Source organism: Lucilia sericata, unplaced genomic scaffold (genome assembly GCF_015586225.1).
Source record: "Lucilia sericata isolate MDLA Ls3-8-SP2 unplaced genomic scaffold, ASM1558622v1 Contig002544F_arrow, whole genome shotgun sequence".
NCBI lineage: Eukaryota > Metazoa > Arthropoda > Insecta > Diptera > Calliphoridae > Lucilia > Lucilia sericata.
In genome coordinates, this window is record NW_023996311.1 from 1 (window position 1) to 53,442 (window position 53,442).

Here is a 53,442-nt window from a genome sequence, read left to right on the forward strand (position 1 = left end):
CTTAGGACAACAGTGAATATTTTTGGTGAATTTGGTTTATTTATTTGCTTAGTTTTAACGTGCGCGTGTTTTAGGCAGACAGACAGACGGACATAGCTAAATCGACTCAGAATTTGATAAGGACCCTGAATATATGTATATAAATACTTTGTTTGTCTCAGATGAATATTTCTTCGTGTTACACACGGAATGACAAACTTATATATACCCTCTATCACCACTGATGGTGGTGGAGGGTATATATATATATATATATATGAAATATAAAACACTATCCTTATGCCTTTTTAAGTTAAAATTTTACCAAGACATAATTATTATTGCCATCCCTAGTTAAAAATAAAACCCATTATAATTAAATAACTTCTATATATTGCACGATAGTATATTCATAATTCAATTAATAAATATTTAATAAAATGTAGAGAAGTACAAGTTTTGAACTAATAAATATCATGATTTTACCTTTTTGATTCAGTTAAATATAGGTGACGATATAAATATGGACATGCAAGCATATGAAAATTATATGGGAAACAATTTGTTTATGAGACCTGATACACATTATTCTAAACTTTATCTAAAAACGAATAAAATTAAAACAACCCAGTAAAAAATCTGAAATTTTTGGTAATAGCCAGTAGTTATTTCATACATTACTTGGTAATGAGTGTTCATTATCATCCACATTATTTCATTTAGCTGAATAGGTTATTACTGGTAAAGAACAAAATAATTTGGATTTGTTATGGCTCAATTGTCTAGGTCGTTCATTTAACAAACAGGGGGTTCGTGGTTCGAGCCCTGCTGGATACTGTTTATTTTTTCAAAATGACATTCATTTATATATTTTCTCAAAATTATGAAAAGCAACATGTTAATGGAGCATCGAGTAAGCGGCTGCAGTGAGAAACATAGAAAAAACTGAATGCCTGGGTTCAAATCCCGGCCGAGGAATTTTTTTATTTTTTTGTTTTCTACATACAAAGTCGGCCCAAAATAACTAGCTATCACATAACATATTTGAAGGTTTATTTGTAACTAGTTATTTCGCAAAGTTTTTGTAATCAAATTAGTAACCATTTATTAATTTGTTTAAGGTAGGTACATATTATTTGAACCTCGTCGAACAAAAATAATTAGTTATTCACCCCAAAAGTAATTAGTTTCCACGTGATTGCAATATTACTTTCTAGATTACTAGGTAATGAAAATTTTTGCCACACTTCTTATTTGGTTATTTTATAGCGGTCTTCAGAGTGGGTTTTCTATACATTCATTCATACATCCAGGAAGTTGATTTATTTTTGTATTTGGTCATTGTCATTATCTGAGTAGTGTGAAGGCACGCACGCATTTCTCTTTTGTTTAGCACAGTTTACTTACGTTGCAACGTTGTATTGTTGAATTATCTTGAGTAGGTGGTGAAATAGTTGAATCAGGTAGATTAACTTCAGTCTGGGCATTGCAAGGATACACTACAGAAGTTATTGTTTGCGGCATAACATGTTGTACAATTGTGTGGGATACTGCATTGGTGATATTAGGAAGAGATGTCTGTTGTTGGGTTAGCGTTGTTGTTGCATTTGATGGTATTATACTTGTTACATCTGAAATATAATAAAATACTACAATATATATTCCTAATTTTTTTCTTGGTTCGGATACTTAGATATGTTGGCTTTAATTTTATCCCTTTCATTCTTTCCTATGTCATCTTAATGTACATATTTTTTAAACTTTTCTGCATTGACCAAAAACGGCGATACCGTCCCACCCATGGGGTAAATACGTCAGATTTGGGGCAGATTTGTCATTAGCAAAATAAATTCAAAAATTATAAAAATAAAGACATATTTCGCATTTTTATACTTTAATTCATTAAACAAAGTATAATAAACCAGATATTTATTGTTTATTTCACATAACTTAACAAAAAAAATTAAAACAAATTATTATTGATTTTTTCTATATTTTAACCAAATTTTGTTACACATCGCAAGCATTACATATATTTATCAAATGTGCCCCATGGGCAGTTCTGGGGTTCAGTTTCAATTTTTTTCGGGCTTCAGATTATATTATGTCTTACTGTTCACTATTATTGACGTTCCATCACAGACCAATATATTTTTCCTATCACAAAAACTAAAAAGGCTATCTCAAAAAATTCACACAGTGAAATATTTTCACAGCCCTTTGAAAACCCATTAATCATGTCTGCCTCCCATCATAATCTTTAATCTTTCAAACTTTCAGGGATGATAGATAATAGATAAACGATAACAAAATTTGATAATGTGATGTATATGGCAAATGTTACCGATTTTTTTTTAAGGAATATAATATTTTGGATTTTTATACATTTCTTATCACATTTAATAAATAATTATGTATGTTCTGGTTTCCGAATTCAAAAGACAAAATGTGAAAACGAACGATTTCACATTTTCTTGGTGTTCAAGATTTCACTTCCAAAGAAATAAAATCGAATACATTTCATTTAAAAATAGTTAAGTGAAAGCAAAACGAATCTCCATTTTCTTTAAGAAACATCTCACTTGTGTTAAATAAAATGACTGAAAATAAAACTTTAAAGTTTAATTTATTAATATAACACTTTAATACAAAATTTAAACTCTTCTCTTAAAAAATGTTTTAAAATCACATCTAAAATTTTACAAAAAGCACGAAAATCTGACCTGTGTTGATAAATATGTTTTTTTTTTAAATAAAAGAACATTTTTGATGTTAATAATTGTTTGTATTCTTAATATACACAGTAATTACACTTGTTTTCTACCAATTTGATTAAAAATATTCATTAAGAAAAATAATTTCATCAATTTCACATATTTTTAAAATTTTATTGTTGTGCCGGGCAATAAATTGTTTAGTTTCGAAAAACGCTGTGTTGCCACCATCACACAAATTTCGAAGTTAATGAAGATGACGGACTGACATAACATAGTTGCACCAAACTATAGCTGATTATAACAACGAGCTGAATTTAGCAAATACTGCGAACTATCTTAAAAATAAATATTTTTCTTATATTATTTAAAAATTTATATATTGAGGAAGAAAAACATAACCTTAGAAATATTCTTTGTGTTTCCTAAAAACAATTTGGCACCACTGCTACTAAGTAAACATATGTTTGTTGTCAAAATGAAAATTGGTTGCAAAAAAATCTTTACGCTTTAAATTTTAAAAATATTATAAAATATGTTTAATTTGTCGATTTAAATTAACCAAAACAATAAATATGTAAGTATATACACACCAAATTATGAGGTACATATTCATAATAAAATTAAATTATAATTTAGGAGAAAACGAAAGAATATAAACCAGGAAAAAATCCTTGCGCGGTTTATGAAAGACCATCATGATTTAGTAAAGGGTATTTCCAAGAAAGATAAGACATCTCAAGAAGAGCCAGACCCCCAACAAAAGACTTGGCAGATTGGAAGAAAGTAAGTTATGGAAACATTTTGAATTTCTTTGCTTACTGATATTTTGTACATACTCAGTCATGGCTTGATTGGAAAAGTAATGTAAAGCGCAAACTTTCCCACAACAAAAAAGAAGTCCGTCAAACTGGAGGAGGCAATTTTAACCAATATATTTTAAGCCAATTAGAGAAAGAAGTTGCTGTCATAAGTGGTTTAAATGAAACAGTTCATGGAATAAAAAATACTCAGTCTTTCGGGAAACGTATTGCTTTAAATTTTAATAATGATGAAAAATGTATTTAATATTCGGAATCTGATACCTCATCCATCAACTTCAGTTTCAAAAAGAAGAAAACGTACAAATCCCTATAAAAGTCCAACTCAAAACGAAGGAAAATCTAACGTAAATCTGGCAGAATTGATGAAAAATGAAAGTTACTAATTGGAAAGCATTGGCCAAAAAATAAAACAGCTTTCCGAAATTAAAAGCGAAGAGCGATTAGTTCTGAAAAATAAATTAGATATTATTGGTAACAAACTAGACAACATTTGTACAAATTTGGAAAAAATTAAAAAGACAAGTTAGAGTGCTATATTCGGCTATGCCGAATCTTAAATACCCTCCACCAGCAAGTTGCTTTTTATTAAAACCCATTTAATTATATAATTTTTAGATAACTTGACAAAATGTTTGTTTCCGTATTGAGGATACTAACATTTATTCATATGTCGAACTAATTTTGATTAGGTCCATTTTAAAAGAATGATTTATCTATACACATAACATAATCATGTCGAATTTTATCCGGATATAATCATTTAATAACGAATTAAGTGATGTTAAGTGATTTTCTGAAGTTAACCTATTGTGGGAGTTAAGACAACTTATGGACCGATCTAGAAAAATTTCCGTAGAATGATTTATATATACAAAGTACACATTTATGTCGAATTTTATCCCGATAACTTTGATTATCAATGTGCATTTAGGTAATTTTCGGAAATGGTCCTTATATGGGAGTTGTGACCAATTAAGGAACGATAAGGAAAAAAATTCGTGTAATGATTTATATAAAAAATCAAGTCGAATTTTACTCCAATAGATTAATGAAATATGTGCGTTTAGGTGATTTTCGGAAGTGGACTTTATATAGGAGGTATAACCAATTACGGCCCTATCCGGTAATATATATGTACACGAAACATATTTGTGTCGAATTTTATCAAAATGTCTTTATTTGATAATGAAATATGTGCGTTTAAGTGATTTTTTGAAGTGGACCTTATGTAGGAGCTATTTAAAAATATGGACCGATCCGGAAAGAATTTGGTAGAAATATTTATATGCTCACAAAACATATTCAAGTCGTACTTTATCCCGATAGCTTTATTATTCAAAGAAAAATATGAGTGGACCTTATACGGGAGCCTATCCGGAAAAAATTTCGTAGAGTGATTCATATAAAGACAAAACATATTTGTGTCGTATTTTATCAAGATAACTTTATTTGACAATGAAATATGTACGTTTAAGTGATTTTCGGAAGTGGACCTTATATGGAATTTATGACCAATAATGGACCGATCCGGGAAAAAAGTGGTAGAATGATTTGTATGTATACAAAACATATTCAAGTTGAATTTTATCTCTATAGCTTTAGAATTCAATGAAATATATGCGTTTAAGTGATTTTCGGAATTGTACCTTATATGAGAACTATGACCAATTGTGGGTCTATACGGAAAAAATTTCATAGATTGATTTATATTTAGACAAAACATATTTGTGTCTAATTTTATTAAGATAGCTTTATTTGACAATGAAATGTGTGCTTTTAAGTGATTTTCGAAAGTGGGCTTTATATGGGAGCTATGACCAATAATGGACCGATCCGTAAAAAATATTTATCTCGAATTTTATCACAATAGCTTTATTTGTCAATGAAATATGTTCGTTTATGTGATTTTCGGCAGTGGACCTTATATGAGAGCTATAACCAATTGTGGACCGAAATTTTGGATCAATTATTTTGATTTTCAACACAATTAATCCCTGGGTAAAAAGATAATGTGTGACAAAATTCATCGAATTATCTTTTGTAGTTTCTGAGAAAACGACTTAAGAATTACGAAAAAAACCGTAATTTTTTCGAGGAAGTCTGAAATTTTTACTCATAACTTTTAACGTTATGAACCGATTTTGATGATTTTCAATACCAAATTGCTCAGGATAACAACGAATATTTTTGGATGAATTCGGTTGATTACTTTTGCTTAGTTTTAACGTGAGCGTGTTTAAGGCAGACATACGGACATAGCTAAATCGACTCAGAATTTAATAAGGACTCAGATATATATATATATATATATATATATATATATATATATATATATATATATATATATATATATATAACTATATATATATATCTATATATATATATGTATATATATATATATACTAGCTATACCCAGTGCGCTTCGCTACCCTCATCGTAATGGAATATTATAAATATCATTATTGTAAATGTATATATATCTGCAATATCAAAAATTCCTCTTTTAGAGAACTCTTTAAGTTTGATTTTATAATTCTAGTCTCAATATTACAGAAAATTTAAAAAAAACAGTTGGAGAACGAAAAAGTATATCTTCATTAAATCATGATGACGCATGTTTAATTTTCAACCAGAAACTAAAAAAATCGCATACAGATTTTTATACAATCAGGAAGCTGCATGTCCAATTTTATGTTTTTAGGTTCAATATTATAGAAAAGTATTAGTAAAAGAAGAAAAAAGTACCAAAGTATCCTTTTTCAATTTTCGTTCAATTGGGATACTGCGTGTTTAATTTTATGTTTATATGTTCAATATTTTAGAAAGCTCGAAAAGTACCAGTACCAGTGAAGTACGAAAAAGTACCAAAAGACCTATTTTATTTAATTTCATGTTCCTAAGTTCAATATTATAGAAATTCAAAAAGTACCAATTACAGACCGAAAAAGTACCAGAAAATATTCCAGTTTAAATTTTCATTCACTCAAGTCCCTGATTGCTTAGTTTTATGTCTACCAAAGGGCCCACTTTTATAGATTCTAATTAACTCCACATGCTTAATTTCATGTTTCTAAGATCAATATTATAAAAAACACAAAAAGTACCTTTTGAAGAACGAAAAAGTACCAAAAAGTGCCCTATTATAGGATCTCACTTAATCCAGGCTCTAAATGCGTAATTTCATGTTTCTAGGTTCAATATTATTGAAAATTCAAAATGTACCTTTTAAAGAACGAAAAAGTACCAAAAAGTCCCCTTTTATAGGTCCTCACTTAATCCGGGCTCAATTTCACGTTTCTAGGTTCAATATTATACAAAAATCCAAAAAGTACCTTTTGAAGAACGAAAAAGTACCAAAAAGTCCCCTTTTATATGTTCTCACTTATTCCAGGCTCTACATACTTAATTTCATGTTTCTAGGTTCAATATTATAGAAAATTCCTTTTGTGGGTCTATACGGAAAAAATTTCATAGATTGATTTATATTTAGACAAAACATATTTGTGTCTAATTTTATTAAGATAGCTTTATTTGACAATGAAATGTGTGCTTTTAAGTGATTTTCGAAAGTGGGCTTTATATGGGAGCTATGACCAATAATGGACCGATCCGTAAAAAATATTTATCTCGAATTTTATCACAATAGCTTTATTTGTCAATGAAATATGTTCGTTTATGTGATTTTCGGCAGTGGACCTTATATGAGAGCTATAACCAATTGTGGACCGAAATTTTGGATCAATTATTTTGATTTTCAACACAATTAATCCCTGGGTAAAAAGATAATGTGTGACAAAATTCATCGAATTATCTTTTGTAGTTTCTGAGAAAACGACTTAAGAATTACGAAAAAAACCGTAATTTTTTCGAGGAAGTCTGAAATTTTTACTCATAACTTTTAACGTTATGAACCGATTTTGATGATTTTCAATACCAAATTGCTCAGGATAACAACGAATATTTTTGGATTTATTCGGTTGATTACTTTTGCTTAGTTTTAACGTGAGCGTGTTTAAGGCAGACATACGGACATAGCTAAATCGACTCAGAATTTAATAAGGACTCAGATATATATATATATATATATATATATATAACTATATATATATATCTATATATATAACTATATATATATATCTATATATATATATGTATATATATATATATACTAGCTATACCCAGTGCGCTTCGCTACCCTCATCGTAATGGAATATTATAAATATCATTATTGTAAATGTATATATATCTGCAATATCAAAAATTCCTCTTTTAGAGAACTCTTTAAGTTTGATTTTATAATTCTAGTCTCAATATTACAGAAAATTTAAAAAAAACAGTTGGAGAACGAAAAAGTATATCTTCATTAAATCATGATGACGCATGTTTAATTTTCAACCAGAAACTAAAAAAATCGCATACAGATTTTTATACAATCAGGAAGCTGCATGTCCAATTTTATGTTTTTAGGTTCAATATTATAGAAAAGTATTAGTAAAAGAAGAAAAAAGTACCAAAGTATCCTTTTTCAATTTTCGTTCAATTGGGATACTGCGTGTTTAATTTTATGTTTATATGTTCAATATTTTAGAAAGCTCGAAAAGTACCAGTACCAGTGAAGTACGAAAAAGTACCAAAAGACCTATTTTATTTAATTTCATGTTCCTAAGTTCAATATTATAGAAATTCAAAAAGTACCAATTACAGACCGAAAAAGTACCAGAAAATATTCCAGTTTAAATTTTCATTCACTCAAGTCCCTGATTGCTTAGTTTTATGTCTACCAAAGGGCCCACTTTTATAGATTCTAATTAACTCCACATGCTTAATTTCATGTTTCTAAGATCAATATTATAAAAAACACAAAAAGTACCTTTTGAAGAACGAAAAAGTACCAAAAAGTGCCCTATTATAGGATCTCACTTAATCCAGGCTCTAAATGCGTAATTTCATGTTTCTAGGTTCAATATTATTGAAAATTCAAAATGTACCTTTTAAAGAACGAAAAAGTACCAAAAAGTCCCCTTTTATAGGTCCTCACTTAATCCGGGCTCAATTTCACGTTTCTAGGTTCAATATTATACAAAAATCCAAAAAGTACCTTTTGAAGAACGAAAAAGTACCAAAAAGTCCCCTTTTATATGTTCTCACTTATTCCAGGCTCTACATACTTAATTTCATGTTTCTAGGTTCAATATTATAGAAAATTCCTTTTGATGAACGAAAAAGTACCAAAAAGTCCCCTTTTATAGATTCTCATTTACTCCGGGCTCTACATGCTTAATTTCATGTTTCTAGGTTAAATTTTATAGAAAACTCAAAAAGTACCAATCGAAGTACGAAAAAGTACCAAAAAGTCCCCTTTTATAGATTCTCATTTACTCCGGGCTCTTCATGCTTAATTTCACGTTTCTAGGTTCCATATTATACAAAAATCCAAAAAGTACCTTTTGAATAACGAACAAGTAAGAGTGTTATATTCGGCTTTGCCGAATCTTGTATACCCACCATCAAATCATTGCCAAAAAGGAATGCTTCCTTATAAATAAACTTTGATATTTAAGAATCGATGCTTTTGTTATTATCAAAACAATTTTCTCATTTATTACATCTATGTATACGGAATTTTTGTCGAATTTTGTCGCTGTCCTTGTATTTTTAAGGTAGCAAAAAGCGTTAAAGTTATTTTCTGAGGGGACGTTTGGTCAATTATGGACCGATCCTCGTCAAATTTTCTACAACGATTTTAGTTTAGGCTAGTAATGAGCGTTAAAGTCATTTTCCGAAGGGGACCGTATATGGGGGTAGGATAAATTATGGACCGATCGTTATAAAATTTTACAATGCGATTTAGGTTTCTATAGAATAAGTTTATGTCGAATTTCATCGCTATAGATGCTTCTTTTAGACAATTATGAACCTTAAAGCCATTTTCTGAAGGGGACCTTATATGGGGGGTAGGGTCAATTATGGACCGATCCTTATAAAATTTTACAATGATATTAAAGTTTCTATAAAATATGTTCGTGTCGAATTTCTATAGATGCTTATTTTAGACCAATCTGAGCGTTAAAGTATTTTTTTGAAGGGGACCTTATATGGGGAGTAGGGTCAATTATGAACCGATCCATATACAATTTTACAAAGCGATTTAGGTTCCTCTAAAATATGTTCATCTCGAATTTCATCGCTATAGATGCTTCTTTTGGACAGTTATGAGCGTTAAAGTCATTTTCTGAAGGGGACCTTATATGGGGGATAGGGTCAATTATGGACCGATCCTTATAAAATTTTACAATGATATAAAGGTTCCTAAAAATATGTTTAAGTCGAATTTCATCGCTATAGCTGCTTTTTAAGTCAGTTATGAGCGTTAATGTCGTTTTCTGAGGGCTACCTTATATGGGGGATAGGGTCAATTATGGACCGATCCTTATAAAATTTTACAATGATACTAAGATTCCTAAAAAATATGTTTATGACGAATTTCATCGCTATAGCTGCTTCTTTTAGTCAGTTATGAGCGTTAATTTCATTTTCTGAGGGGGACCTTATATGGGGGCTAGGCGAAATCGTGGACCGATATTGCCCATTTTCAATACCAAACAAACTGCATCAATGTAAAATATTTGTATACTTTTATGGGTCTTAGATGAATATTTCGATGTGTTACAAACGGAATGACAAAAACAATATAACCCCCATCTTTTTTGATGGTGGGTATAAAAAGTACCAAAAAGTCCCCTTTTATAGGTTCTCACTTAAGCCAGGCTCTACATACTTAATTTCATGTTTCTAGGTTCAATATTATAGGAAATTCAAAAAGTCCCTTTGAAGAACGAAAAAGTACCAAAAAGTCCCCTTTTATAGATTCTCATTTACTCCGGGCTCTACATGCTTAATTTCATGTTTCTAGGTTCAATATTATAGAAAATTCAAAAAGTACCAGTCGAAGTACGAAAAAGTACCCTTTTATAGATTCTCATTTACTCCGGGCTCTACATGCTTAATTTCACGTTTCTAGGTTTAATATTATACAAAAATCCAAAAAGTACCTTTTGAAGAACGCACAGTGGTATAGGAAAAAAAAAAGAGGGAAATAATTCGGTAACTTCTAAACGGTTAATCCGATTTTAATGAAATTTGGTGTGCACAAAGAGGAGGTGTTGTCGAGTTTAGGTTTTGAATTTGGACCTTATAGGCCAACCAGGGGCCCGGCGGGGGGTCATCAAATTAGGACACCTCGGCTATGTTAAATTTTTAAAACGATCCTATTTCTACATTTGAGTTCCGATTTAAAAAAAATTTCGTATATAGAATCTCCTCATCGAGCACTATAAAAAATGTTGTCATAGCAGTAAATTATCTCTTATAGTTTAGGAGATATTCGCATTTGAAAATTAAAATTTTAAAATTTTTACCGTCCTTACTTTAGTTTTTTTTGATAATAGCAGGTCCAAATATTCCCGATTTTCGCCATTTTGTTTTATTCGCTTAACAACAAGTTTATATATCAAGCAGTGAAAGAATTATGTAAAAATCATGACTGAGTCCAAAGTTATAGGCATTTTAATTTAAAAAATTAAAAAAAGGCGATTTTTTGTCATTTTTTTGGGAAAAAAGTATCTTTTTCTTTTTAAGTTATCTAAAAAGTTTCTAAGAAGATGTATATAGAATTTATACTTTTTGGAAAGCTGACTTTACATAAAGTACGATAAATGAAACAAAACCTAAAAATTTTTGATACCGAGGGGACCAGGTCCATCCAAAAAAACCCTATTTTTTATGGAAAATTAAATTTTGAGCAAAAATTCTCAAATCGCATAGTCGATATCAAATTATAGTGACCTGTTTTATATGACCCAATATGTTCTTAATCATTTTGTAACGGGTTTCGATAACCCCGCCCCTGGTATGGATATAATAGGCAAAAAACTAAAAAATCCCATTTTTGGGATTTTTTAAAACTTTTTTGGGAATTCCGGGATTTCTAATAAGAAAATTCGAAATTTTGATTTAATTTTGGATTTTAAGTAAAAAAATCTACCTAACTGTAAAATTTCATCAAAAAATATTCATAAATAAAATTTTTATTGCAATTTGAAAAATTTGTATCTTCGCAAAAACTGAATAAAAAACATTTTTTAATTTTTTTTAAAAAAAGTATTCCGCGAATTTTTTAATTTTCAAAAATTATATACAGTTTTGAAAAATAGACAAAATTACCTTTCCATTGATATATAACATGCCTACCTAATGTTTTTTAAGTGACAAATTAATTAGGGAAAACTCAACATCTTTTAGAAAATTTACCTAGCACTATTATTTTCATCCATATATGTAACAAATTTAAGAGTTAACCTTATGGATGAAAATAATAGTGCTAGGCAAATTTTCTAAAAGATGTTGAGTTTTCCCTAATTAATTTGTCACTTAAAAAACATTAGGTAGGCATGTTATATATCAATGGAAAGGTAATTTTGTCTATTTTTCAAAACTGTATATAATTTTTGAAAATTAAAAAATTCGCGGAATACTTTTTTTAAAAAAAATTAAAAAATGTTTTTTATTCAGTTTTTGCGAAGATACAAATTTTTCAAATTGCAATAAAAATTTTATTTATGAATATTTTTTGATGAAATTTTACAGTTAGGTAGATTTTTTTACTTAAAATCCAAAATTAAATCAAAATTTCGAATTTTCTTATTAGAAATCCCGGAATTCCCAAAAAAGTTTTAAAAAATCCCAAAAATGGGATTTTTTAGTTTTTTGCCTATTATATCCATACCAGGGGCGGGGTTATCGAAACCCGTTACAAAATGATTAAGAACATATTGGGTCATATAAAACAGGTCACTATAATTTGATATCGACTATGCGATTTGAGAATTTTTGCTCAAAATTTAATTTTCCATAAAAAATAGGGTTTTTTTGGATGGACCTGGTCCCCTCGGTATCAAAAATTTTTAGGTTTTGTTTCATTTATCGTACTTTATGTAAAGTCAGCTTTCCAAAAAGTATAAATTCTATATACATCTTCTTAGAAACTTTTTAGATAACTTAAAAAGAAAAAGATACTTTTTTCCCAAAAAAATGACAAAAAATCGCCTTTTTTTAATTTTTTAAATTAAAATGCCTATAACTTTGGACTCAGTCATGATTTTTACATAATTCTTTCACTGCTTGATATATAAACTTGTTGTTAAGCGAATAAAACAAAATGGCGAAAATCGGGAATATTTGGACCTGCTATTATCAAAAAAAACTAAAGTAAGGACGGTAAAAATTTTAAAATTTTAATTTTCAAATGCGAATATCTCCTAAACTATAAGAGATAATTTACTGCTATGACAACATTTTTTATAGTGCTCGATGAGGAGATTCTATATACGAAATTTTTTTTAAATCGGAACTCAAATGAAGAAATAGGATCGTTTTAAAAATTTAACATAGCCGAGGTGTCCTAATTTGATGACCCCCCGCCGGGCCCCTGGTTGGCCTATAAGGTCCAAATTTAAAACCTAAACTCGACAACACCTCCTCTTTGTGCACACCAAATTTCATTAAAATCGGATTAACCGTTTAGAAGTTACCGAATTATTTCCCTCTTTTTTTTTCCTATACCACTGTGGAACGAAAAAGTACCAAAAGTCCCCTTTTATAGGTTCTCACTTAATCCATCCTCTACATACTTAATTTCATGTTTCTAGGTTCAATATTATAGGAAATTCAAAAAGTACCTTTTGAAGAACGAAAAAGTACCAAAAATGCCCCTTTTATAGATTCTCATTTACTCCGGGCTCTACATGCTTAATTTCATGTTTCTAGGTTAAATTTAATAGAAAACTCAAAAAGTTACAGTCGAAGTACGGAAAAGTACCAAAAAGTCCCCTTTTATAGATTCTCATTTACTCCGTGCTCTCATGCTTCTAGGTTTAATTTTAAAGAGAACTCAAAAAAATACCTGTGTAGAACGGAAAAGTACCGAAAAGTCCCTTTATTATTAATTTCATGTTTCGATTTCAATATCAAAGAAAACTCAAAAAGTACCAGATGAAGAATGAAAAAGTACCAAAAAATATCACTTGGTACCGGGGATCCAAATAACATTAGCATATTAGCATATTTAGTGTTTCTAAATCTAAAAATTTTATCTAAATTGGATTATTGTGGGAGACCAACCCCCTGTCCAAATTTCAGCTCTTTAGCTTTAACCGTTTAGGCTGTGCGATGATGAATCAGTCAGTCAGTAACGCTAGAATTTTATATATATATATATATATATATATATATATATATATATATATATATATATATATATATATATATATATATATATATATATATATATTGTTGTACTTTGTGTATTTTATTTTTTTTTAATCTTAGTTACATTTCTTATTTATACAGTACCAAAATTCTAACTGAATTTCTGTTAAGTGTACTTGTATAACTAATATACCTACATTGTAATAGAACTATAATTAATAATTTAAGTACTCGCTATAGATTAGTGAAGTACCGGTCTATTCAGCCCCAGGTTCTTGCATAAACCGAGGTTTATTTTAAATAGATTCTATGATTTGGTTGGCTACGTGCTGTCTACTTGATCAAAACTAATCTTTTTGTGAACGGCAAAACCACTTACCTTTTTTTATTTAAACCTTAAGTTGTAAACTTCAATAAAACCATTGTTAACCTTAAAATTTCTAAAATAAATATTCTGAAAGGTGAGCAACATATCTCAGCCCAAATAAACAAACATTAGAATTCAACACTAATACTCTCTTTGTTTATTTTCCTTTCTTTTGGCAAAATATCCCTTATTTGATACGTTGTTTTCAAAGTACAGGTCGCAATTTTCAAGATAATTTGATGAAATTTGGAATACACGTTTGTTTTGACTCCTATCCCCCATATAAAGCCTCTTTTAGATAATAAGTTTTTCGTCAATAAATTGCTTAAATAAATCGGAATCAGGGTAATATTCAAGATAAATGCTTTATTATGAAATAAATCACATTTAATATTCATAACTGGTGTAGGGTATCATATGGTCGGTCACGCCCGACTATACTTTCTTACTTGTTTAAATTTACTTTTATTTTCTATGATGTTAATTTTTTATCGTTGTGGTATGTCTTTTTGCTGTTTTCTTTTTCTAGTTGAGTATGTGTGTGTGTGATTTTAATAATAATTTATGTATTCTTACTTACGGCTTGATGCTTGATTTCACACTGATGAGCAGTGTGACCAGGTCACAAAAAATGTTGCGGCTAAATCCCATCCAAAATAATGCTAGAAAAAATCCTAAATTGATTTTAAAATGCCAAAAAAATGCTAAAATTTTTTAAGTGTTTTTATGAACAATTCATATTAATTTGTAACTGAAATTCATTGTAATTTATAACAAGTAAGAAAGTATATTCTGCCGTGGTTGACCATATGAGTTTAAAATTTGATTTATTTTTCGTAATAAAGCATTTATGTTGAACCTTGGTTCCGATATATTCAAACTAATTTTCTGAGAAAGGCTTTATACATTTGTATATGTATGGGGGCTAGGTAAAATAAAGGACGGACTTTAACCATTTTTAAAAGGTTTTGTCATTGGATCAAAAAGCATACGTGCTTATTGTTTTGAAAATTTCAACCTCTACTAGACGGTCAGACATACATGGCTTAATCGATTCAGAAAATGATTCTTAACCGATTAGTATACTCAAACGTAGTATAGTGGAGTAGGGTAAAAAATTAAGTTCCGTGGTATTAAGATAAACAGAAATGCTAAAAATTATTTCAAAATTTTTGTAAATTTAGCAATATGTAATGTCTCTAACTTTTAAATATTTCTGAATGCAAAAATTACATTAAAACTCTATTAATTACACTAGTTGCTCATGGTATAAAACCTATATGTGTTTTCGAAAGGAAAAGTATAATATTTCTAGTTTTACTTTTTTTATATAAACAATTTTATTTGTCTTCCTCAAAACACTTTAAAATGGTTTTCATGTCACAAAAATATTGAAAATTCCGTTGAAATAATTTTAAATCTCGGTGAATAAATGTCAGGTTTATAACTCATACTTCCAAGATTTTTTCGGAAAAATATATATGAGAATGTATGAAATGAATTGAGAGATATATTCAAATCCGTAAGTTTGTAATTCTGGAATAAATTGTCAATAATATTTTCGAAATTTATGTATTTTTTTTTTAATTAAAAAAAAAAACGTGACAACAAAATTACTAAAAATTTGGTAAAAATAATAAGAGCAGAAAGTAGGATGAGAAAGTCTTAATTATATATTATTGATTTTTTTCCATACTTATTTTCAACAAATTAACAAGAACTCCTGAAGAATGATAAAAATTAAAACCTCTTTATTTCGTATAGGAAAAAATAAAATTTGTTAATTAACCGTCATACATAGCCTTTTCCAAAATTATATGTTTCATTCCATGAGCAAACAAAAAGTATTAGTTTGTAAAATAGCGTACTGAACGTATTTGTAAAAATGTGAAATCTCTTGAATTATTTCTATCACCTCGAATTTAAAAAAGCATTGGGTTCCAGAAAAATATTCTAGAATACAACATTTTAAAGTATTCACTTGTATTGGCGTAATTTTAAGTTATTTATCTTCATGAATCTTTTTGCATTATTTTGAATTACAGTGTAAATTATTACATTTCTCATATTCTGATTTTTTCCGGTTAAACCTATTTCCAATATAAATCTTTTTTGCAAAAATTTGTCTTTTTTTTGTTTATATACTAAAATTGCAAAAAAAGCTAAAAATGCTAAAAATAGTTTATAAAAATGCTAAAAATAGTTTATAAAAATGCTAAATAAAATGCCAAATGCTAAATTAAAATTTTACAGCTAAATCAAAATAAAAAATGATAAATCTAGCTGCAAAAATGCCAAAATGGTCACACTGCTGATGAGCCCTTAAATATTCGTTTTGTACTTTACCTCATTGTTTTTTTTTGGTTGTAATGAATTTTGATTTCTCCAAGAGACAATAATTTTTTTTTTTTTACGAGGCATTTGTTTTGAATTTTTTTCCAGAGCCACTTAAACAAATTGCCGGTTTGACTGGACCATGAACAAATTTAGTTGTCTTATTTGTTAAAATGGGTAAACTGAATTGTTTGATGACCAAGAGTTTTAAGAATATATGTAATTTTATTATAATTACTTGCTCAAGTAATTATAAGGGATATTTTGCCAAAAGAAAGGAAAATAAACAAAGAGAGTATTAGTGTTGAATTCTAATTTTTGTTTATTTGGGCTGAGATATGTTGCTCACCTTTCAGAATATTTATTTTAGAAATTTTAAGGTTAACAATGGTTTTATTGAAGTTTACAACTTAAGGTTTAAATAAAAAAAGGTAAGTGGTTCTGCCGTTCACAAAAGGATTAGTTTTGATCAAGTAGACAGCACGTAGCCAACCAAAGCATAAAATCTATTTAAAATAAACCTCGGTTTATGCAAGAACCTGGGGCTGAATAGACCGGTATTTCACTAATCTATAGCGAGTACTGAAATTTTTAATTATAGTTCTATTACAATGTAGGTATATTAGTTATACAAGTACACTTATAATTGAATTTTGGTACTGTATAAATAAGAAATGTAACTAAGATTAAAAAAAATAAAATACACAAAGTACAACACTATATATATATATATATATATATATATATATATATATATATATATATATATATATATATATATATATATATATATATATATATATATATATATATATATATATATATATATATATATATATTTGTTCATGGTCCAGTCAAACCGGCAATTTGTTTAAGTGGCTCTGGAAAAAAATTCAAAACAAATGCCTCGTAAAAAAAAAAATTATTGTCTCTTGGAGAAATCAAAATTCACTACAACCAAAAAAAAAAAAAAACAATGGGGTAAAGTACAAAACGAGTATTTAAGGGCTCATCAGCAGTGTGACCATTTTGGCATTTTTGCAGCTAGATTTAGCATTTTTTACTTTTGATTTAGCTGTAAAATTTTAATTTAGCATTTGGCATTTTATTTAGCATTTTTATAAAATATTTTTAGCATTTTTAGCTTTTTTGGCAATTTTAGTATATAAACAAAAAAAAAAGACAAATTTTTGCAAAAAAGATTTATATTGGAAATAGGTTTAACCGGAAAAAATCAGAATTAAATGTCTACCCACACAAGCAAGAAGAAATATGAGAAATGTAATAATTTACACTGTAATTCAAAATAATGCAAAAAGATTCATGAAGATAAATAACTTAAAATTACGCCAATACAAGTGAATACTTTAAAATGTTGTATTCTAGAATATTTTTCTGGAACCCAATGCTTTTTTAAATTCGAGGTGATAGAAATAATTCAAGAGATTTCATATATTTTTACAAATACGTTCAGTACGCTATTTTACAAACTAATACTTTTTGTTTGCTCATGGAATGAAACATATAATTTTGGAAAAGGCTATGTATGACGGTTAATTAACAAATTTTATTTTTTCCTATACGAAATAAAGAGGTTTTAATTTTTATCATTCTTCAGGAGTTCTTGTTAATTTATTGAAAATAAGTATGGAAAAAAATCAATAATATATAATTAAGACTTTCTCATCCTACTTTCTGCTCTTTTTATTTTTACCAAATTTTTAGTAATTTTGTTGTCACGTTTTTTTTTTAATCAAAAAAAAAAATACATAAATTTCGAAAATATTATTGACAATTTATTCCAGAATTACAAACTTACGGATTTGAATATATCTCTCAATTCATTTCATACATTCTCATATATATTTTTCCGGAAAAATCTTGGAAGTATGAGTTATAAACCTGACATCTATTCACCGAGATTTAAAATTATTTCAACGGAATTTTCAATATTTTTGTGACATGAAAACCATTTTTAAAGTGTTTTGAGGAAGACAAATAAAATTGTTTATATAAAAAAACTAAAACTAGAAATATTATACTTTTCCTTTCGAAAACACATATAGGTTTTATACCATGAGCAACTAGTGTAATTAATAGAGTTTTAATGTAATTTTTGCATTCAGAAATATTTAAAAGTTAGAGACATTACATATTGCTAAATTTACAAAAATTTTGAAATAATTTTTAGCATTTCTGTTTATCTTAATACCACGGAACTTAATTTTTTACCCTACTCCACTATACTACGTTTGAGTATACTAATCGGTTAAGAATCATTTTCTGAATCGATTAAGCCATGTATGTCTGACCGTCTAGTAGAGGTTGAAATTTTCAAAACAATAAGCACGTATGCTTTTTGATCCAATGACAAAACCTTTTAAAAATGGTTAAAGTCCGTCCTTTATTTTACCTAGCCCCCATACATATACAAATGTATAAAGCCTTTCTCAGAAAATTAGTTTGAATATATCGGAACCAAGGTTCAATTCAACATAAATGCTTTATTACGAAAAATAAATCAAATTTTAAACTCATATGGTCAACCACGGCAGAATATACTTTCTTACTTGTTATAAATTACAATGAATTTACAAATTAATTCATACAAATTAATATGAATTGTTCATAAAAACACTTAAAAAATTTTAGCATTTTTTTTGGCATTTTAAAATCAATTTAGCATTTTTTCTAGCATTATTTTGGATGGGATTTAGCCGCAACATTTTTTGAGACCTGGTCACACTGCTCATCAGTGTCAAATCAAGCATCAAGCCGTAAGTAAGAATACATAAATTATTATTAAAATCACACACACACATACTCAACTAGAAAAAGAAAACAGCAAAAAGACATACCACAACGATAAAAAATTAACATCATAGAAAATAAAAGTAAATTTAAACAAGTAAGAAAGTATAGTCGGGCGTGACCGACCATATGATACCCTACACCAGTTATGAATATTAAATGTGATTTATTTTTCATAATAAAGCATTTATCTTCAATATTCCCTTGTTCCGATACATTTAAGCAATTTATGGATGAAAAACTAATTTTCTGAAAGAGGCTTTATATGGGGGCTAGGGGCAAATATGAACCAAGCCCGATATAATTTTGTGAATATATTTATATGTACATAATATTTTATTGTGCTGAATTTCATCGCGATATTTGTGTTTGTAAGTTAATTTGGGACATTCAAGTAATTTTCTGAAGGGGACTTTGTATGGGAGCTAGGGTCAAATGGGGCCCGATCTTTATGAAATTTGGCAGGGTCATCAAGACTTCTATAAAACTTAGTTGTGCCGTATTTTATCGATATATCTGTATATTTAACATAATTATGAGCTCAGAAGCCCTTTTTGGGACTCCGAAGCCGATTCCAAGCCGATTGGTATACTTTAAGGTGGGTCTAGGACGAATATTTTTGTATGTTACAAACATCAGCACAAATCCAATATACCCTCCCCACTAAAGTGGTGTAGGGTATAAAAAGAATCATTTTTAAAATCTATAAAAAAACAAGTAAGAAAGTATAGTCGGGCTTGGCCGACCATATGATACCCTACACCAGTTATGAATATTAAATGTGATTTATTTCATAATAAAGCATTTATCTTGAATATTACCCTGATTCCGATTTATTTAAGCAATTTATTGACGAAAAACTTATTATCTAAAAGAGGCTTTATATGGGGGATAGGAGCAAATGTGGACCGATCGCGATATAATGGGCTGGATATATTTGTATTTATATAATATTTGTCTGTGCTAAATTTCGTTGCAATAACAGTGCTAATTAATTAATTGCGGATATTCAAACCACTTTCTGAAGGGGTCTTTGTATGGGGGCTAGGGTCAAATGTAGTCCGATCATTTCGAAATTCGCCAAGGACATCAAGGCTTGTATAAAACTTAGTTGTGCGAACTTTCATCGAGATACATTTATTATACATAATTATTAGCTCAAAAGAACTTTTCGGGGGGTTCAGTTGTATGGGGGCTAGGTAAAATAATGGACCGATTTTAACCATTTTCAATAGACTTCGTCAAAACAAACGTGTATTCCAAATTTCATCAAATTATCTTGAAAATTGCGACTAGGGATGCCAAACGGGAATTCCCGATTCCCGAAAATCCCGGGATTTTCGGGATTTGAAAGTACCGAAAACCGGGATTTTAAAAAATGAAATCCCGGGAAATTTCGGGATTTTAAAATCCCGAATTTTTAAGTATTTTTCCGATATTTTATACATTATAAAGTACTAAATAAGAGAATTTAAAAAGTTTTTGGACTTAAGATGACTCTACTAACTTACAAGCTGAAATATCAAAAAAAAAGTAAGAGTGCTATATTCGGCTATGCCGAATATGCTTTTCTATAAACATCAGGGTGATATTACTCATCAAATTTACTGATAGGACCTTATATGAGAGGTAGGGTGAATCATTGACCGTTTTTATAAAATTTTTCATAATTTTTTTAGACCAATTTTGGTTCATACACTTTCCGGTAGGAAGATTTACGTTCCTATAAAAGTTTCTTAGCTTTTGGCGAGTAAGAAACTTACTTATCTCAAATTTCATCTCACACTCGTACTTGTAAGCCAGTAATGAGCGTTAAAGTATTTATCTGGATGGGACCTTATGTAGGGGTAGGGTCAATTATGGACCGAAACACATAAAGCTTGGTAGAGAGATTTTGACTCGCATGAAACATATGTGTATCGAATTTCATCGCTATACTCGTATTTTTAAGCCAGTAATGAGCGTTAAAGTCATTTTTTTAACGGGACCTTATATGGGGGTAGGGTCAATTATGAACCGACCCACATAAAATTTGGTAGAGAGGTTTTGGCTCGTCAGGGATTTACGAATATCAAATTTCATTGCTATACTAAATAGGCATAGATACTATCGGATATATAAAAATAACAAGTACGAAATTATAGGCGGGCGAGACCGACCATATAACCCCATACACCAGTTATGAGAGTAAAATGTAATTTAGTTTTCATAATAAAAGTATACCTCGCCTCCGATATATTCTAGCACTTTATTGTTAAAAAACTATTTTTCTGAAATATGCTTGGGGGAAGGACGCCATCATATGAGTCGATCCTCATAAAATTTGGAGGGCGAATTTACGGTTACATAAAATGTTTTATGCTGAATTTCATTGCGACAGTTCTCTTTTTAAGCGAATTGGGGACACTAATTCTTTTTTAAAGCTGTGTTTTGTATGGGGGCTCGGATCAAAAGCCCGATCATTTCAAATTTCATCAGCGTATTTTAGGAGAGTATAAAACAAAAGCACTACTCCGGAGAAACCCAATATACCATCCCTACTAAGGGTATAAAAAGGGCAATAAATAGGCATTGATACTATCGGATATCTATAATGGAAGTCAACCTGTCAATAAGATGGCGAGAAGATAATTCCCTTGGTTAGTGAACAGGGGATATAAGGTGGAGGAGATATAGGTGCAGTACAGGTGCTCTATTTAGCCTCGTATGGATCCCCATTACACATACTATTTAAATATTATTTGGAAACCATTGTAAATTTGGATATCATGGGTATTATTTCAGGTTTTTATTCTACTATTCAGTGCCTGGGATGGAAAGATTTTTATTCTAAGTATGTACTTTGAATTAATTTGTTTTTCTTTTCACAAAATGCTTATTGGAAAGTAAACACCTACTAAGAGTATTCATATTGCAATATGAAATAAAACATTTTATTTTTGTCGGTAAATTATTAAGATTTTTTGAATTTTTTTTTATATTTTTCGGGATTTAGAAATCCCGAAAATCCCGGGATCCCGATATCGGGATTCCGGGATTTATTTAAAAATCCCGAATCCCGGGATTTCTAAAAACCAGTCCCGATTGGCATCCCTAATTGCGACCTGTACTTTGATAACAACGTTTACATGGACACACAGTCGGACGGACGGACGGTCGGACATCGTTAAATCGACTCAGAAAGTTATTCTGAGTCGATCGGTATACTTTAAGGTGGGTATAGTACTAATTTTTTAATGCGTTACAAACATCAGCACAAACGCATAATACCCTTCCCACTATAGTGGTGTAGGGTATAAAAAATGACACAGAACAAAATATATGTATGTATGTAACTACATTTGCAAATAAGAAAAACACAAAAAGTAATAAAATTTATATGTGCAAAGTGTATGTATGTATGTATCAGGCATGGGGGGTAATGATTACACAAAGTAATTAATTACAAGGTCAATTACAATTACTTGTAATGTGTAATTGAACAATAACCAATTACTAGTAATTGTAATTGAAATTTTTCCAATTACAATTACTTGTAATGTGTAATTGACAAATAACTAATTACAATTAATTGTAATTGAAGTTTTGCCAATTACAATTACTTGTATTTGTAATTGAAATTTTCAACTACAATTACTTGTAATTGTAATTTAGGTATTGGAATTTCTTAAATTACAATTACAAGTAATTGTAATTGGCAAAACTTCAATTACAATTACAAGTAATTGTAATTGGCAAAACTTCAATGACAATTACAAGTAATTGTAATTGGCAAAACTTCAATTACAATTAATAATGAAATGATAATGAAATGTTGCAAAAATTATCTAAATAGAATAATGAAAGTGATCAAGAAAATATTGGCTATGTAAAGTGTCATCTGTCGCCATATTAAAAAATTAAAAAGCGATAAAGTTTTCATAACAAAGGCTCGTTGGTCGCCACAAAAAGCGGTAAAGTGCTCGTAAAAGGCGGTAAAAGGCTCGTTTGTCGCCATATTTCAAAAAAGAAAAAAATTAAAAAAGAAAAAAAAAGCGATAAAGTGTGTGTAAAAAAAACAAGTTGGAGTGCTATATTCGGCTGCGCCGAGTCTTAAATACCCTCCACCAGCTACTTTTATATTAATATTTTTTTAATTGATCAAATATTTGAAGAAATATGTAAATTTTCTCATGGTCGGATGCCATGCGTTTTTTTCCGCCCACTTTTTGTTCTACTAAACTGTTTGTTTGTTTGTTTGTTTGTTTGTATGTATTTGTTACGCTTTCACGGCAAAACTACTCAACCGATTTACATGAAATTTAGACAGCTAATAGCTCTAACCCCAAAGCAATGGGCTATATAAGATCGTGGTCGGATGCCACGCGCTTTCTTCCGCCCACTTTTTGTTCTACTAAACTAGTTTTAGTAGTTTACATGAAATTAAAATAATCTCGAAAAGGGCTATAGGATATAAGATCTTGATCTGATGCCACGCCCCCTTTCTACGCCCACTTTTTATAAAACTATCCCTACCTATATCCTATCCTATAATTATAAGAAAGAGACACTCCGTTTGTTAAGCTTTCACGGCCAAACTACTGAACCGATTTGCATAAAATCATGATTGGAGGTCACGATTCCTCTTATGCTCACTTTTTTCTATATAATTGTTATACAAAATTTTCATTCGAAACTTACAGAAAACTACTGAACCGTTTTACATGAAATTTAGTATACCTAAGGAGGAACTATAATCTATAAAAGATCTGGATAGGACGCCACGCCCCTTCTTACGCCAACTTTTTGTAAAACAATTATTATTCCAAATTTACGTTTAAGCACAAAAAATTTATACTAAGGAAAGAAATTTTACTTAAGTATGTACTTTAGTATTAAAGTGAAACATTTGTATTAAGTGATTTTCAGATACCGACCGATTATTTTTTGACCTATTATGTGCCGATCCTGCCGATAACTTATATGGGAACTGTGACCAATAATGGACCAATTGGAAAAAACAACATGTAGGAAAGTATAGTCGGGCATGGCCGACCATACCCTACACATACAAAATGAGAATATTTTTAAAATTTTTATTTCTCATAAAGAAACCTTTATGTTAAATTTTACCTCAATTCCAAAGTTCTTCTAAATGAGGCTTTATATAGGAGTATAGGTCAAACATGGGCCGATCCTCATTAAATTTGGGAAAAGGATATATTTTTAAATAACAGTTAGTTTTGTTGAGTTTCATTGCGATACAAATGGTTACAAGTCAATTTTAGATATTTAAGACATTTTATACATGGACAACCAGCCAGCCAGCCGGACGGACGGACATGACTTAATCGACTCAAAAAATGATTCTGAATCGATCGGTATATTTTAAGGTGGATGTAGGACCAATATTTTTGAGTGTTACAAACATCAGCACAAACGTATATACCCTCCCCACTATAGTGGTGTAGGGTATAATAATCAAAATGATTTATCTATACACAGAACATACTCATGTCGAATTTAAGAATAAATTATGTGGTATTAAGTGGTTTTCAGAAATGAACCTTATATGGGAGCTAGTTATGGACCGATACTGAAAAAATTCAACATATGGAAGCTGTAAACAATTATGGACCGAGTTTTACCCTTATAGCTTTATTTATCAATGAATTATGCGCATTTAAGTGATTATCGGATGTGGACCTTATGTGGGAGATATGACCAATTATGGACCGATCCGGAGAAAAATTCCGTGGAGTGATTTATGTATACACAAAACATACTCATGTAGAATTTTATCACGATAGCTTTATTTATCAATGAAATATGTTCATTTAAGTGATTTTCGAAAGTATATTTTTTTTGAGGTAGTCTGAATCCGGAACAAATTTCGTAGAGTAATTCATATACACACAAAACACATTCATGTCGAATTTTATCCAAATAGCTTTATTTATCTACGAATTATACTCGTTTAAGTGATTTTCTGATGTGAACCTTATATGGGAGCTATGATCAATTATGGACCGATCCGGAAAAAAATTCCGTAGAATGATTTATGTATATACAAAACATATTCATGTCGAATTTTATCCCGATAGCTTTATTTATCAATAAAATATGTTCATTTAAGTGATTTTCGAAAGTGGACATTATATGGGAACTATGACCAATTGTGGACCTATACAGATCTAATCCATAGTTTTGATTCCTGTTCATATAATGTCAATATGTACAAAATTTTGTGTTGATACCGATATATTTGAGGATGTTGTTAACGATAAATTAATTTCCGGGAATATGTACCTTTGTATGGGGGCTATGGGAAATTTTGGATCGATTATTACAATTTTAAACATAATTAATCTATAGATGAAAAAAATAATCTGTGACAAAATTTGTCGAATTATCTTTAGTAGTTTCTGAGAAAACTACTCAAGAATTAAGGAAAAAAACTTAATTTTTTTTAGGTAGTCTGAAATTTTTACTCATAACTTTTTACGTTGTGAACCGATTTTGCTGATTTTCAATGCCAAACTGCTTAGGAAAACAATGAATATTCTCAGTGAATTTGGTTGATTTCATTTGCTTAGTTTTAACGTGAGCGTGTTTTAACCAGACATACAGACGGACAGATGGACATAGCTAAATCGACTCAGAATTTCATAAGGACAAAATTTTGTGTTGATACCGATATATTTGAGGATGTTGTTAACGATAAATTAATTTCCGGGAATATGTACCTTTGTATGGGGGCTATGGGAAATTTTGGATCGATTATTACAATTTTAAACATAATTAATCTATAGATGAAGAAAATAATCTGTGACAAAATTTGTCGAATTATCTTTGGTAGTTTCTGAGAAAACTACTCAAGAATTAGGGAAAAAAACTTAATTTTTTTTAGGTAGTCTGAAATTTTTACTCATAACTTTTTACGTTGTGAACCGATTTTGCTGATTTTCAATACCAAACTGCTTAGGAAAACAATGAATATTCTCAGTGAATTTGGTTGATTTCATTTGCTTAGTTTTAACGTGAGCGTGTTTTAGCCAGACATACAGACGGACAGATGGACATAGCTAAATCGACTCAGAATTTCATAAGGACCCAGAATATATATTATTTGTTGGGTCTCAGATGAATATTTTTTAGTGTTACACACGGAATGAGAAACTTATATATACCCTCTATCACCACTGATGGTTGTGGAGGGTATAATAAAAACATATTTCACTGTTTAATTCATTAAGCAATGTATATTAAACCAGAATTTATCGTCCTCATTAAATTCTAAGACGATCTAGCCATATCTGTCCGTCCGTCTGTCTGTCTGTCTGTCTGTTGAAAGCACGATAGAGTCCGAATGGAAAGAGCTAGAGGGTTGAAATTTCACTTAAGTATTTCTTATAGGTAAGGTTTGTTTGGTATTGAAAATGGGCAATACAGGTTCACGTTTTCGGATAGCCCCCATACAAGTGGCCCCTCGAAAAGCAGCTTTAACAGCGATAACTTGTTTAAAAATACGAATATAGCGATGAAATTCGACATAAGTAAGTTTCTTGTTATCCAAAATCACTATGCAAAATTTTATGAGGATCGGTCCATAATTGACACAACACACCCTCCCCCCCCATATAAGGTCCCCTTCAGAAAATGACTTTAACGCTAAGTACTGGCTTAAAAATACTAGTATATAGATGAAATTCGACATAAGTAAGTTTCATACGAGTCAAAAATCTATCTAAAAAATTTTATAAGGATCGGTCCATGATTGACCCTACCCCCATATAAGGTCCCCTTCAGAAAATGACTGCAACGCTCATTAATGACTTAAAAATACGAGTGTAGCGATAAAATTCGACACAAATAAATTTAATACGAACCAAATTCTATCTACAAAATTTTATGAGGATCGACCCATAATTGACCCTACTCCCCTATTTAAGGTCCCCTTCAGAAAATTACTTTAACGCTTATAACTGGCCTAAAAATACGAGTATATAGATGAAATTAGACATAAGTAGGTTTCATTCGAGTCAAACGAGGCTTGATGGTGGGTATATAAGATTCGGCATAGCCGAATATAACACTCTTACTTGTTTTTGTTAAGTTATGTGAAATAAACAATAAATATCTGGTTTAATATACATTGTTTAATGAATTAAAGTATAAAACAGCGAAATATGTTTTTATTATACCCTCCACAACCATCAGTGTTGATAGAGGATATATATAAGTTTCTCATTCCGTGTGTAACACCAAAAAATATTCATCTAAAACCCAAAAAATAATATATATTATGTGTCCTTATGAAATTCTGAGTCGATTTAGCTATGTCCATCTGTCCGTCTGTATGTCTGGTTAAAACACGCTCACGTTAAAACTAAACAAATGAAGTCAACCAAATTCACTGAGAATATTCATTGTTTTCCTAAGCAGTTTGGTATTGAAAATCAGCAAAATCGGTTCACAACGTAAAAAGTTATGAGTAAAAATTTCAGACTACCTAAAAAAAATTAAGTTTTTTTCCCTAATTCTTGAGTAGTTTTCTCAGAAACTACCAAAGATAATTCGACAAATTTTGTCACAGATTATTTTTTTCATCTATAGATTAATTATGTTTAAAATAGTAATAATCGATCCAAAATTTCCCATAGCCCCCATACAAGGGTACATATTCCTGGAAATTAATTTATCGTTAACAACATCCTCAAATATATCGGTATCAACACAAAATTTTGTACATATTGACATTATATGAACAGGACTCAAAACTACGGATTAGATCTGTATAGGTCCACAATTGGTCATAGTTCCCATATAATGTCCACTTTCGAAAATCACTTAAATGAACATATTTTATTGATAAATAAAGCTATCGGGATAAAATTCGACATGAATATGTTTTGTATATACATAAATCATTCTACGGAATTTTTTCCCGGATCGGTCCATATTTTTACAATTTTTTTTCTACATCATAGGCATTACATATATTTGGCGAATGTGCCCCATGTGCTGGCCAGGGGTTTAATTTAAATTTTTTTCGGGCTTCAAATTATGTTATCGAAAAAATTATTATGTCTTATTGTTCACTATTATTGTCGTTCTATCACAGACCAATAAATTTTTTCTATCACAAAAACTCAAAAAGTTAGCACAAAAAATTCCCAGTGAAATATTGTCACAGCCCTTTTAAAAACAAACAAGTTAGAGTGCTATACATATATATATATATATATATATATATATATATATATATATATATATATATATATATATATATATATATATATATAAATATATATATATATATAAATATATATATATATATATATATATATATATATATATATATATATATATATATATATTTTGTTGTCCTTTGTGTACAAGTACCAAAATTCTACTTGAATTTGTGTACTTGTATAACTAATATGCCTACATTGTAATAGAACTAGAATTAATAATTTAAGTACTGGAAAATAAATTAGATATTATTGGTAACAACTAGACAACATTTGTACAAAAAAAATTAAAAAAAAAACGATGCCTTAATTTGCAGGAAGCAAGCCGTCATAATATTTGTATGGAAAAAAATGATGTATGAAAATTGAAAGACAATTAAAAGCGGTTCAAATTAAGCAACTTATATTTAACAGTAGTGCGTCTCAAAATAATTTATTTTATTAGTACAAAAAATGTATTTTAAAGCAACTGAAGTACCTTATTTATTTTTGTTTTTGTTATTTTTATACCCTCCGCCACCATCAGTGGTGATAGAGGGTATATATAAGTTTATCATTCCGTGTGTAACACCAAGAAATATTCATCTGAGACCCAACAAAGTATATATATTCTGGGTTCTTATGAAATTCTGAGTCGATTTAGCAATGTCCGTCCGTCTGTCTGCCTGTCTGTGTAAAACACGCTTGTTTGGGTGAATCTCTTAAGTAAGAGGGAAAAGGCTGGACAAATTGGAAGAGACGATGAACTCTCTGAGCCTAAACAAAATCCCAATGATTTTGTACTCAGAACAATTTAATTTGGATATGCAAAGAAATGGAAAATAAAACAAAGCAATTAGGAAATTTTCTTTGGATATTTATTAAATTATTTAAGGAATAAGGAATTCTTACCAAGGATAGGTGGACTGTATTGTTAGGAGCTAGATTTGTATCTGGCGCAAATAATCATTTATGACATTTACGAACTATGACATTTCTTTTAGAACATTATGACAATTATTTGTATACTGCAACACATAGCAATCAGCATTTATATATGTGAGAAGAAATTAGGGTTTGCAGGAAATATGGAATATTAACGAAAGTAAGGAAAAATTGCTATATGTTGTTTTTGGCGTAAACATTACCGCCCGCCTTGCAGTATACATGTATGAAAATGGAGGAAGAAAGCCATAAACACTTATTTTTGCTTGAAAAAAAATGAATAAAGGATAAAACTTAGGAATAATATTAGTAATATAGGATTTTGAATTATACTAAAAATTGCAAAATGGAATTTGAAAATACAATATCATATTTGGAAAGAAAAAGAAATATAATATTAAGGAATTCAATATATTAAGTTAAGAATAAATTCAGGTTTGTTTGTTTTCATTTTGCTTACTACTAAGTGCATTGGAAACTTTAAATTAGAGTGTTTTGTGTCGTGAACTTTGGAATATAAAATTTATTGTTTTAAACTTGAGTCTTGGATAAATGAAAGTCGGAATACAGTTCTGGAACATTGGATAATATGCAAAATGGAGTATTGCATGTAGAACTGTTTCTTCCACTTTGGATGAAATTAAGTGACTGGAAATCTTAATGTCAAAGCTATTCGTACGTTTAACGCGGCTGCATATGCCTTTTCTAAAGCATAGCAAAACCCAAGGAATAGGATTTTAGCGTTAAGAGTATGGACTAGACTTTTTCGGATTTCATAAGTCCTGCAATTGGATCTGGAATAAGGCCACTGCATTAAATATTTCGCCCTTGGATAAAGATCCCAGTTAATACGCTTCGGATTGTCTGATAGAAATGCAAGTAGGGATGTAGCTTCCTTCCAGAAAACAAGAATCTCCTTCGGATTGCTGTTGTCATCACCATTTAGGAAACCTCCATGTGCAAAATGTTGAAGTTGAATGAACAAAATTTCGTCACATTTTGTCCTCGAAAATTCTGCTATCATAAGTCTGATATTGGATGTCGTAACTTTCGGGAGTGAGTGGCCATCGGTATAGAGGAAACTACTGTGTATAAGATGTACTCTTGGATAAGTAGCATTTCTGTAATTGGCTAATTGGAATAAAGTCCGAATAGCTAGGTAAGACGTCACTTTAAAAATATCGTAATTATGGATAATTACGTTTGGACAAGTTTGAAATAAGGATGAAGGGATCTTATTATGCGTCGGATCCACAAGGATTTTTAGGACAATCGCATACTTGCAAAATGTTGACTTTAGGATAAAAGTTTTCAAGGTATTTTGTAAAATCTGGATAGTATTAATATTATACAAATAATGAATTGGACTATAGCATTCTAGTTTTAGGATACCACTGAGTAGCAAATAGAAATTATTATGAGCACTAGCTGATACAGTTTGATTCAGGCCTGAAATTTGAGCATTAGTAATCGTAGAAGGAAGTCTCAGAAGGTCAAAAAGCTTTTCAGAAATAAATGACCCTTCTGACCCTGAATCAATTAATGCTCTGGCTTGGACTTTCATGTCTAAGTGACGGATTTCTACCATTGCTGTCCCCAGTAGAACCTCTTTGGAATTTGAGGAAAAGCAGGATTGAACCATGTCAGCTCCGGAAATAGTAGACTGTATTGTAATGGAATGAGAATGAGTGACATATGGTTCGACATTTGGATCTAAATTGGAACTTGTACCAGGAGCAGATAGGTCTGTGAAAGTTTCGGAATCTCTATGGAGTAAAGTGTTGTGCCTTTTGTTGCATCGGAAACAATTAGTAGGATTACTACAATTCCGTACTGAATGTGTCTTAGAGAAACAATTAATGCACAAACTTAACTTCTTGATCTCATCAATGCGCTGGGAGTAATCCATTTGCAAAAATGTAGGACATTTGCGTATCGGATGAAATTCATTGGGACACAACTGACATTTCGGGCCTGAAGTACGGTAAGAACTGTTGGAAACGTTGGATGAAATATTTAACGCTTTGGATTTGGATGCTGAAGGCATGGAAAGAGTGAAACGGATTTCGGAAACTGATTCCAAAGTACGGTAACGATTTGTTAGAAACTCATCGAAATCCGACCACTTCGGAATGGAAGACTTATCTTTTAAACCTTGCTCCCATAGAGTTAATGTCGAATCAGGCAGTTTGTTGGAACAAAGGAACACAAAAATTGGATCCCAACTGTCAGTGTCTATATTATGGAGTTTTAGAATGGATATACATGCATTAATGTCCCGTTGCAAATTTTGTATGGATTGTGCGGATTCAAGGGATATACTAGGCAGGTTAAATAGGATTTTAAGCTGACCATTGACTTGGACTCTTCGATTTTCAAACCGACTGGTAAGATTAGACCAAGCCAAATCAAAGCCTTGGTTCGTCAAAGGACTTTTCTGGACGATCTGTCTAGCTTCTCCATAAGTCTTTTGGATTAAATGGAAAAGTTTCTCTACCGGACTAAGTATGGAATTTTTAATGTACATGGCCGTAAAGAGATCTCGGAATGTCGGCCATGACTCATAGTCACCATGGAATACATCTGGAAAATTTGGAGAAATGGTATTGTTTTTGGGTTGAGACGGAACACGAAGCGTATCGGACAATTCGGATAACTTAGTAAGGATATTACAATAAGCTATGTAAGTATTTTTATACTTGTCCTTAAACGCTTCTAAATTTTCGGATTCGTTATTGTCGGACTCTTCTTCATTTTCCTTATCGAACAAAAACTTATCATATGCTGACTTGATTCGATTCCAAGTGGACTTCAATTCATCTTTGTGGATCGAAAGTGCATGAATTGAATTTATGGGATATCGATTTTCATTATAGTCAGCCTCGAATTCAATAATACTGTCGGCAAGACGGATAAAATGGTTTGGAGACATATTGACGGTTATTATTGGAAAAAAATGGAAATTTGGAACTTAAAGAATCGTTTCTCTTACAAACGTTGGACAAATCTCAGAAAAATATAGAATTTTGGATGACAAACAATCGCGTTATAAAACTAAATAGGAAAAACAACCACTTTGGAAAAATTAATTTTTTGAACAATTAGTAGTTTTACAGCTCTGGAGTTTTATGTATGGAACAACAATAATGTAACTGAGATTTGTTTACAATTGAATTCAATTAACCCTTTGGAGACCAGGAAAAAGTGTATGAAATAATAACAAAAATGTATTTGGTAGAAAAACTGTATAATTTCACTGGACAATAATAAGTAAATTCTAAATTTACAGAATTATTTATATGCAAAATGGCACTGAAAATTTTAATAATTATGTATACATAAAGTGATCGAAAAAACAGTTTTTCTTGAATAAGAAAATATGATATAAATAGATTAAATATTAAATTAATTTAACAATATATCAAATCTAATCAATACAACAAGATTCTAAGATAATATATTGATTATTTAACAAAATATCTTATAAGACATTAATGACCTTAACGATCACTCAAGGGTTAATGACGATCAGTTGCGTATTGAAAAAGAAAGAAGAAAAGGAAAAAGAAAATAAATATATTGCATGTATATACACACGCACTAACGAGTGTAATGCTTATGGATGATGGACAATGTAATACACAAGCGGACAAACGTATGTAAATCGATATGGACAATTGTAGGTAATGTCATCAAGCAGAAATAATATCGTTTGGAAATAAACAAAATAGTAAGAGAAATTACATTAGTAAATAAATGTGTGGATTTGTATTACAGGGAATTGTAATGCAATTAAAATATGGGAATAAAGAGAATTTATTGATGGATAACTTAAAGAGAACGTGCAAAATTGTATGGAATTAATATTTTATTTAGAGCCGACGGAGGGAAGGAAATATATACAAGAGAAACGAATAACAGCCCTACTTTGTGTAAGTAGGAAAATGTAACTTGTTACTGTAGACTGTATTTTAAGACACTAATGAAAAATGTTGTCCGTTACACTTCACTATTTTACTAGAGTATCAAAGTAGTGTACCAGCCAATTCTTGTATACCCAAAGTATTAAAGAAAAATATAATTGCCGTCGGCTTTTTATGGTTTTGCACACACTTTTTGGTTTTATAAACCGCGAATTTTGTTATTATTTTACAAAATTCTCTTAATCTTTGGACAATTTTTACTTCACAAACACTCTTATGCACTTTGTAATATAAAATAGATATGCAAAATAAAAGAAAACAAACTAACCTTTGTAATAAGTTGTTGATGAAATATGAATAAAGGTGTAGATGGAACAATTTGTTGGTAGGAAATCCACAAATGAGTTGAAATCTCCGAGAGTATATGAACTTCCAATATAAATCCGGTTCGACTGGACCAAAATATTTCGTTCAAAGCTTTGGAAGGGGATGAAAGGCTGGATTATTGGAAAATGATTAGTCTCTCTGAGCCAAAACAAAATATATGGATATATTTTGTAACTCAGAATAATTTAATTTGGATATGCAATGAAATGGAAAATAAAACAAAGCAATTAGGAAATTTTCTTTGGATATTTATTAAATTATTTAAGGAATAAGGAATTCTTACCAAGGATAGGTGGACTGTATTGTTAGGAGCTAGATTTGTATCTGGCGCAAATAAGCATTTATGACATTTACGAACTATGACATTTCTTTTAGAACATTATGACAATTATTTGTATACTGCAACACATAGCAATCAGCATTTATATATGTAAGAAGAAATTAGGGTTTGCAGGAAATATGGAATATTAACGAAAGTAAGGAAAAATTGCTATATGTTGTTTTTGGCGTAAACAACGCTCACGTTAAAACGAAGCAATATAATTTAACGAAATTCAGAAAAAAAAATATTCATTATTATCCGGTATTGAAAATTAGCAAAATCGGTTCACATCGGGAAAAGTTATGAATCAAAATTTAAAACAACTCCGAAAAAATAAGCATTTTTTACACATTCTAAAGTAATTTTCTCGAAAACTATGCAAGATAATTTCATGAAAGTCATCATACATTCGTTTCTACACAAGATCTTGATTCCTGCTGAAAGTTGTCAGAATCGGTCCATAATTTCATATACCTCCCATTAGGGTATTCAAACGATTAATCGTCGATCGGTTAATCGATAAATTTTTGACGATTAATCGTTCGAATAAATTAAAATTGCCAAATTTCAAATAACAAATAAACCGAATAATTTCTATCATATAACCGATTAAGAAAAAATTACTTGTAACAGTAAAATTGCTATATACTTTATAGAAAATCCAATATTTTTATTGCCTTTTTTATTCCATTATTAATTCTTTAATTATTTTCAATAATGAAGAAAATTTATTTGATGATTTCCATAACAATACTTCAGAAACATTTTAGGAATTTGTTCTAATTTACCTACTTCTAGAATGTAAAGAAACACTTTAGATTCTTGAAAGGCAATCTTAGAAATAACCCTTACTTCTACAACCAGTTTTGGAGAACATTGTTGTGCTTTTTAAGAATTTCTAATAAGTTCTTCAGCAATAGTTATACACTAATTCAATGGAACGTATGAATTTTGGAACTCGTTGAAATATCTCAAAAACATAAAATTAATTAACTTAATTTCTTTATATAGGAAATTCACATAAAAAGAAATAATTGCGAATATTTGAGAACGAACTTAATTAAAAAATATACATAGATTTGAACTCAAAGAAGTGGAAATTATAACTTTGTTTGTTATAGGAAAAAAATAATGTAAAAAAGCAACAGAATTAATAAAAAACATCCATTTTTCTTTTATTCGATTAACCGAATAATTTTGAATTATCCGATTATTAACCGGCTAACATAAAACCTCAAATAATTATTCGTCAACTAAACCGAATAAGTGAAAAACCCGAATAATTGAATACCCTACCTCCCATACAAAAGTACATATTTCCGGAAAATTAGTTTTTTGTTACTAACTTCCGTCAGAATGTTGATATCTTCACAAAATTTTACAAATTAAAATCTTATGTCAATTGAATTTTTTGAGAGAAAAAATTTTCTGGATCGGTCCATAATTGGACATAGCTCCCATACAAGGTACCCTCCCGAAAATCACTGAAACGCGCATAACTCATTACTAAATTAAGATATCCATATAAAATTTGGAATTAGTATTGCTCATATGCACAGAAATATTACTGTGAAATTTTTTCCGATCGGTCCATAATTGGTCATAGCTCCCATACAAGGTCCCTTCCCGAAAATCACTTAAACGCGCATAACTCATTACTAAATTAAGATATCCATATAAAATTTGGTACAAGTATTGCTCACATATACAGAAATATTATTATGGAAGTTTTTTCCGATCGGTCCATAATTTGTCATAGCTCCCATACAAGGTCCCCTCCCGAAAATCACTTAAAACGCACATAACTCATTACAAAATATTGATATCCATACATTTAGCACAAATATTGCTCTTATATACATAAATTACACTATAAAATTGTTTTGCAATCGGTCCATATTTGGTCATAGCTCTCATACTAGGTCCCCTCCAGAAAATCACTTAAATGCACAATATTCATTGCCAAATAATGATATAGATACAGAATTTTGAAATTTTGTCTTTATATACATAATTGGTCATCGCTCCCATACAAGGTCCTTTTACGAAAATCTCTTAAACGCACATTACTCATTACCAAATAAAGCTATTGATACAAAATTTGTCACAAATATTAGTTTGGTATACAAAAATTCTATTTCAAGATTTTTTCACGATCGGTCTATAACATGGGTGCGGTCGGTCCCATGCAAGTGTCCCTTCAGAAAATCACTTGAACACACATTACTTATTACTAAATTACGATATAAATACAAAATTTGACTGAAATATAGCTTTTATGTACAGAAATTTAGCTTAAAGAATATTTTACAATCGGTCTATAATTGGTCATATCTTCCATACTAGGTCCTGCCCCTAAAAGCAATTTAACCGTATTTAACTAGTTGCATTATCAATTTGTGTAGAACAATATTATATATGTATATGTATTTTGAAAATCCTTAAATCTTTCACACACATGCATATACGCAAAGCATATTTAAGGGCGTTATAAAAATATAAAAGAAAATGGGGTTTGTAATGTTAAACAAATCTTGGAATTGTAATTTAAGACATGAGAAAACTTATTTCTACAAATATTTGATCAATTAAAAAAGTATTAATATAAAAGTAGCTGGTGGAGGGTATTTAAGATTCGGCTTAGCCGAATATAGCACTCTAACTTGTTATCATTGTTATTGTTGATTTCCTCATGTTCTTCATCGCTTTTTCATCATCCTCATTTTCAATAATCAGGGTTTCATCAAAATTAACACGATAGCTTTTACATACACTCCCGCTCACTTAAATAGGTTCACTGTTTTGTTTACATTCAAATTAATTTTTTGCAAAAAATAATGGACTAATTAGTTATATTAAAATTTTAAATAATAACATGATGTCTTAGGTATCACCAGTGAGACAAAAATTAGCGCAATACCTAATAGCGGATTTTTAATAATTGTTTTCTAACATACTACGTTTTTTAGCTATATTTTTTTGCTCACTTGATTAGGTTCAATCAGAATAAAATCAGTTAACTGCTGGCAGTGAGTAAAATCCATTCATATTCTAGTGTCTGTGAATATAGACAATATATTTTTTAACAAATAGGTTGCGGTAAGCCATTAACTAAAGAATAAAATGACAAAATTCAGGCGTTTTTGGAAACTGTCCAAAATCACAGGAATTTGGCAAAAAAAAAAAAAAAATAGGCAAATTCAGAATGTTATTCGCAATTTTATAAGAAAACAGTTTGAATATTAAGAAAACATAAATAGAACTACATATAGAGTACAAACAAAAGCGGACACAAGAGATTTCATAAAATTTGCTTCGAAGTCAAGTGATTCTGTAGCAAAAATTAAAGAAAAAGTGGGTTTTACAACAAGCCTAGCTACAGTATAACGAATTGTAAGAAGGGCCAAGGCTTTAGAAATATTAAAAAATTTATAAAAGCCACTCCACAGTGGGGCAGAATGGAAATTTTTTGGAAATAAATCTGGCATTTCTAAACGGCTGATCCGATCGGGATAAAATTTGGCATGAGCGTAGCCAAGGAGTATTCGAGTTTAAGTTTTGAAGATGAACCCTGCAGATGCCCCAGGGACGGCGCTGTGGCGTCTCAAAGTGGGGTACCTACGACATGTAAAATTTTTAAACTCGTGCCATTTTTTTGTTTTTCACCCAAATACAAAGATTTTTATATTTTGTGAAAGCGCTCGACGAGATCTTGAAAAAACATGCTTGGACATACTACTTATCTCTTATAATATCCGAGTTATAGGCATTTAAAAATTTAGTGATACAAAATTTACCATACCTTGGTCCGCCTTTTTTTGAATACCGGGCGTAATTTTGGACCAAATGGACTCAATTTTTTCTTGTTAGTTAGACAACAAAATTTCCAATAATATACAAAATTTCAGATCAATATCGTTTACAGATCCAAAAATATACGTTTTTTAATTTAAAAATTCAAAAAATTTTAGATTTTTGGCGTTTTTTTTTGCCAAAAATGTGTCTTAACTCTTTTATTAATAAAATAAAATTTTCTTTAAGAACATATAACAATTTTATAGTTTTCTAAAAGGTATCTTTACGCAGAACGCTTTGGCGTAAAAAACTTGTCCTATTTTTTGAAAATGTTGCCACTGCGTCTTTCCGAATATGACCTATTTTTCATCAAAACTTCAACTTTGGGCGACATGTTCTAAAATCCCAAAGCTGGGATCAGAAAACTGAAAGCAGTTTTGGAAACCTCAATATGTTTTCTATTTACTTCCAAAAGTATTTTCCCAGCCCTGAAAGAAATGTGGACCCTATGGGCAAAAAAAGTAAAAAATCCCATTTTTGGGTTTTTCATTCCTATTTTTGGGAATTGCGGGATGCCCTTTGACCTTTTCAATTTTTTTTTGCATATTCTTATTTGAAATGACAAATTTAACAAGCGTTGAAAATTTCATTGAGTTTTGTTCATAAATAAAGATTTTGTCATATATTACATATTTGTTTAATTTCTAAAACTATGATTTATATCAAAATTTTAATAGGATCGCAGATAGCTACAACAATTTAGTCCATATTTATCCCTTAATATCATTTTTTAGTTAGATATGGAAATTCTCGACCCTTTACAAAAAATTTCAAGCCAATATCTCAATTACATTCAAAAATATGTTCATTTAAACCTGTGTCCTTTAATTTCATCTTTTTCATATTTTTATGACAGAACATACATTTGGTGTTGAATAAAATATTTGGACAATTTTTAAAAATTATTTAGTTAAATATTTTATTATAATATTGTATATACAATAAAAAAATTATAATTTTATTATGAGCCACGCACAACAACACCTAAATCACCCCACACAAATTACCTTTCCCGCCCACCGAAATATAAAACACAATTTAATACAATTCATCAGTTAGTATAATAGCTTTTTTTATTTGAACTGTTTATCTTAAACATAATACAATTAATTCTTACAACCTACTTATATAGTTAATTCCTAACACTACTTATTTTCTATAAAATAATCTGTCATATCGGTATACATATCCAGAAGGTAATATAAGTCCTTTAAATCTTCCTTGTTTTGAGATGATAGAGTTTCATAACAAATCCATCTTTTTCGCATAGTTGAAAGAACAGGATCAGAAGATAAAAGTAAACTATTAAAAATATATTCATTCTGTGATTTCCTGGAGCATTTTCTTGAGCTGAATAGTTGAACATGCTTAAAATCTCGATTCCTCGCTTCCTGGGCTTCTTCTGTTAACTCTCCAAGTGGAAGAATATTCGATTCAATTATTATTTGACCATGACACAATACTTTGTGTACTGTTGGTGTTAGTTCCCTCCATGGATACAGAGATACAAGTAATTTAGAAATTTCAGATGTGTATTCCCCAAATCGATTTCCATTAATTTTATGTTTACTATTCAGTGCCATTAAAATAGTGTTAACTCTTCGAAGCAACTCCTTGTCGATTCCAGTTATTTTTGAAGTAATTTCAAAATCACGAAAAAACCTTCTCGCCGTATTACCGTCATTTGTACTACCGCAACTTGAAAGTGGTTTGTCGATGTTTAATCCCATCTGAACTTTAAATTCTTCTTGGATTCTGCTTTTTTCCGCAGCTCTCAGTTCTTTCAATTCTTCATTATTTTTTGTTGATTTAGTAGGATAGTTTTTTTTTTTCCTGGATCGCCTTGTATGATGGTAATATATTGTGTCCTTTTTCATGCAGAGCTTTCCTTAATATTTGGTACTTATTTCGATTGAGACCCAGTTCCAACATAAGCGCTATTGCTTCCTCTTCAGTAAAATTTGATTATGATGTTGGAGTTGGTATAATTTCCACAATTCGCTTAAGTCGTCTTGGTGATGCATTAGGAAGAATAGTTGCAATATGTACGACATCCATAGGTTGGTTTTCAGCATTTCGTTAAATGTATCAGCAATTTCCTCATTTGAGATTGAAAAAAGTTTTTGTGTGACCCTCTTTTTTTTGACCTGGAACATAAGTCTTCGTATGACTTTCAAGGCGCTCCTGTTGATGTGTTGTAAGTTGAGATTTCCGTAGTAGTTTCCATCCAACTACAAAATTTTAATCGAAATTTCTTTTGATTTCCATCCACAGACTTACTTTTTACATCAAAAAGTTTTCAATTTTGATATGCCTGTTTTGTCTACTTTTCTACTATATGTAGTTTTTATATAATTTGAAATGTCTTCAATTCTTTCTGGCCCTTTTGAAGATATACTCCATAAAACGGAACACAACTCTTCGTACTTTAATGTAATCTTCATTGTAGATTTATTAAATATGGTACTTAAAATCTGAGAAGTTTACTTATATACCAATTCTTGTCATTTCCGATACAGGTATTCCAAAGTAAAAAATTACGAATTGTCGACCTATTAACATTTAGGACTATATTACTATAACCTGTAATTCAGTCCTTGATATTTCTTATTAGTGAATGAATCGAAATTATCATTACCTGTATATTTTTACCTACATGATCATAAACGAAACAGATCGAAATGATCTGTCGAAAAAATTTAGGTAAAAAATAGTTATAAATTTTTGAAAATTTAAGCATAATAGGACCTTTCAATTATAAGGATAAGCAAACAAATAGAAAATAGGTAAATATAAGATTTAAATATGTTCTGTCATACTTAATACTAAAATATGAAAAAGATGAAATTAAAGGACACAGGTTTAAATGAACATATTTTGAATGTAATTGAGATATTGGCTTGAAATTTTTGTAAAGGGTCGAGAATTTCCATATCTAACTAAAAAATGATATTAAGGGATAAATATGGACTAAATTGTTGTAGCTATCTGCGATCCTATTAAAATTTTGATATAAATCATAGTTTTTAGAAATTAAACAAATATGTAATATATGACAAAATCTTTATTTATGAACAAAACTCAATGAAATTTTCAACGCTTGTTAAATTTGTCATTTCAAATAAGAATATGCAAAAAAAAAAATTGAAAAGGTCAAAGGGCATCCCGCAATTCCCAAAAATAGGAATGAAAATCCCAAAAATGGGATTTTTTACTTTTTTGCCCATAGGGTCCACATTTCTTTCAGGGCTGGGAAAATACTTTTGGAGTAAATAGAAAACATATTGAGTTTCCAAAACTGCTTTCAGTTTTCTGATCCCAGCTTTGGGATTTTAGAACATGTCGCCCAAAGTTGAAGTTTTGATGAAAAATAGGTCATATTCGGAAAGACGCAGTGGCAACATTTTCAAAAAATAAGACAAGTTTTTTACGCCAAAGCGTTCTGCGTAAGATACCTTTTAGAAAAACTATAAAATTGTTATATGTTCTTAAAGAAATTTTATTTTAATAATAAAGAGTTAAGACACATTTTTGGCAAAAAAACGCCAAAAATCTAAAATTTTTTTGAATTTTTAAATTAAAAAACGTATATTTTTGGATCTGTAAATGATATTGATCTGAAATTTTTTGTATATTATTGGAAATTTTGTTGTCTAACTAACAAGAAAAAATTAAGTTCATTTGGTCCAAAATTACGCCCGGTATTCAAAAAAAAGGGCGGACCAAGGTATGGTAAATTTTGTATCACTAATTTTTAAAATGCCTATAACTCGGATATTATAAGAGATAAGTAGTATGTCCAAGCATGTTTTTTCAAGATCTCGTCGAGCGCTTTCACAAAATATAAAAATCTTTGTATTTGGGTGAAAAACAAAAAAATGGCACGAGTTTAAAAATTTTACATGTCGTAGGTACCCTACTTTGAGCCGCCACAGCGCCGTCCCTGGGGCATCTGCAGGTTCATCTTCAAAACTTAAACTCGAATACTCCTTGGCTACGCTCACGCCAAATTTTATCCCGATCGGATCAGCCGTTAGAAATGCCAGATTTATTTCCAAAAATTTCCATTCTGCCCCACTGTGCACTCCAATTGCCACTCGTAAAGAGAAATCCTCTTCAGTTTGCACGTAAACACAGGGTTATAAAAAGCTAAATCAACATCTTGTTTTTTCGGATGAAAAATGTTTAATTTAGAAGGTCCAGATCGATATAATCATTATTTTATGATTTTTGAAAGGAAGAGCTCTACCTGAGTCGTTTGCATAGCTGTGAAGGATGTGGGATGTAGTGGGGGCAATTTCGTATTATGAAACATGTGAGCTTAAATTTCATTCATCTAGTAAGAATTGTAATAATTGTAATGCCATACTGGAAACTGTTTTTTTTCACATTTTCGGATATTTTTGCCGTGGATATTTCTAAAATATAATGCCCTGATCCATACCACCAGAACTGTAAAAGGGTCGATTCGAAGCCAGAATGTAAAAATTTTGGAGTGGCCTCCAAATCTTCTTACCTATTTATTATTGAAAAGGTTTCGGAGTATTCTTTCTCGTAATGGGTATAGGTCGGGCAGACAGTATTGACACAAAAGAAGCCTAAATTGAAGGAACTGAAAGGCTTGGACCGAAATTTCCTTGCCATTACTTAAGAATCTTTATAACTCTTTATCACCTCGAATTTTCGGAGATATATCAAGTAACGGCGGATATGTTCCTTAGTAAATCTTTTCTATAACCTTGTAAAAATGTTTATAAAATTAAAAAGTCTCATGAAAAATGCAATTTGTTGTTGTTTTTGTCAATTAAAGATGATGAACCTATTCAAATGAGCCAAAAAATATTGTTCAAAAACGTAGTATTTTAGAAAAAAAAATTATTAAAAATCGGTTATTAAGTATTGCACTCATGTTTGTCTATCTAGTGATATATAAGACATCATGTTATTAATTAAAATTTTAATATACCAAAATTCCTAGCATCGCTTAAACTCCAAATGAAGGCGTCATGGCATGAGCCAGGCCTACATCAATCTAACGCAAGTATTTGCATTTTGTAATCACATACCTTAATTATAAAACTTTTATAAAAATTGGATTTAAAGAGAGAACATTTGACTCACGATCATAACATTAATGCTAAAGTACCCTTTCCTATTATAGTAAAGAGATTCGTCAGTCTCCGGCTTTCTCATTCGAACGTGGGTTCCGTCGACACATCCAATAACTCCTTGTATACCATGTTTTTCTTTAAAATATGTTTTTGATACTTTTATTTCATCATCATCCATTTCCATGTTAATCCAGGCTTGGCAAATATGACTTTCTAGTATGTTTGCAGCATTCCACAACACTTTAAACATAGTGCTACGACCAATTCTGATGTTCATTTCATTGGCTATTACACCCTGGAATCTTCCAACACCAAAAAACCTCAGCGTTGCTGCCAACTGTATTGTTGGTGGAATTGTTGTATTCTTTATTAATGGTGCAATTTGATTTAAAAACATTGAAAACGCTGACTTGTTTAACCGATAGAGTCCAATAAATCTTAAAAATAAAGAGCCCAATAAATATTAAATGGTTAAATTTCACAAAAAAACTTACGAGGATTCTGGCATTTCCATCGGATTTGATGCATCCCTTAAGATCCGTCTGGGCACAACTTCTCTGTAAAGTTTGTGACGTTCATTTTGTAAGCAACATAAAATAAATGCACCTGGCATTTTATAGTACTCTTATTTTATTTATTTATCGCAGAAAAAAAGTCAACGATATGTGTTTACAAAATTTATTATGACATTTGTCAAATTTGTTTCGAACACAACTTCGAATGTATAAAAAACTGAGTGAAAATGGGAACACCACATTTTTAGTTTCATGTGAATTCAAAATGATTCGAAAGCCAGAACATACATAAATATCATAAATGTGACCGATTTCTCCGGGAATTTTCGCCTATTTTCCTAATTAAAGTTTTTTACAGTGACTGTCATTAATATTCGGTTTTTACATTTCCGTTTTTTCTGTTGTTAATTTTTTTTTTTTTTTAATATTTTGTACTTATTGTTGTACATATTAAGATTTTTACATAACAAATTTTTATATACATCAATTAAATATAAAACTAATTTTAAAAACATGGAATATTACATAAATTTATGCTTCATTAATATTCGGTTTTTTTTCTAACTTGTTACTTAATTTCTTAAAATATGATTTTAAAAATAAAACTATCATCAGGTAGACTAGCCATTATTTTTATAACTTCAGATAGACGATTTGGCATATTAGAGATAATATTTTTAAATAATCTACCCTGATTTTATCCCATTCTTCTTGTAGTCTTTGTTTGGGCTCATTTTTAAAAGAAATTTGACTTGTAAGACTTTTCCAAGCTAAATGCTTCCATAAATTTTCTATGGAATTCATGTTGGGAGATTGGGCTAGTGTTTCAATCACTTTTGGACAATTATAAAGCAACTATTAAAGGAAAAGATGCCTTCTATGTTAGGGTCGTTAACTTGGTATAATTTAAATGCTCACTCAATTTCCGTATTTTCAGCGGATTGCTTTAAATTATCCCTCAAAATAGTCAAATACAAATCTTTGTTCATATTAATGTCGATAAAAGCTAGGTTTCCGGCTCTATTTGATAATATAGAGCCCCAAACCATCACATATCCTCCTACCGTGTATTAATATGGAGTAACGTTTTTTCCATTCAGCTCTTCATTTGGTTTCCGACACACCATTGTTCTTCCGACACTTGGAATATATTAAATACGTTCTTATCAAAGAAATATAACGTCGTCCCACCAAATGAAATCTTTTTTGAGACGTTCATTCACAAATTTTAGTCAGTACGGTACATCCTTATTATTTACTATAGGCTTCTTACTAGACACTCGGCCATTATATCCATGACTTTAAGTCTTTCGATGAATTGTTGTTTCTGAAACAGTCTTTATTAATTACTTTTTCGGCTATCTCGTTTTTCTTTAAATGAATGCGACCTTCATTTTTATACCTTTGTACAATATCACCAACAGTATTTTGCTTCATATTTAATATTTCACCAATATTTTTATAGGTTTTTTTCATTATTATAATGCAAAAGTACAATTTCTTTTTTCTAAAGATGATTTTTTTCCCTTACGACCGATTGATTTTTTTATAAAAAAATGATTATAAAATGATTCCACGTGATACACGAGCTTATTTGAACATCATAATATAAATTCGTCCATTATTCACACAATTTTGAACAGTTGCAGCGATTAATTTTTTCGTAAGAAAAAACCGAATCTTAATGCAGCCTAGATTTATGTAATATTCCATGTTTTCAATTTGTATACCCTACACCACTATAGTGGGGAGGGTATTATACGTTTGTGCTCATGTTTGTAACACACAAAATATTGGTCATACACTCACCTTAAAGTATACCGATCGATTCAGAATAATTTTTTGAGTCGATTAAGACATATCGGTCCGTCCGGCTGGCTGGCTGTCCAAGTAAACCTTGTGCGCAAGGTACAGGCCGCAATTTTCAAGATAATTTGATGAAATTTGGACCAAGCATGTTTTTTGGCACAGGGACGAAGCCTATTGGAAATGGTTAAAATCATTTCATTTCACCTAGCCCCCATACAACCGTACCTCCCGATTTGGGCCTTTTATGCCATAATTACGTCAAATATACTATTATCTCTCTAAAAGTTGGAACAAATAAGTTTTATATAAGTATAAATAAGTATATATACTGCAGATTTTCGTAATGATCGGCCCTTATTTGACCCTAGCCCCCATACAAACCCCCTACAAAAAATGTCTTAAACGTCTAAAATTGACTTGTAACCATTTGTATCGAAATTAAACTCAACCAAATCAACTGTTATTTAAAAATATATCCTTTTCCCATATTTAATGAGGATCGGCCCATGTTTGACCTATACTCCTATATAAGTCCTCATTTAGAAATTTTTGTCTTTTATCAATAAATTGCTTAAATACTTTGCAATTAAGGTAAAATTCAACATAAAAGTTTCTTTATGAAAAATTTTAAAAATATACTCATGGTGTGGGGTACTTTCCTACTTGTTTTATTATATTTAATGGATGTATATAAAAAATTTGGTACATATACAAAGCAAGCAGTTCTGGGGTTTAGTTTCAATTTTTTTCGGGCTTCAGATTTATTATGTCTTACTGTTCACTATTATTGACGTTCCATCACAGACCAATATATTTTTCCTATCAGAAAAACTAAAAAGGTTATCTCAAAAAATTCACACAGTGAAATATTTTCACAGCCCTTTGAAAACCCATTAATCATGTCTGCCTCCCATCATAAGTAAAGTTAATCTTTCAAACTTTCAGGGATGATAGATAATAGATAAACTATAACAAAATTTTATAATGATATATATGGCAAATGTGACCGATTTTTTTCAAGGAATATAATATTCTGGATTTTTATACATTTTTTATCACATTTAATAAATAATTATGTATGTTCTGTTTTCCGAATTCAAAATACAAAATGTGAAAACGAACGATTTCACATTTCTTGGTGTTCCCGATTTCACTTCGAAAGAAATAAAATCGAATACTTTTCACTTAAAAATAGTTAAGTGAAAGCAAAACGAATCAGCATTTTCTTTAAGAAACATCTCACTTGTGTTAAATAAAATTACTGAAAATAAAACTTTAAAGTTTAATTTTTTAATATAACACTTTAATACAAAATTTAAACTCTTATGGATATTACAAAATGTTCTGACTTGTGTTGATAAATATATGTTTTTTTTAAATAAAAGAACATTTTTGATGTTAATAATTGTTTGTATTCTTAATATACACAGTAATTACACTTGTTTTCTACCAATTTCATTAAAAATATTCATTAAGAAAAATAATTTCATCGATTTCACATATTATTAAAATTTTATTGTTGTGCCGGGCAATAAATTGTTTATTTTCGAAAAACGCTGTGTTGCCACCATCACACAAATTTCGAAGTAAATGAAGATGACGGACTGACATAACATAGTTGCACCAAACTATAGCTAATTATAACAATGAGCTGAATTTAGCAAATAAAAACCTGCGAACTATTTTAAAAATAAATATTTTTCTTATATTATTTAAAAATTTATATATTGAGGAAGAAAAACATAACAACCTTAGAAATATTCTTTGTGTTTCCTAAAAACAATTTGGCACCACTGTTACAAAGTAAACATATGTTGTCAAAATGAAAATTGGTTGCAAAAAAATCTTTACGCTTTAAATTTTAAAAATATTATAAAATATGTTTAATTTGTCGATTTAAATTAACCAAAACAATAAATATGAAGTATATACACACCAAATTATGAGGTCCATATTCATAATAAAATTTAATTATAATTTAGGAGAAAACAAAAGAATATAAACCAGGAAAAAATCCTTGTGCGGTTTATGAAAGACCATCATGATTGAGGAAGGGGTATTTCCAAGAAAGATAAGACATCTCAAGAAGAGTTATGGCAGCGCTTAAAGACGAGCTTAACGCGGCCAGACCCCCAACAAAAGACTTGGCAGATTGGAAGGAAGTAAGAACATTTTGAATTTCTTTGCTTACTTGCTTTAAAATTTAATAATGATGACAAATGTATTTAATATTCGGAATCTGATACCTCATCTTCAGTTTCAAAAAGAAGAAAACGTACAAATCCCTATAAAAGTCCAACACAAAACGAAGGAAAATCTAACGTAAATCTGGCCAAAAAATAAAACAGCTTTTCGAAATTAAAAGCGAAGAGCGATCAGTTCTGGAAAATAAATTAGATATTATTGGTAACAAACTAGACAACATTTGTACAAATTTGAAAAAAATTAAAAAAAAAAAATACGATGCCTTAATTGAAGTTGAAACCAAAAAGCTTTAGGAAGCAAGCCGCCATAATATTTGTATGGAAAAAAATGCAGTATGAAAATTGAAACACAATTAAAAGCGGTTGAAATTAAGCAACTTCTATTTAACAGTAGTACGTTTCAAAATAATTTATTTTATTAGTACAAAAAATTTATTTTTAAGTAACTGAAGTACCTTATTTATTTTTGTTATTGGTTTTTTTAATAAATTAATATTTATTTTTAATACAAACTTATGTTCAATATATTTTATTAATTTGTATTAAACTGTGGGCGATGTTATTTCTAATTATTGCAGCATCATTGTTACTGTTGATTTCCTCATGTTCTTCATCGCTATTTTCATCATCCTCATTTTCAATAATCACGGTTTTTTCAAAATCAACACGATAGCTTTTACATACACTCCCGCTCACTTAAATAGGTTCACTGTTTTGTTTACATTGTAATAATAATGGACTAATTAGTTATATTAAAATTTTAAATAATAACATGATGTCTTAGGTATCACCAGTGAGGCAAAAATTAGCGCAATACCCAATAGCGGATTTTTAATAATTTTTTTCTAACATACTACGTTTTTTAGCTATATTTTTTTGCTCACTTGATTAGGTTCAATCAGAATAAAATCAGTTTACTGCTGGCAGTGAGTAAAATCCATTCATATTCTAGTGTCTGTGAATATAGACAATATATTTTTAACAAATAGGTTGCAGTAAGCCATTAACAAAAGAATAAAATGACAAAATTCAGGCGTTTTTGGAAACTGTCCAAAATCACAGGAATTTGGCAAAAAAAAATAGGCAAATTCAGAATGTTATTCGCAATTTTATAAGAAAACAGTTTGAATATTAAGAAAACATAAATAGAACTACATATAGAGTACAAACAAAAGCGGACACAAGAGATTTCATAAAATTTGCTTCGAAGTCAAGTGGTTCTGTAGCAAAAATTAAAGAAAAAGTGGGTTTTACAACAAGCCTAGCTACAGTATAACGAATTTTAAGAAGGGCCAAGGCTTTAGAAATATTAAAAAATTTATAAAAGCCACTCCAATTGCCACTCATAAAGAGAAATCCTCTTCAGTTTGCACGTAAACACATGGTTATAAAAGCTAAATCAACATCTTGTTTTTGCGGATGAAAAAATGTTTAATTTAGAAGGTCCAGATCGATATAATCATTATTTTTATGATTTTTGAAAGGAAGAGCACTACCTGAGTCGTTTGCATAGCTGTGAAGGATGTGGGATGTAGTAGGGCAATTTCGTATTATGAAACATGTGAGCTTAAATTTCTTTCATATAGTAAGAATTGTAATAATTGTAATGCCATACTCGAAACTGCTTTTTTCACATTTTCGGATAACTTTGAAACATTATCGTGGATATTTCTAAAATATAATGCCCTGATCCATACCACCAGAACTGTAAACGGGTCGATGCGAAGCCAGAATGTAAAAATTTTAGAGTGGCCTCCAAAATCTTCTCACCTATTTATTATTGAAAAGGTTTCGGATATTCTTTCTCGTAATGTGTATAGGTCGGGCAGACAGTATGACACAAAAGAAGCCTAAATTGAAGGAACTAAAAAGGCTTGGACCGAAATTTCCTTGCCATTACTTAAGAATCTTTATAACTCTTTATCGAGTTATATCAAGTAACGGCGGATATGTTCCTTAGTAAATCTTTTCTATAACCTTGTAAAAATGTTTATAAAAATAAAAAAGTTTCATGACAAATGCAATTTGTTGTTGTTTTTGTCAATTAAAGATGATGAACCTATTCAAATGACCCAAAAAATATTGTTCAAAAACGTTATTATGTATTGCACTCATGTTTGTCTATCTAGTGATATATAAGACATCATGCTATTAATTAAAATTTTAATATACCAAAATTCCTAGCATCGCTTAAACTCCAAATGAAGGCGTCATGGCATGAGCCAGGTCTACATCAATTTACCGCAAGTATTCACATTTTGTAATCACATACCTTAATTATAAAACTTTTATATAAAATTGGATTTAAAGAGAGAACATTTGACTCACGATCATAACATTAATGCTAAAGTACCCTTTCCTATTATAGTAAAGAGATTCGTCAGTATCCGGCTTTCTCATTCGAACGTGGGTTCCGTCGACACATCCAATAACTCCTTGTATACCATGTTTTTCTTTAAAATATGTTTTTGATGCTTTTATTTCATCATCATCCATTTCCATGTTAATCCAGGCTTGGCAAATATGACTTTCTAGTATGTTTGCAACATTCCACAACACTTTACACATAGTGCTACGACCAATTCTGATGTTTATTTCATTGGCTATTACACCCTGGAATCTTCCAACACCAAAAAACCTTAGCGTTGCTGCCAACTGTATTGTTGGTGGAATTGTTGTATTCTTTATTAATGGTGCAATTTGATTTAAAATCATTGAAAACGCTGACTTGTTTAACCGATAGAGTCCAATAAATCTTAAAAATAAAGAGCCCAATAAATCTTAAATGGTTAAATTTCAAAAAAAACTTACGAGGATTCTGGCATTTCCATCGGATTTGATGCATCCCTTAAGATCCGTCTGCCCACAACTTCTCTGTAAAGTTTGTGACGTTCATTTTGTAAGTAACATAAGATAAAAGCTCCTCCTCTTATTTTATTTATTTATCGCAGAAAAAAAGTCAACGATATGTGTTTACAAAATTTATTATGACATTTGTCAAATTTGTTTCGAACACAACTTCGAATGTATAAAAAACTGAGTGAAAATGAGAACACCACATTTTTAGTTTCATGTGAATTCTAGCTTTCATGTGAATTCAAAATGATTCGAAAGCCAGAACATACATAAATATCATAAATGTGACCGATTTCTCCGGGAATTTTCGCCTATTTTCCTAATTAAAGTTTTTTACAGTGACTGTCATTAATATTCGGTTTTTACATTTCCGTTTTTTCTGTTGTTAATTTTTTTTTTTTAAATTAAGGTATTTAAAAAATATTTTGTACTTATTGTTGTACATATTAAGAGCTTTTTTACATAACAAATTTTTTATATACATGTTGTTGTTGGGAGATTGGGCTAGTGTTTCAATCACTTTTGGACAATTATAAAGCAACTATTAAAGGACAAGATGGTATAATTTAAATGTTCACTCAATTTCCGTATTTTCTGCTGATTGCTTTAAATTATCCCTCAAAATAGTCAAATACAAATCTTTGTTCATATTAATATCGATAAAAGCTAGGTTTCCGGCTCTATTTGATAATATAGAGCCTCAAACCATCACATATCCTCTCCGTGTATTACTATGGGAGTAAAGTTTTTTCCATTCAGCTCTTCATTTGGTTTCCGACACACCATTGATCTTCCGATACTTGGAATATATTAAATACGCTCTTATCAAAGAAATATAACGTCGTCCCACCAAATGAAATTTTTTGAGACGTTCATTCACAAATTTTAGTCAGTACGTTACATCCTTATTATTTACTATAGGCTTCTTACTAGACACTCGGCCATTATATCCTGACTTTAAGTCGTTCGATGAATTGTTGTTTCTGAAACAGTTTATAATTACTCTTTCACTTCAGAAACAATTTTAGGTGTACTTATCGGTCCGTCCGGCTGGCTGGCTGTCCAAGTAAACCTTGTGCGCAAGGTACAGGCCGCAATTTTCAAGATAATTTGATGAAATTTGGACCAAGCATCTTTTTTGGCACAGGGACGAATCCTATTGGAAATGGTTGAAATCATTTCATTTCACCTAGCCCCCATACTACCGTACCTCCCGATTTGGGCCTTTTATGCCATAATTACGTCAAATATACTATTATCTCTCTAAAAATTGGCACAAATAAGTTTTATATAAGTATAAATGATACTGCAGATTTTCGTAATGATCGGCCCTTATTTGATCCTAGCCCCCTTCAAAAAATGTCTTAAACGTCTAAAATTGACTTGTAACCATTTGTATCGCAATGAAACTCAACAAAATCAACTGTTATTTAAAAATATATCCTATTCCCAAATGTAATGAGGATCGGCCCATGTTTGACCTATACTCCTATATAAACCCCGATTTAGAAATTTTTGTCTTTTATCAATAAATTGCTTAATACTTTGGAATTAAGGTAAAATTCAACATAAAAGTTTCTTTATAAAAAATAAAATTTTTAAAAATATACTCATGGTGTGGGGTACTTTCCTACTTGTTTTATTATATTTAATGGATGTATATAAAAATTTGGTACATATAAAAAGCTCTTAATATGTACAACAATAAGTACAAACTATTTTTTAAATACCTTAATTATACCCTACACCACTATAGTAGGAAGGGTATTATGCGTTTGTGCTGATGTTTGTAACGCATTAAAATATTAGTACTATACCAAATTTCTTGTCGGATCGTTCCATTATTAGTAGTAGCTCCCACATAAGGTCCACTTCTGAAAATCACTTAATACCACTTAAGTCATTATTAAATGATTATATCCAGATAAAATTCGACATGAGTATGTTTGTGTATAGATAAATCATTATATTAAAATGTTTGCAACTGGCCTATTAATATAAATGTTATGAACCTAATCAAAATTAGTTCCACATATGCATAAATGTTAGTACCCTCATTACGGAAACAACAATTTTGTCAAGTTATCTAAATATTAGATAGTTAAATGGGTTTTAAAAAAGTAGCTTTGGTGGAGGGTATTTAAGATTCGGCACAGCCGAATATAGCCCTCTAACTTGTTTATCAATAAATTTAAAAAATCTAACCCTAGACCCTATAAAACAGTTGCAAATTATACCAAATCCTCTATGATACTTGACGGTAGAACGGTTTAATTTGTCGGTTCCTTTTTTTTCAAAAAAATGAATGGAAACTGATTAATAACCATATATGTATTACAATAATTTTTAAGATTTTTGTTTTTGAAAAAGTCACGTCATTTTAGTCAAAAAATAATTTGGAACATTTTTTAAAACATCTTTTAACGCCTTTCAAATTGGTTGAAATTGCATCGTTGTTTCGTTAGTTTGGCAACTTCTATTGGTGGAAATCTTTACTTTCTTGGCATAATAATGATGTCAAAAAAGATTTTTCAAAAAATGTTTCTTTATTACCTCAGAATTTTATTTTAAGGTGTTCTTCATTGTTTTGGAAACAAATGACAGGTTAAGAAAGCTCTTAACCATCTCAAAAACTCTAATAACCCTAAATCTCATTCCAGTTGAGTATACCCAGCAAAATATTGCTTACAAACTCACTAGAAAAATCACCAGAACTCATCGAGTAAAGTGCTTACAATTCTACTAGAAAAGTACTTATTTTTGTTTGAGATGTTCCAAAAGTAAGTCAATATTATTTGGTTGGAAATAAGTTGTTTTTTAGTAGAGTTATTATAGAATATTTATGAAAAATAAAAATAAAAAAAAAAGTTTTATTTTTGTTTGTTTCTTTATTTTGATTTATTTTAGACTTTGCCTACAAAGTAAGTCATTAATGAAGTACTTAATGGTAATCATTGTAAGCAAAGATTTTGCTGGGTATTAGAGATTATTTTGGACAACCATATCAG

At 30.0% G+C, this 53,442-nt stretch overlaps 1 protein-coding gene and 1 pseudogene across 1 annotated transcript; both read right to left on the minus strand.

Moving 5' to 3' along the window:
- Window positions 1–1,113: 1,113 nt before the first annotated feature.
- Window positions 1,114–34,128, minus strand: LOC119614061. The gene is made up of 3 exons (XM_037970163.1): window positions 34,121–34,128; window positions 33,704–33,852; window positions 1,114–1,610 (listed from the first exon to the last, which is right to left on the minus strand). The coding sequence occupies exons 1-3, from the start codon at window positions 34,126–34,128 to the stop codon at window positions 1,369–1,371; spliced, it is 399 nt and encodes a 132-aa protein (XP_037826091.1). The 3' UTR covers window positions 1,114–1,368.
- An 8,760-nt stretch (window positions 34,129–42,888) lies between these two features.
- Window positions 42,889–43,663, minus strand: LOC119614062 (annotated as a pseudogene).
- Window positions 43,664–53,442: the final 9,779 nt, after the last annotated feature.

Bases quoted from the DNA above. Each gene is read 5' to 3' on its own strand.
- LOC119614061 (XM_037970163.1), bottom strand. The intron at 1,611-33,703 runs GTTAGTTTGTTT...ATTATATTTCAG, and splicing joins ATCAACAACTTATTACAAAG to ATGTAACAAGTATAATACCA.